Source organism: Brachyhypopomus gauderio, unplaced genomic scaffold (assembly GCF_052324685.1).
Source record: "Brachyhypopomus gauderio isolate BG-103 unplaced genomic scaffold, BGAUD_0.2 sc79, whole genome shotgun sequence".
Taxonomy (NCBI): Eukaryota; Metazoa; Chordata; class Actinopteri; order Gymnotiformes; family Hypopomidae; genus Brachyhypopomus; species Brachyhypopomus gauderio.
This window is the reverse complement of record NW_027506900.1, coordinates 1,103,828-1,175,916: the sequence shown is the minus strand read 5'-3', so window position 1 is coordinate 1,175,916 and position 72,089 is coordinate 1,103,828. Positions and strand designations below refer to the sequence as shown.

Genomic DNA, 72,089 nt, shown 5'->3' with positions numbered 1-72,089 from the left:
ATATATTTATATAATATAATATTATTATATATTATATTATATAAATATATTATATATAATATATTTATATATTAAAAAAATGTATAAATTAAAACTCGTGGCTTTAGTGTCGACAGTGAGAGCAAACGTGGAACAACAAATCAGGATTTAACGAGAGAAGGCAGTCCTGCCTAAAAAGCTAAGTGTACGTGTAAGTACCTTGACGAATGGGACAGGGAATTTATTTTCCTAAAGAGGAGCATGAAGGGGCACAGCTACTCATTCTGTAAGATATGTAGCTGTGATTTTAGTGTCTCTCATGGCGGAAGGAACGATGTCCATCAGCACGAACAATCTGCCAAGCACAAACGCGGGTTAAAGGCACAGAAATATGCCCAGGAGATGTCCCCATTTGTAGCTAGAAATACCACTAGAATTTTTTAATTTTTTTATTCATTTGTAGTTCAAAACATATTTGGGGTGTTTTTTCTTCACTTTTGCCACTCCAAAGATGTTTTCGTTTCTCCTACAGCCTCGATTGCGGCTATATGCAAATAACTGATTATGCAAATTAGGTGATGACGTCATATACGGGAAATGTCCCGTATTTTTAAATACAAAACTTGACAGGTATGCTACAGTCATCTTTCTCTTTATTATAAAACTGACAGACATTATTTGAACTATAATTCCAAAACATATCAAGTCTACCTCCTTTGTACTAATTTTGGATTTTTTTCTCACTGCAAAAGGCGACATGATTATTGGTCAAAATAGCTAAAGTTCAGATTTCTCTGAAAGGGTCTTTTCTTCTCCATCTGAGTCAATGGATCAACATAGCTCACACTATCACCCATCCCCCCGTCTACCTAGAAATGGCTGCATGACAAAGGATGGCCTCATGGCCTCATGATCCAAAATACCTCAGCACTGGCTTTGGCAGGCTCAGGTAGAAATGTAGTAATGTTAGTAATGTTTTTCTTCTAAAAAAGATAAGTGGGTTCAAAATAACAATTTTTGAAAAAAATTACCAAATTAATTGTGTTGATCCACCTCAAACAAGGTCATGCAAAAGTCTGTAAGCTGGTCCTGAGTGTGTCTGTCCATCCCCCAGCTGCATTGTTGTGCAGGGGACATGCATAAGGTGAGAGAGGCAGTCAGAGGGCCTGGCTGAGAGCAGCAGCTACAGAGGACATGATGTAAGTTTAGAAATATATACAATAAAGTTGAAATGTTCTCAACAGAGCACTCACATACAATTATCCACTCAGTCTGCCACTCCCTCATTTGGGGAGAAAGCTACACTATTGTGGCTATTCCCTACTTTAGACAATTTTATTAGACAATTTAGACAATTTTTAATCATGGAGGGGTCTGAAATTTTCATCTTAGGTGCATGTCCTCACTGTATTTGAATATTTTATTGTCTGAGTGAAAGAGAAACAAAATGGGGTCACTAAAGTGGGAATAGCCACAATACTGTAGCTTTCTCCCCAAATGAGGGACTGGCAGACTGGGTAGATAGTTGTATGTGAATGCTCTGTTGAGACCACTCATGAACAATTGTGCAAATGTGAGATGTGTCGACTGCTACAGATACACGTGTGGCAAATGTACCAGGGAGATACACTGGCAGTGCCAGGCATGTTCTGACAAACTGCTTAGTGACTGCTGAAGTGCTAGTCACACAAGAAGGACATGCCACTCACACACACACACACACACACACACACACACACACACACACACACGCACGCACACACACACACACACGCACGCACACACACACACACACACAGCCCTGCACTGCAGCCTATTGTAAATATGTGTGGAATTGTTTTATTCCTTGTATTTTTTGTATAATTTTTATGGCAATAATAAAAAGCATGGAACATAAAAAAGCATGGAAACATAACAGTTGTTCTTTTATATGTTTCTCATGCTGAAATTTCAGTCCTCCTGACTTAGACACAAATGCTTCTGGTCATTACTCACAGTTGTACCTGGCTGTAAAATTTCTAATTCTCTATTTAAAATATAAAAAAATAATTTATTGTTTGTGCTTTGTTGCTCAGATAAAACTAAACTAAATACAATATATATAACCTTTATATTATAAAATACAATACAATGAATAGAACTAACTAGAAACTAAATGGCCAAACTCAATGGAAAACAACAATTTGTTGTGAGCTGAAGCATGCCCCCTCCTGTGGTGCGCCAATAATGGCCTTATTTACAAAACAAAAGTGCCTGCTCGCAGCTGATAATAGGGTGTTAGCTAAAATCCTTCAGCTCTCTCGACCCTTCTCTGGGTTCCGATGGTAGAAGTGTTGAAAGACCCTTCTCTGGGACTTCTAGTGTAAAAAGAAATATTTAAATAGCGAATCTAGCGCTAGGACCATGCAGAAAACGACCGCACCGAGCTCCGCTCCGGTAACACTTTACGTTCCTAAAAATGAATTTTCCATGAAGCAAACCTGGCGACTTCGTGGCTGCATCCATGTAAACACACGTACGATTTGTAAATCACAGGTTTGAAAACTCGTTCTCTCCCCTACTGTGCAATTTGGTTAAGAATACAGCCGAGCTAAACTATCAAGTTGAAAGTCATAGTTTGCTTACACATTTTGACCCAGTTCCCAACCGAACTTTAAGAATAGATTAACGGCGATAATTTTTATATCGCCCGATAAGAATATCAAATTAACGAACGCCGTTAACGGCCCACCACTAGTTCTCTGTTCAGTAACCAGAGATATCTGTAGTGGTGTTAAGCCAGGAATGTAATGGATTCAGAATAACTATGATTTTATCAGAGGTGGGTAGGAACTCGTTACATTTACTCCGTTACATTTACTCAAGTAGATTTTTGGACAAAAATGTACTTGTTGGAGTAGTTTTAATATGAAAGACTTCTACTTTTACTTGAGTAAATATGTAGTGAGAAAAACGTGACTTTTACTCCGTTACAATCGGATTTGCGCCACGCGCTACTGTTACTTTCGTTTTGTAAATAATTCGTCTTTTCAGTGAGAAGACTGACCAACGTCTCATCACCTGAGTATGAGTAACCAATCAAATGAAGCCGGTCAATCACGTGATCACATACGCAAACTTTATCCACTGTAGCAAGAAAGTGACAGAAAAACCTCCCGAGCATCCCTGACCTAATACAGCCAACGTTTATATTACAAATGTGTAAAAAGGACAGTTATATAATGCGCTGTCAGTTGTGTCTGCCAAACGTGTGGACATTTCAGCCTACAAGAACTCGACATCAAATTTGAGGAAACACGAGGCGATAAGTTTGCCGTATGTATAATTATGTGTAATGCTATATCTATGAGGCATAACGTTTGTATGACGTAATTATTAAATGTAACGCAGTGCAATACTAAAAACCAGTTCAAACTCTGAGTGTACACACTAGCAATATATGATGCTACAAATTGATTCAATTGGCGTCAAGTTGTAGCTACACGTATTGGCTGACAGTCTCATCAGTTAGTGCCTTTGTGGAACACATTAAAGTTACACAGGCCTAATAATTAGGAACAAACAAAAATACATATTATTTATAATAAATAATTTTTATATATTATATTTATAATCTATTATTTTTGTTATCATTAAAAGTCATTGTTTTCAGTAATTCAATTTCCCATGATGTAATTTATTGGCACGAGACAGTACTCATGCATTTACTCACTACTTGAGTAGCTTTTAATCAAAGTATTTTTTTACTTTTACTCAAGTAAATTTTTGGATGCATACTTTTTCTTTTACTTGAGTAACATTTGGTTCAAGTAACAGTACTTTTACTTGAGTAAAATTGTTGAATACTCTACCCAACTCTGGATTTTATACATGTAGTCCACTGCCATTTGGAAACAAACAGTGGGACTCAGTGTATATGATCTGCAAATCCTGGCACAGATTTTACATGTTTTTAGCTCTTTGAAGACAATGGAACCAGTTAAATACATAACTGGTGGAATATACTTCACTAAGCATATCCAAAATTGTATATCTACTAATTAGTGATTAGGAGGGAAAGAGCTCTGTCCATTTAAAATAACTGCTTTTGGGTTCGTGGGTCACATGCACTAGGAACCCTATCCTTCGCCTTAGGTAAACCTTACCTCTTTGTTAAAGTAGAATAAGATGAAGAATAGTTTTTACTGCTGAACTGAACAAACAAAGAACTGCAACAGCAGAACAAAAGCATGGGGTGTAGTTTAGTATCATAGTTTAATAAGTGAGATGTAGTCTAGCAAAATACTTCTACTAAAATATACCCCAGAACATTTAGAAACAACTGTAGTCCGCATCCATTTTAATTTCACTTTATTTAGCTTAGTCCCCTACTTCATACGTGTATTTTTCAAAAACACTAGCTACTTTCCATTCATCTACGCGTGTGTCCCTCAAGACTGGCACTAGGAAACATCTGTAACGGTAAGCGGCTGTTAGAAAGGTGTGTGTGGGAGAGGTACAAAAAAACTTAACAGAGCATCAGGTTGTAATAATAACTAGTAAATCTATTTGGGGAAATTAAAATGGGTTAGCGGACTGCAGTGCTGTAACCGTGAGCTTTGACCTCTAGCTTGTGTGGTTCCTCGCTTTTTTTTAAAGACCGGTAGCACCGAGCCCTTACACGGATCTCCTTATCTACATACAACATTGGACACTGAACACACAAAATTATAACACAATAATGCAGGCACTTATAATAGTACAATAAAACAATAGTACAATTTAAATGCTTTATTTAAAAATAAGATAAACAGTTTGATGAAGGTATAAATGATAGAATGTTGAGTGAACATGGAGCTAAGACGCTAGCTAGGCATGCTAGCTAGTTAACTTGGCTAAACTAAACTACAGAACTGGATCCATTTGTATCCTTGTGTCCTTTATCGAGTTTCGCTCGTTTGGTCCTCGATAGCTCCTTGACGGTTTTGGCAACATCGTCCTGCCTAAAGCACGGAAGGTCAGCCAAAGATGGAGAGTAATAAAACGCATCCATTCTCGTAGCGGTGCTGCAAACCAGAAATAGGTTTACACATCACCTCGCCCGGAACTTGACCCCTCCTCCTTGTGTGAAAAAGGCCTATACAAGAACTAAGAGACGCCAAGAGAAAGGAACAACTACACCCTGCCAGACAATACACATAGGGCAAACACTTGAAAAGAACCAATCATGATAGACAAATGACGGGACTGAACACAGTGCATACACGTAACTAGGGAGCTAATCTAAACGCTGGGGAGAGGACAACTAAAACGGGTAAGCTAAACAACCGGGAAACATGAACACATGAAAACACAACAACCAACAAACCGTATACACATGATAAGCAATGTGAACAGGGTAACTAGATACCCAACAGAAAGCATAATCGAAGGACTAACAGACAACGGGGAAAAATGAACCACAATAGGACACTAACGACGGGGAACATACATAACGAAAACACAACCGCTAAACACAGAAATGTAAATACATAGCGAGGACTAAGAGAGAAACCGAACGAGAGCAAATAGAAAAGGACTCGGAGGAACCAGGACAGGGAGGAGACGAAGGACTCACGCACAAGGAATGACCGACACGGGGGTAAAACACTAGGGGGTTTTTATACACTGAAAACAAGACGGTGAAACGAGAGTCAGGTGTGCGAGACTGACGACGAGGGCGTGACAGACAGACGGAGGGACGAATGGGAGCGGGGAGCTAGGCGGGTCCAGGGAGGAGGGAGGGGCCGGACGTGACAAGTATATTGTAAGGCTTTATAGCACTATGTTATTAAGTGCTATAATCCCCTATAATATATGTATGTTCCTGTTCTCTTGAATATTGGTGAAACCAGCATCATAAAGCTTAATAACAAATGCTGTTTATTCTCACAATTCTTTATAAAGATTCACAATGATAATGATTGAACATGGGTTTATTTATTGTCAAATGTACAGTTAATAAAAAACAGCATGTATGTATAAACATGCAACTTTGATGAAGCAACTTAAAAAACATACTACATGCCAATATCAATACATATGAATATACACAGTGAATATACAGTTTCTCTACATTTTATTTTATCAGTAAAAAAAAGCTAAACAGACATCAGGTGTCCAGTACTGCAAAATTCTGAATGCTGAAATCTATTTATCAAAACTATTTCATTAACATTGACTTTTATACCGTTTTCTAATGTCATGGAGCAGTCTTCCGAGTATGCCCCATTTGTGCTTTTTGGCCAACCAGTGTTCCCACTCTATAATTTTTAGGTATTCTTTCAAAAGTTTTGTGTTTCGGTTTGCTCGGTGTCGCCACACATCAACCTTGAATTTTTGCCAAGTCCGCTCCAGGTGCTGAGTGTGGGCCCTGGTAAGTGGATTCACAAAATGTCTCTTGTGGCAAACTGTATGGTGATCATAGCCTAAATCTGACAGACCTCTATAAGCTCGCCACTCATCAGTAATAATACTGGTTCCTCTTCTCACGTAGCGCCTCACAATAGGTAGCAGCTGCTCGCTTGACCTGCTGGAGACGATTTTCAGTATGGGCTTCCTGGTGGTAGCACTCACTTCCAGAATTCCTAGTACCCACTTCTTGCTCCGTCGCCAGGCAGGGCCTACACGTCCACGGTTATACTTTAAAAAGTATGGAAAATAAATGGTAAACATGTTTAATATGCACTGCTATGAGTTGTTATCCTGCATTACACAATACCACACTTTGAACAATATAAATAAATATTAATGGTGTCAACTGAGTAAAAAAGAATCTGATTAACAACATTCATACATTAGTCGCTATTAATCACACCTATCATCATCTCTGATGATCATCTCTCACTCTGACAAGCAAGGTAAAAGTGGTTAGAGTGAACTTTGAGTGTATACAGTTTTTAAATATTCCAGCAGCACTGGTATATCTGATCCATTGGGCCTTGTGGGGGTCCTGAACATTGAACAACAAGGTAATACAGAAAATCAGATGTACAGTCTGTAATTGTACATCTAAAAAGTACACCTATACGATAAGCAGAACTTATAATACTTAATGAATAATGTACTTATCTTTAATGGTAACAAAAATAACGTAGCTATTGTCACCAGCCACTTTCCCTCAAACTGGACATATATAGACTTACCTCCCTCTGTCACGTTGTGGGGGGGCCCCCTGCCAGTCGCCCCCGGTTACAGCGGCAGCGGAACTGTTTTGGTCACATGATGTTCGTCCCTCAGGTGGGTGGGACCCGTGATCCGTCTCACCTGAGGGTCGTTTGTTCGTCTATATATGTCTTGTCTTTGTACCAGTTGACTGCTGGTTATTATTTCCTTCATTCGGAACAATGCACGGGTTTTTGGTTTGCACACTTTCTATTAAACCATCCTATTTCCCTGAGACTTGGCGTGATCACTTCCTTTTAGTTGCTCACCCCTGCCCGTCACAGAATAACCAGCCACCCTTCGGAAGCCGCCAGTCTCCTTTACTTTCTACTTCGTTCGTGGTCATGTCTCGTGGTAAGTGTTTGTCTACGTGCTGTGTGTTTGTCGTGTTTGTCCGAGAGTGTGATGAGTCTGTCCCCACTCGTCCCGCCGTGTTTAAATGTTGTTTGTGTTGAGACCCGTAACATAACACGGCAGTGACTAGAGCTGGGGACCAGTAGACTTCGCTTTCGCCCAGCGAAACTACCGGTACCACACATTACACTCGTCCGTTGTCCGTTATCGTCTGTATATGTATGTGTGTACGTTGTAGTGTTTTGTTTTAATAACGATGCGGACGTGAGCGAGTGTGTGAGTGTGCCGTGGTGTGTGTGTTTCGCTGATGGTGTTCGTGTGTGTATGTAGATGGGTCCACCGGTGCGTGCCGCACGCTAGACCGCGTTGGACGTGAGAGTCTCTCGGCTCTGTTCGCCTCGCTCACCCGATATTCCGTGGTGACGGGGGTGAGTGACTGCGAGCCCGAGAGACGCGTCGCTGTGGGCGTGACGCGTAAGCCGCTCGTGGATAGCTCTCTCTCTCTCCAAAGATCTGCGGATCCCATGGTGAACATGGTGAGAGAGAGAGAGCTGGAGTAGGCGCGTCACGCTTTACAGAGCGCGCGCATCGGTGGGTCCTGTCCGTTTGTTTGTGTTCTCTGTCTTTGCGTGTTCGTTTTGTCCTAGCGTGTAGCGTGCTTTGTTTTATGTAATTCCTCTCTTGCACCCCTCTTCACTGTGTGTGGGGAGGGGCCCATTGGAGGTCCCGTGCCACTGGATGTGGCACGGAGGGCATCTTGGGTGCGTATATGTTATATGTTGTGTCTGTTTTTTGTTTTGTTGTTCCCCGGAGGGGCCCCTCCTAAATATGTTTTTGGGGGGGAGCTATGGGGTTCCTGAGCCACGGCATGTGGCTCAGAAGGCACAACTCCATCAGGAGACCTGACCTTTGGGAGGGACCCCTGAGCAGGGAGGAGCCCCTGTACCCCTTTATGTAGGCAGAGGATGCCTGGGGTGTATGGGCAGGGTGTCTCCTCATGCCAAGAAGAGGTCCCCTCCCCCCTGGGTAAAGGGGGGCCAAAGGGCAGGGCGCGTTATGTGTTGTGTTTCGTCTGTGTGCGTGTGTGTGTGATGTGTTGCAGGTCGCTCCTGGTGGTGGACTGCGGTACTCCCGGACCTAGTGGGGTCTCCAGGTGGAGACCCTCCCCTTCGGGCTCGGGGTGACCAGCGTGTCCCTGATGCGCATTGCCAGGTCTCTGGCGCTCCTGGGTTGGGTGGAGGAGTCCACCTTGAGATGAGGGGCCCCGGGAGGGGTTCACTCCCCTAGCGAAAAGGGCAGGGGTAGGCCTGAGGTAGTTATGCTAGTTATTCACATGCAGTGTAATAGTTAAATCATTGCAAATCCTAGTGTGATTATAGGACACTATGACGGCCTCCTTCATGGAGACAGAGGGTATCCCTGCCTGTCCTATAGGCCTACCTTATGACTCCCTATTCAGATCCTGCACCTGGACCACAGTCCCGCTACAATCAGGCCCACAGCAAAACCAGGGCAAGAATTTAAATGACCCTAGGAATCCTCGAGGCCAGGTTCCAGTGCTTGAAGGGGCTTAGAGTAACCCCTGATAGGGCGTGCCACATAATAATGGCATATGTGGTATTACACAACATTGCAACCATCCAGGAAGAGCGACAGCCTACCATCTCTGACATGCCCACAGATGAGGAACCTTACATGCATGTGGGTGACAACAGAGATGGTTGAGTTGTCAGAGACTCCATCTGCAATCACTGCTTTCCACATTAAATCATGCACACCACCCACCCCACCATCCACCCTGTAACCTTTTAATATACATTACAGTCAAATTCACTGTTATGTTTCATTATTTCATTTTTCCTGTAAATAAATATATTTTAGAATATATTTTAAGAATAAGATATAGTTATGTACAGCCATACCACTTACAATATTCTTATACTTCATTTTTATCTGATGCCATGTGTGTTTCACACCACTCAGATTAGACCTGGAATTAGTAAGTGTTCAATTAAAAAAATATTTAAAAACTCAATACAGTATTATAAAGGTGGAGAAAATAATAATATATACGCACCCTTCTGCTAAATATAAAAATGTCATTTTCACTCACGCATTAACTCTGTTGGCAATTTTTTGACATGCTGACTGCCTTTCTCTAGCAGCTACCGGAGTATTAAATTTACGTTTAATAATATCTAAATATTCTGCATTCGCAGTCATTAATACTTCAAGCTACAGTGGTGTGAAATACGATGCTCGGCTGATTTTCATGTGTAAGTCCATGATAAATCCTATTTATCTGCGTTCCATTAAGAATGCCTTTCATAGTTACGTGTGAACGCGCTTCTGTCTGGGTCAACCTACTCAGAGTTGAGCGACCCTGATTACTTTAACTCCGATCAGCCATTTTGAAACCGAAAACTCTTGAGTTCAGGGTTAAGTTTAGAGATTGTTAAACCCAATTTCTGGAATACCCCCCTGTTGTTATATTATTTTAAATATTATGTATCACCTTATTAGGAGAGTACTGGTACAAAGATACAGTAACTGCAGAAGCTGCAGAGATCATTCGTGCTTTGCCTTCAGAGGTACATGGTAGAGGTCTGCACTCCCGCGGTAATCCCGCAGGTCCCGCAGGACCCGACAGAATATCTTGCGGCACGGGACAGAATTTAATTGTTATTGGCGTGAGCGGGAGTTGAATTAGTCCAGGCGATGCGGGAGCGGGCCCACATATACATGTAGAAAAATCCCGCAAATTAATAGTCTAGAAAATTATAATAATAACAACGCAATGATTTCCATGCAAAAGGAACAGGACGAAAACAACTAATCATTCAGTAAGTAAGCAATAAACTAATTCAAAATATTGGCTAAGCAACTGATCACGTGAACATGAAGTGTGCGTCATTTTGTCTTTTTGATACAGAAATGGCAGAGACTGTAGACCAGGGGTCGACAACCTTTGAGACATGGAGTGCCAACTTTAACATGTCCAGTCAATGAGTGTGCCACTATGGCGGCGAGTTTAAATTGTTGACCGAGGAGGGGGGGAGGTGTAAATGGACACAAATTAAGTATTATATCGCGATCGATCGCCAAGTTTAAACGCCTCCGCCGTTCGCGCGAGGTGTGCGTGCGGAGTCGCGCGCTACGGTCACTTGCGAAAGTATAATCCATTAATATAATAATTTATATTAAAATATATATTTTTGCTGATGCTGGTCCAGCGTGTCGCGTGCCAGTGACTATGCCTCGGTGTGCCAATGGTGGCACGCGTGCCATAGGTTGCCGACCCCTGCTGTAGACGGTCAACCAGTTTCAGCTGTGGAAAATTCTATTAAAACAGGCGAATACACCACAATTAAGCCAACTACAGGAAAGTCTGATGTATGGAAGTCATATTCCATTGTAATTAATGGAGATGGAAATCGGCTTGTTGTGATACATGTCAGAAAGTGTTGGTGTACGTCACCTAACGGGATGTGTTTGGACTGTGATAAGAAATGGGACAGCGCGATCCATCGCTATATTGCTGTTTTAATAAATACATAAGAAAATTTCAAGTACTAAATCTAATTAATTCAATTCATATTAGGATTGCGGGCGGGGGCGACAAAAATGTGTATGTGGTGGGCGGGTGCGGGATTAAAACAAGCTGTCCTGTCTTGTCCCCGCCCTCCCGCCCCTTTGTTGTGTTTTGTGTGCTGCCGCTGTAAGCCGCACATCCGGAGGGGAGTGCGGCTTTGGTGGGGGGGTCTGTCACGTTGTGGGGGGGCCCCCTGCCAGTCGCCCCCGGTTACAGAGGCAGCGGTCCTGTTTTGGTCACGTGATGTTCGTCCCTCAGGTGGGCGGGACCCGTGATCCGTCTCACCTGAGGGTCGTTTGTTCGTCTATATATGTCTTGTCTTTGTACCAGTTGACTGCTGGTTATTATTTCCTTCATTCGGAACAATGCACGGGTTTTTGGTTTGCACACTTTCTATTAAACCATGCTATTTCCCTGAGACTTGGCATGATCGCTTCCTATTAGTTGCTCACCCCTGCACGTCACACCCCTGACTATATCTCAGATTTGCCACCAGTCCAGAGACCAGTCCACCAGCCCTTTGGCATCATGCACCAAGTACTTTATCCCTGTCCCATTTACCTACCTCACACCCACTCACACACACACACTGTACATACTGTACTTATATTTTTATATTTCATACCTTATACTGTTATCTATTTTACTTTTTTTTTTACCTTGCTTTTTTAATGTCTATTGCCTGGCTTGCACCATGACCGTCTTGCACTATGTTGTCCTGCACTATGTTGTATGTAATAGCTGCTGTGATATTTTGTAGTATGTAGTACGACCGCACGAGGGAGATGATGCCTGTTTGAGTGTAGGCCACGCAAGGGTGGCGAACTGGAACAAGGTTGGCCCAAAGGGACAGAAGACTCCAATTATGGTATCAATCCACCCAACACCTGGCCATCTTCCCTTAAGGCTACCGTTGGTGACCCTGTAACATTAGAAATACTGGGGGTAGCCACGGCAGGTGTCACAGTCTCAGAGACAGACTCTGATACCAATAACCACAACTCACCATCATTAAAGGTATCGGCAGATGTTGCTGGGACTAATGGTGAAATAGCCCTAGGACTAGAAACAGGAGCATCTTTCTGGACCTGAACCTTCAACATATCATGATGGACATGTTTTACCTTCTGTAGGTCATTCACTGGAGCAATAGTGTAAACAACTCCCTCCCCCTGGGGGGGCCCTCAACACCTGATAAACTGTAGATCTCCATATATTTTGAATTTTATGACGGCCCCGAATACTGTGGTCTCAAATGTAAACCAACTGACCCTCCTGTAAGGGCACATTTCGAACCCCCTGATCATGCCGCTCCTTCCTACGACCCGCAGCTGCCAGCAAATGCTCCCGAGCTCCCTCAAAGGCCAGCTTCAACCTAGATTGATGCTCTGCCACCCAATCTTGAATTCCCCCAGGTACCGGCTCTGGTATACGACCCAACAGAAAATCTATGGGGAGTCTAGGCTCTTGACCGAACATCAGAAAATAGGGGGATTCACCTGTACTCTGGTGAGTCGTGGTATTATAGCAAAAGACCACTTGGGGCAAATGACATGCCCAATCTTGCTTCTGGGAGAGGGGCAAAGTACGCAAAAGATTGTGAAGGATCCTATTAATCATCGTAGCTTTTGTTTACCATTGGTTTAAATGTCCTGTGGAGTTTTCTATCTCATAGCTAGTTTAACTTCAGTTGGTTTGTTCTTCCTTTGATTCAGTTAATAGCTTGATTAACTCTCTGAACCTAAACAACGTTTTTGACCTTATGCGTCGTATGCATTACGTTAAATTGTTAATATCTATTGATCAATAAAATCTGCATTTATTCATTAAACTACTGTGGCAAATATATTTCAACCAGTGGGGAACCGTCAGGGCCCTCTACACCCTGTCAGAGGGCCTAAAATATTCTTAAAACATAAATATATATAATTTATCCAATTTTTAAAATCTACTTACAGTTTGACAATCGACATCTAAACAATTACAAAAATATAAGCAAATAAATTATTCAACCGTGTCTATTCAATCTGTGTTGGACGGTGAGGGGTTAAGTGGAAGCCTGTGAGCCTGTGTCTCCCCCTATCGGGACTGTGATGCCCGCTGTTCATTTAAAGAGGGCCTGGCAGTTATAATTCAGCGCAATACCAGTTTCAAAGGACATCAAAATTGACCAATCATATCTTTCCTCTTAGTGGGCGGGCTTAACTGTATGATAATTTCTGCCCGCTGTGTTAGCGTACCACCGCTAGCTAGTTTCGATTCAGTCTTTTGATGCCCTCGTGTGCGTTGTTTACATATTCTGTGAAACTTATTTTGTTGAAACCTTATTTTGCTTAAGAAGTTATCTAGTACAGATACTATTGTTTATTGCATTTTGTAAAGCTGTACTGTTGTCTCAGTTTTTTTTTTTTATTGCAGTTAATTAGGAAAGGAAACAATTTGTTTTCGGGGGGGGGAGCGGGCCCAGATTTAATGGTCACAGTTCGCTACTGATTTTGTCACGTAGGGCAACGCCCCCTCTCGTAGCTGTCACTCTGAGTTCCCTCATGTCTGTGTTCCCTGCCTGTTTGTCCCGCCCTGCTCGTTGGTTTTGATGATTCCTCGTTTGTTACCACGCCCCTGTGTCATTGTCATCACCTGTTCCTAGTTTAGTTCTGTGTATAAAAACCCCTGAGTCTCCCTTGTCCCTTGTCGAGTATTTTGATTCATTATATGTTTCATGCTGTTGGTTCGTGTACCTGATTCCCGTGGTTTTGTGTTTCGTCCGTTGGATTTTGGTTCTCTGTGTCTCCCTGCCTGGTTGTGTTTCTTTGTGTCTATTATGCCTGTCTTTGCGTGTTATTCGGACTGCCCTCCCGCTATTGACCCGGACTGGCTTAGTGAGGACGATTATGGAATGCCCTGCAATAAATCTCGCTCCTCTCAGCGTTTGTGTCCGTCTGCTCGCTCCGTGGCACAAGCTACGTTACATAATACTCGACCCTGCAAGGACACAGCGAGAGAGCGAGACTCTGGTAAGTTCAATCGCTGTAATGAGATGTTGGCTGGTTTAATTCGGTTCGACTCTCCGGTATTACAGCGTGAACGAACCAGAGACAGGAATTCCCCTTGCGCTGTGGGTACAGGGGAGTCTCGTCGCTGTAAAAACAAGACGAAATCACTTTCGGTTTCTAGCTTTAGCGACAAACTCCCTGATAAGCGCTACGTGTCTGCCCGACTCGACACACACTACAGGGAGGAGCAACCTGTAGCGCGAGATTCGGGTAGACGGAATGAATGTGCAGACGAGCTTGGCTTGGCTTGGCTCTCGGTTGGCTTTCAAAAGCCATTGTGAGCTCCCGATACCTCCGACGAGGCGGAGTCACAATGAAAGCCACCGAGAAGCAGTTGTGTCTGTATGTTCTTCCAGGCGCAGACCAGACCGGGGAAGGAGGAAGACCACGCCCCCGGTTCAGAGCCCCACTGCAACAACACATGAGGTCGTTGCCTGCCCTGAGGAGCTCCTCCCTCCTTCGATCCTGCCAGCTTCTCCCCTTAAGACGCCAAAGAATTTTTTGGGGGGGTGTAGTGGACACTCACGGCAAGAGTGGCCAACTCCGCCCCCCGGTGACGTCAGTAAGGCGGTCCCACCCCCCCGGTGACGTCAGTAAGGCGGTCCCGCCCCCCCGGTGACGTCAGTAAGGCGGTCCCGCCCCCGTTGACGTCAGCAAGGCGGTCCCGCCCCCGGTGACATCAGCAAGGCGGTCCCGCCCCCCGGTGACGTCAGCAAGGCGGTCCCGCCCCCCGAGGACGTCAGCAAGGCGGTCCCGCCCCCCGAGGACGTCAGCCCGGTGGTTCCGCCCCCTGAGGACGTCAGCCCGGTGGTTCCGCCCCCCGAGGGCGTCTCACCCACGCCGGTTCCTGTCTCCGCGACCCAGGAGGGGTTGTCCACGCCGGCTCCTGTTCCCGCTGCCTGTCTGCTGGCTCCTGTTCCCGCTGCCTGTCTGCCGGCTCCTGTTCCCGCTGCCTGTCTGCCGGCTCCTGTTCCCGCTGCCTGTCTGCCGGCTCCTGTTCCCGCTGCCTGTCTGCCGACTCCAGTTCCCGCTGCCCGTCTGCCGGCTCCTGTTCCCGCTGCCTGTCTGCCGGCTCCTGTTCTCGCTGCCTGTCTGCCGGCTCCTGTTCCCGCTGCCCGCCAACGGGCCCCGCCTGTTCCCGCTGCCCGCCAGCGGGCCCCGCCTGTTCCTGCTGCCTGCCAGCGGACCCCGCCTGTTCCCGCTGCCCGCCAGCGGACCCCGCCTGTTCCCTCTGAGACTGTGCTGCCCTCTGTTGGGCATGGACTTCGTGTGCCCCCTGCTCCACCCTGTGCCTCTTATGTTCTGTTGCCCGTGTTCCCCCTGCTCCCTGGTCCTATCCCTGGTTTTGTTTTGGTCCCTGTCCCCGTGGTTGTGTCTGTCAAGGTCTGTGTTCCTGTTCCCGTGTCTGTTTCCTGTGGTGTCGTCTCTGTCCCCGTCCCCATGTCTGTTCCCCAAGTAATCACCCACTTTGTTCCTGTCCCAGTCTCAGTTGTCCAAGCCGTGTTTGCCTCCGTGTGTGCCTCTGCCCTGTCCCCTGGCCCCACTCCCATGTCTGTCCCCGGTCCTGTCCTGTCTGACCCTGCTCCTGTGCCTCGCCCTGGCCCTGTCCAGCCTCCCTGTGTCCCGTGTCGTACCACTTCCCTGTCCAGCTCTTGGCCAGTCTCCATGTCCCCTGTCTTTGTCCCTGCCATGCCCCAGGTCCCATGTCCTGTTCTGCCCGGTCCTGTCCCTCTGGTCTGTCCTGTGTCTGCTGTTCCTGTCCCTCGCCGTGTGCCATAGTTCCCTGTCCTGTCCTAGTCGGTGTCCCTGTCCTGTCTGCCCTTGCGTGCCCCGGAGTGGCACGCTTTGAGGGGGGGTTCTGTCACGTAGGGCAACGCCCCCTCTTGTAGCTGTCACTCTGGGTTCCCTCATGTCCGTGTTCCCTGCCTGTTTGTCCCGCCCTGCTCGTTGGTTTTGATGATTCCTCGTTTGTTACGCCCCTGTGTCATTGTCATCACCTGTCCCTAGTTTAGTTCTGTGTATAAAAACCCCTGAGTCTCCCTTGTCCCTTGTCGAGTATTTTGATTCATTATATGTTTCATGCTGTTGGTTCGTGTACCTGATTCCCGTGGTTTTGTGTTTCGTCCGTTGGATTTTGGTTCTCTGTGCTTCCCTGCCTGGTTGTGTTTCCTTGTGTCTATTATGCCTGTCTTTGCGTGTTATTCGGACTGCCCTCCCGCTATCGACCCGGACTGGCTTAGTGATGACGATTATGGAATGCCCTGCAATAAATCTCGCTCCTCTCAGCGTTTGTGTCCGTCTCCTCGCTCCGTGGCGCAAGATACGTTACAGATTTCAACCAGTGGTATTGGGTCACTGTGCAGACTCTGAGCTTCCCCTTCGGTAATGAGACTGATACATCATCATTTCATCTATTCCAGTTATTAAATACATGTTTCCCTGAAATTCTAGGGTGGTGCCCCTTAATTATTCATAATCAATCAATATATCGCTACAATGTTATAGAGCTCCGCACTCTGCGAGAGCCAGAGAGTCAAGATCAAAGAAGCTCAAAATAAAAGTTAATTTAAAAACGTAATATATCATATTGTTTAATGCTTAATACACTTTGACATTTTGACATTGATTGACATGATGATGGGTGATTGACAACGTCATGTGATGGGGTGGGGGGGGAGGTCGTAATTCATTTTGACAGAAGAAGACCCCTATATCTCTTTCTCCTGCTTTAATGCTGAAGGCCAATGTGGCATGGATAGGAGGAGATTCCATAATATACTGGTAATATTACATTTTCACATTTTAAAATAGCCAAACCTAAACATTAGGATGGTGTTCCTAATAAATGTGTGCCTGGGAATGTAGGAATGGATGGACATATGCTATTATTCTATGATGTTTACATGTAGTGCTTCATCCTTCCTTTCAATAAGAAAACTGAACACACCATTACTGTTGCTGTTTGATCAATTTATTTACCATTAATCTTTAAAAAAAATACATGTAATCATAATTCATGCAAGAAATTAAAGAGCTTTTATACTCAGCACGTTTGCTCTATGACCCCCGAATCCAAGACCCCCGAAAGATTATGCCTCACATAGTAATCAAAACATTTTACTTTTTTACTATTGCATTATGATGCATTAGTAATTCAGAAATTATCATCTGGAGCTTTGTTCTTTCTAGACATGTCACAATATCTCATGATCAGATGTGTCATTAGCAAGTAAGAGAAATTACTCTGTGTTTTCTTCTTAGCTTTTAGTCATGCCTTCATTGCTTGTATTTGTATCTTTGCACTCGGTAACATTGCAGCCACACTCTTCAATAAAATTATAGGTGTATGTGTATGTCCTATGGGTTTTTCCAGGACAGCGCATCTGAACCTGCTTCTTGCTGGTACGCAGCTCCTGACAGCATGAGCATGTGTGCATAAACCTGTTTGCTGCCATCGAGTATCTGAACAGGCAAAAGAGACATAACCATTAGAGGAACAGTGACAGAGATGGAAATTTAAAAAGGTCTAGCAGATTTGCTGTGTTTGTGTGTGTAATGTACAAACAAAATACAGCATGGCAGTATGGTTAAGTTGGTGACATTTTAAACTTCATCTACTTTTGCTATACCTCCTTAGAGTGTGTGAGTGTGTGTGTGTTTCTAGAAGTGAGGGCACCCACATAGAGCTGGTGTCACAGGCACCAGAGCAGGAGGCTATCTCCACAGGGTTGACAGAGATGCACTTGTCGGCCTCCAAGTAGGTGATGTTCGTCATAGCACGGCACTTTTTCTGCACACCTGAGTGAAGAAACATAGGTGCACTCATACGTATGTGTGTGTGTCCAGTGTGATTAGTTAATCGTTAATTAGTCTAAGTAATCTGCATGTGGTATAGCCTTATAGGGTGATACTGGACAAACAGATAAAATATATTAAATATGTTATTGTTTTTTTTTTTGTTATAATTTCCTGCCTTTATTTTATTGTTTCATTCAAATATAATAACCAAGACAAGGCATTCCTCTCCTTAGTTAAGTAACTGTAGCACTAAATACAGGTTATAGACCAAGTAGAAAATGAAAGATTACAGTTAATAAAACTATTTGTAATGTTTCATTTAAGCAATGATTATTAATAACAGGTGAGAGAGAAACATAGAAAGCGTGTTCATCATCTTACAAGTACTGCAGCATCCGTCTGCTGTGGTTTTTTCAGTACCCTTGACAAAACAATGGTATACTTAAATTATTATTATTACTGTTGTTATATCTGATTACTATGCATTAACATTAAATTTATATAAAATAATAATAAAGTTTACTAAAAAAAAAAAAATTTAATTTAAATTTTAATTAAAATTTAAATTTAATAATAAAATTTTACATTTATATAAATAGTAATAAAAGTACCCAGGGGTACAGTTAATTTAGCATATTAGGTAAACGTGAGCACAGGACATATACTCACAGGAATGCATTGTTCTTTATGAAACTCAGGACAAACAGGGAGGACTTTCACCAACACAAACATGTTATTAACTTTAGTGCAGTTATAGGTCACACACTTTTCATTTGAAGAGTTCCAGCTCTGTCCAACCTGATGGAAAAACAAATAACCAAAAATGACCAAGCTGAAATGGCTTTCAAAATGTATATAGGATAATTCAATTTGAACTGCTCACTGTACCTCTATTGTTTGTACAGTGTTGTTTGTTCCAGTGTAAACACAGTGCTGTGGTACACATTCTCCACAACATTTCCCTGGGACAGTGTTATATGAGTAGCCCTACATAAAAACAAGAGCATCATTATAATGATAATGTATAGCACAGCAGGATATAATATACCAGGGTGTAATAGTGCAAGTGCATTTAACATAGAATGTTTTATTTCACAGTAACAAAATAGGACTGCAGTTAGTCAATGACTGACAAAAACATCTAACATGCATTTAAGTAAATACACAATTAACCAGACACAAGTACAACACATAATGAGATAAGAGACAGGTGAAACGAATAACACATATACACAAAGATCTAATGCCACAGGCATCATGGAGTGATTGGGAATGGCCAAAGCTGCTAAAAGGAGCAAGAGTTAAAGGAGTGTTAAGAGTCATTAACACAGTCCATGGTCATAATGGGTGGGCAATTAGACTAAGAACAGTAACTGTGATGGACAGACATCATCGGTGAAAGAAAAATCAGGAATCATGACAGAATAAGAAACTAAATCAAAATCATAGAAGACTATTTAACAGAACCGGAACAATGAAACAAGAAAGCAATGGAAACTGGTAATACAAGAACCAGGAAACCTGGTTATCCCTGCCAGTCAACAACTTTTTGTGTACTTGGTAAGTCCCAGCAGAGTGCACAAGTTAAAGGGGCTTTGGACAAATGTTTGGATGGAGGGTCCAGGGTTGAAGGGAAGGGGTGGAGTGTAGACATCGCTTACACCTTATGTTAATGTCATTACCTGAGTACAGTTTGTGTTGCAGGTCGCAGGAGAGCATTCTACACTATGTAGATTTGTAGTGGAGTCCACGTTGGAACCACAGTGGCATGTCTCACAGAGGCCTCCTGGAACTGAATCTCCTGGCTGTAAAATGGTTATAAAGAAGGTAGCAAAATGGGTATAAAGAAAAGAGCATTGTGGAAGTCACTGTTACTTTACTGTGACTTTACCCATGGATCTGATCTCTTGCCTATGTGCACCAAATGTGATATTCCCAGTCTGGTTTACATGATTTTAAGTAAAACAATGCATAACACAGAAATGAATAAACACAGAAAGTAAAAAAAAATCTCACCTGGTATTCTGTGCCATTCACCACACAGACAGGCTTGGGTTCTAAACAAACAAACAGGAATGTTATTATTAATTTTGCTCATAGCAAATCACTGATAGTGATACTGAAACAAAAATACAGTCTAAAGATTTTTCTAAAACCATCTGTCATGACAGTGTATCATGAATTAATATGCAATGAATTAAACATATACAACAAACAACACACATTTATTAAACACAAACAGATTAAAACAAAAAATTCAACAAAATACATTTTCTACATGGATATGTAGGTATGACAATGATCACTTAATATCTTTAAGATTATCATGCCTGCATGTCCCAGTGTTTCCCATAAAAGCATCTATGTTCCCATGGTTTTCTGTTTCAAATATTTATTTTGCTTTATTTCCTGGTTTTCCATTCCATGTCTCTTTGTTTCCATGTGTTTCTTCATTTAGTTCTCAGCCTCATTATTCCACATTAAACCTTGTTTATTTCCCTTGTTGATTTCTGCTCATTATTGTTCTAGCCTTTTGTGCAAGCCCAGTTAACATACGTAGCCTCTGCAGTTTTTTCCAAGCCAACAATCTCCTCCTCTCTACTGGTCCTCTACTTTACTTTAAAAGATCACAGTCACTTTAATAGATCTTTTGCAATTTTAGTTTTGTTTTGTGTACTGATGTGTATATAATTGCATATAATATGTCTGTATATATCTTGTACAAACTTGATTCTCTATATTATCTTTCTTCTCTCTTTTCACTATTATATTATTAAGCTTCATTACTGTAGAGTGTATCCCTAACTCTCACCATAAGAATTTCAATGTACACATGTCCCATGGAGTGCAAATGACAAATAAACTTGAAACTCTCCATTATCCATATGTTACTCCTTGGTAACATTATTCATAGATATGATCTTCCCTTCCACTGTCATGCTGATCATACACAGATCTATATTAGCACCCAAGTTACCACAACACTCTACTATGCTCTATTCAAGATCTTTAAAAGGTGGATGACCATCAACATCCTAAAGTTCTACTCACATCTTCTAAATCCACAGTTAAACTTTTTTTATTTTAACCTAATTCTGGTGCCATGATGGTGCCATGGTCAAACACTCATTCAAACTCAAGTCTTGTACATGCGGGCCAGTATCTTCCACTGTTTCTGCATTATACTGAAAATGACAAGGCAGTTTGCACTGTTACAAGTCAAAATGACTGTAGTGATCATCACTCACCACAGGTCTGACAGCAGTTCTTTGTCTGGATCTCATAGCCGGGTTTCTCACAGGACTCTAAGCGTGGGCAGCTAATAGGGGAACAGACTGTACTGAAGGTCTCCATTGAGCATATGCATTCGTCACAGTTTGTGTTCCATTTATCTCCAGGCTGCAGGAGAAATGCATGATAAGAGGGTGTAAAATACTGTATGCATAAAATGCTGATGTATTTACTATACAAAATAGCTGTCACGTAGAACTTGGCTGGAAGGACGAGGCACAAGTACGACCTTGTACGGGCTAACGTCACTTTTACTTTACATAAATTAGCACAGACAGCGCACGTATAACATGTAAACATACAACTGAGACTGACTCAAACAAAGACGAGTATGGGACACTGCACGAACGCACATTAAAGACAAACCACATAAACCCCGAGTGATGACGAGACGAGCCACAGGTGAGACGAATGAACACATTAAGACGCATCCACAACCACAAAGATCCACAGAAGCAGACGTCTAGACGTAGATGACATAAACATACGCCCAAAGGGGAGGGGTCAGGGGCTGTACCGCGACAGAGCCCCCCACCAAGGGCACTACCCGTCTCTGGGTGCCAACAGAACTGAATGCCCCGAACCCACACCGATGGGCGGATCCGGAGCCCTCAGTCCTGCGTCTGGGAGATGACCGCCCTAGGTGTAGAGTCCGCCACAAACCGCCTAGAACACCCTCCCTGGGAAGACAGGGGAAAACACATTAGACACATACAACAGGACATTCATGAACACACAGACAGGAACATGAATAAACAGAGACACAAAAGGTAAAAAGGGATTTGGGAGAAACACAGGGATAGACACAAACACTGGCAAGGACACACACGTGAACGGAGCCAGGCTTCGCGCCTGTAGGAGGGCTGACAGGAGGGGAAACCTCCCCCCCCGGAGTTGCAGGCGCTGCAGTAGGCGGTCCTCCTGCCGCGAACCCTCCTCTGGGTTCATAAACACACGACATAAACACACACCCAAAGGGGAGGGGTCTGGGGCTGTACCGTGACAATAGCCTATTCCCTGTGATTTACTTTATTGTCTATTGTATTTTTTATGTCCTTTAGTGCATATTGTGTTCTCTCCACAATTTGTTTTATTTATTTCTTGTAAAGTGTCCTTGAGTCTTGTGAAAGGTGCTTATAAATAAAATGTATTATTATTATTATTATTATTATTATTATTATTATTATTATTATTATTATACAAACCCAGTGCTGCCTAGCCAGCCCTCATGCACCACATGCACCAATCACAGCACACATTCATGTTCCCTGTCCCAATCATCCATTTATTGAATAATCGCTTACACATGTCCTCATTTACCTCACTCTAATCCCCACATGCTGCTACACTCCGAGGTTTGCACAGATGGTCATTACCCACCAATGACTTTGCCAAGCCTGCTTCTCTGAAAACTTCTTTTTCTTAACTAATAAAATGCTTTTTGAGCTCACTTGTACCTTCCTCCTGTTTCGTGCAGAGGTGGGTAGAGTATTCAACAATTATATTCAAGTAAAAGTACACTTACTTGAACCAAATGTTACTCAAGTAAAAGTAAAAGTATGCATACCAAAAATTTACTAAAAGTAAAAAAGTACTTTGATTAAAAGCTACTCAAGTAGTGAGTAAATGCATGAGTACTGTCTCGTGTCAGTAAATTACATCATGGGAAATTGAATTACGAGAAACAATGACTTTTAATGATAAAAGTAATTTATTATAAATAAATATTATATATATAAATTATTTATTATAAATAATATGTATTTTTGTTTGTTCCTAATTATTAGGCCTGTGTAACTTTAATGTGTTCCACAAAGGCACTAACTGATGAGACTGTCAGCCAATACGTGTAGCTACAACTTGACACCAACTGAATCAATTTGTAGCAGACTTAATGATCCTATATTTCTAGTGTGTGCAATCAGTGTGAGAACTGGTTTTTAGTATTGCACTGCGTTACATTTAATAATTACATCATACAAACGTTATGCCTCAGAGATATAGCATTACACAAAATTATACATACAGCAAACGTATCGCATCGTGTTTCCTCATATTTGATGTTGAGTTCTTGTAGGCTGAAATGTCCACACGTTTGCAGACACAATTGGCAGTGCCAAGGTTGCAAACTCTCACGCATTGAGCGTGAGACACACGCATTTGACTGTCTTCACACGCTTACACGCCACACATCCGATTTCTCACGCCGAAAAAAACCTAGTTTATTTACCTCTGATCCATATCTATGATTCAATGAGTTACTAGTTCGCTCTGGCGCCAACCACTGGCGATTGATCGATCGCGATATAATACTTAATTTGTGTCCATTTTACACCCCCCCCGTCAACAATTTACGTTCAACACCCAAACCCCCACCCCCCACCCCGGTTTAAATCTCACTAAATGTGATCTTGAAAACTTGCCAAACCCTGCAGCTGTCCTTTTTACACGTTTGTAATATAAACATTGGCTGTATGAGGTCAGGGATACTCGGGAGGTTTTTCTGTCACTTTCTTGCTACGGTGGAGAAAGTTTGCATATGTGATCACGTGATTGACCGGCTTCATTTGATTGGTCACTCATACTCGGGTGACGAGACGTTGGTCAGTCTTCTCACTGAAAAGACTAATTATTTACAAAACGAAAGTAACGGTAGCACGCGGCGCAAATACGATTGTAATGGAGTAAAAGTCGTGTTTTTCTCACCACATATTTACTCAAGTAAAAGTAGAAGTCTTTCATATTAAAACTACTCCTACAAGTACATTTTTGTCCAAAAAGCTACTTGAGTAAATGTAACGGAGTAAATGTAACACGTTCCTACCCACCTTTGGTTTCATGATGTGATACTCGCTGTATTTCTAAAAGATGTCTTCTGTCACGTAGGGCTACGCCCCCCTCTCCTAGCTGTCACTCCGGTTTTCCTGTTCCTTGTGTCTGTGTTGTTCCCTGCTCCTTGATCCCGCCCTGCTTGTCTGTCTCCATAGTTTCCTCTCGTCTGCCAAGCCGGTGTCATTATTGTCTTCATCTGTTTCTAGTCTAGTTCAATGTATTTATAGTTCCTGTGTCTCCCATGTCGGTTATCGGTTGTTTTGTTTCAATGCCTCGTTTGTTCCTCGTGCTTTTTTTGCTATCCCCATTGCGTTGTCTAGTTGTGAGTATCATTTCCCTTAGCGTGTATATCTGCCTGTTCTGTGTTTCCCCATCGTGCTTAGTTCCCTGTCCGAGTATGCCTGTTTAAATTTCATGTTCTGATTGCCTACAGATACGACCCATGCCTGCCCTTACGACCACGTCTTTAGGAATTCCATTTAGTAAATCTCGCTCTCCTCAGCGATTGTGTCCGTCTCCTAGCTCTGCAGCGCGATCTGCATTACATTGTCTTAGATTGCTTCAATTTCTAGTATATTTTACACTGTGGAAAATCTGGTAATGTGTCAGAAACACATTCCAAAGGTTTCATGCACTACAAAAACCTTATGGAATTTTTTTTTATATCCTAAAACATTCCATTAATATGCCAGAAACTGTACAGGCCTAACTGAAGATGTCATGTAGTGCCTAGTGTGAGGGAAGTATTGTTTTGACCCTACCAAACAATATAAACCACATAGTGGACTTACCTGTCTGGGCTGTCCATTAGAATCTACACAACCTATGAGTGAGAAACAACTACAGTTCAGTAGGTTGAGGAGACTTGACAAAAGCTCACTAGATCATTGATATTTTCTGTATAATAAATCAATTATGTTTATAGTATGTACTTACCGCAGGCATTTGTGCATTTGTCTGTTTCAGTGTTAAAGAGGACTGTGCCTTCAGAGCAGTAACATCCTTCTCTGAAGTTATCATTACAAAACTCAGATGTGCATGTCACAAACTTTTCATTGTACCTGAATTCATCACAAAGAAACACATGGCACTTATCAACAGTGAAACTAAAGGACAAATGGCCAAAACATACTGTAGTTAAATTATCTGATATTAATGCTCTGAAAATAATCTTATCATTACATTGAATTGCAGGTTTTCTCAACCTTGGGTCCACATGGCCTGTAGACTTTATGATCGGGACAGCTGTGTGCTATAAAAAAATTAGAACTTGATGAAAATGTCCATTCATATATTAATATAATGCAATATTTAATGACAATGTTATTTTCTGTTCCTTACGACATAGTCCATTAGTTGAGTTTCTCCAGTCCACACATACAGAATGTTTAGCGCACATTCTAGCATAGCCCTCTAAGCTGGAGCAGCCTGCTTCCTCCCCCATGTGACACGTGTCAAATTGACATGCCTTGTATACATAGTCTGCTGGAAAGACTTCACGGCACTTATCAAACACCCTTAAAAAGAACAAAATGGAGGAATGGAACATCAGAAAAACCGATCTAACCAAACAGTATTAAAGAATGATAAACATTTTATATGCAGTATATTTCATAGATATTCAAATTATGAATCAAACTGTCAGGATATTAATTTGGACTGAGCAGAATGTGTCTGAATACTTCATATCTTAATTATTGTATGTGCCTTACTGTTGTAGCCAGGAAATGATGTCAGAGGAAAATGTTAAATGAAAACGTTAAAGTTAGAGGAAAGATGTTAAAGAAAAACACTAAATGAAATGATGATTTTAAAAAAGTGCAGAACCAAACTGTGACGATGGGAGCGTAGCGAAGGACGAGACACAGAACCTCCGAATACAGCAAACGTCACTTTTAATGATTAACAAGTATTGCGCAATAGCCCACGAGTAACACTGACTTCCACACAGAGACGTGTACACATTAGACAACGACGAGCACAGGACACTGCGCGAGCGCACATTAAATAGACAAACCACATTAGCCCCACGTGATTACGAGACGAGTCACAGGTGAGACAGATTATCACACGACATAACCATAACCACGGAGATCCACCGACGCAGACGATGCACGTGGACAACGTACACACACGCCCAAAAGGGAGGGGCCGGAGTCCTCAACGTGACACAAACACCAGTGGAGATGCATGATTATCCATGATTAAAGATATCATATACAGTGAATCAATCTCATCACATTAAAGACCACATGACTAATTAGGAAAAGCAATTACTTTATGGCAGTTTAATTGTTTTTTTCACTTCTTTGTTTGAAGTTGCTTAGTGTGCGGAAGAATATAACTTTGGAATATAACTTCGGAAGGGCTTCATTCTGGACCTCAAAATACAACCTCTTCCTACCGGCATGAGTGGAATAGGATTAGACCATAGGATTAGACTGACAGAGATGGATATAACATTCTTTCACATATGCCCGTTATCAAAACATAGGTCCCTGAGATTTCAGGGTGATGCCCCTTATAATTATTCATAATCACCCAATATCTCTACAAATACATCAATCTCATCACATTAAAGACCACATGACTAATTAGTAAAAACAATTACTTTATGGCAGTTTAATTGTTTTTTTTCACTTCTTTGTTTGAAGTTGCTTAGTTTTTCCATTTATGACTGAACTTTCATTGCTAATATAACTTTTCAATAGAAACTACTCGTTTTTATAAAAAATGCATGTTTTTATTATGTATCTCCATTAAATGTGAGTAAACCAATTAGGGGTCTCCTTCATTTGACATCTGAGGCTTGTTAACCTTTTATACACATCACTGGTCTACATTTACTGCATGTTCAGGAGGGGTTCAAAGCCTCCCATCCCTCCACCCCCCCCCACCCACCACATCTCTCTCAGTGCCTTACTTGCTATAGATGATGTTGCAGATCTCTGATTTGCGTGCAGTTTCACAGGGTTCTGGAGGTGGAGGAGGAGGAGGGCAAGGGATATTGTCCATCACTTTCCAAGAAGCTGCAGCGGTCTGACATGATTGGACTTGTCCATTAGGTAGTCTGCAGTCGTTTTTCTTGTTGTTGTCACAAACACCTTTCAGAGTTATTCAAGAAAAATAAATTAATAAATATGTAGTAAATACTATTCACACTCCCTCTTGCAGTTTCACCTTTGACTGACCCTAACTCGACGACCTGGGATCACTTCCAAAACACACACACTAGGCCCATAAGACTGAGAAAACCCGTCTTATCAAACTCACCAGGGCAAGGGTTAAGGGTTAAGTTCGCACAAAAAAGGTGCAAGCAACAAAGAGCAAAAACAGGAGCCACAACTCTTACATGTTTACTTAACGTTAGTTAATTATTGTTAATGTGTTACTTCATATGCTGTTCATGTTAACTAATGCATTACTTCACGTTAGTAAGTAAACACTTGATGTAAAGTGTTACCGAAAACAATAACTTATAAATAAAAAATATAACATCAGATGGTGTGTGGAAGAATATAACTTTGGAATAGAACTTCGGAAGGGCTTTATTCTGGACCTCAAAATACAACCTATTCCTACCGGCATGAGTGGAATATGATTAGACCATAGGATTAGACTGACAGAGATGGATATAACATTCTTTCACGTATGCTTGTTATCAAAACATAGGTCCCTGAGAGTTCAGGGTGATGCCCCTTATAATTATTCATAATCACTCAATATCTCTACAAATACTTTTTTTTTGTCATTTTTGTCTCGTCTGACAAGTCTCTGTTGTCATGTTCCATGTGCTCCTGTTTTCATTCTGGTTTTTCCCACTTGGTATTTTGTAACCCCACCCCTTGTAATTGATTTCATGTGTCTCTTTCCTTGATTTTCTGTGTATTTAAATCCTGTGTTTGGTCTTAAGTGTTTGCTGGTCTTTCTGTTGTATGCAGCCCTGGTGTTCGTGTCTATATTTTGGTAAAAATTTGTTTGATTAATTGTCTGTTTTATGATGTCTAAGAAATGATTACATGGTGGATTTGTTTCAGGGTTTGTGTGCGACCTCTCTTCTCCCAACACAACCACTGGTACATTTTTGTATATACATGGCAAAAATACATTTGTGTATATTAACATGGCAAATTTAAATGTTGTGACTAAAGAAGCATATCATCCAATATAAGTTCATTGCCGGTACCAGCAGCATTTCTAGAGTATTAGAATAGCTTGGCAAAGCTTTTATCATAATTATGCACACACTGTGCTTATCTGTGTGTGCAGATAAGCAGGTACACCTACCACACTGTCCCTCAGTGTTGTTGTAGAATAGGGAAAATGGCAGGTGGACCTCAAAGTTCATTCCTCTGAAATTAATATGTGCTTGTATAGCAGGAATATCCACAGTTATCTCAATTCCAGAAGTGGTGATGATGAAGTCTTTATTCGAGATAGTTGGAATCATCTCAACATCATTGACAAATACCTGTGAAAAAAAAAATCTTTATCTCTCACAGTTTAAAGTCATAACAAATGATTAAGCATCAACCAAATGGCTAACAGAAGACTACAATATCTCTAATTGTAACGGGGTGACAAAAGCAACAGATGCTGAATACAGTGTTATGGAATCTACACTCTCAAGAGTCAAAGGAAATCTAGAGACACACAGCATGATGCAGTCACTTAGTGGCGCTTAGGGTTACTCTACTGAGAAGACGGATTATAGCTCTGTCTAGAAGATGTCGCAGGCAGGCTTACTCATCAGTGCGCAAAGAATGCACAGCGTCAACTTGCAGGAACTGTGGGCTTAAGTAGGGTGTGAGCCTGATTAGTGACAACTGCAGGTGATAATGGAATAAGTGGGTGATTTGGAAAGTGGGAGTGGTTGAGTTGTGGAATGTGAAGTGGGCGGCTCTCCTGTGGGGCTGGCCTAGCCTACTGTGACACTCTCTTCTAATATAAATTATATATATAAATTCATAACTGAGTCTTTTTCTTGTAATTGCTTGTGACTAATTTGTATGATTTCTTCCTCTCAATAATTTCCATATTTAAAGAGATTACTTTGAGTATAGGTTTAATTACACTGTCTTGATGTAAAGGAAATCCTCATGTTATGTGTCAGCTAGCATTCTGAGCCACTGCTTTGGGTTTGTAACAATTTTACTTTGGAAACTCTTTAATCACTCACTTTGTTATTAGTTGGGTTTCTTGTCTGAGTCAGATTTATTTTATTGGATTCATAGTATATAATTATACTCTCAGGACAGGCCAAGCCATGGGGAAGGTCACAATAATAGTTCTTAATGTGGACACTGAAATTGTGTTTCTTCTTGATTTCCTGGACCAAGACAGATGTGCAGGTTCCTTGGTGAGTATAATACTGCCCATCAAACGTCAAATAATGCGGATCCCCCCATCCCATGCATTTACCTGTCATTTTGGAAAAGAACAATTACCATACAATTATACAAAATAAGTATTCGTACTTAAAGAATGTTTAAAGGTTTTGACATTACAAATAAAAAAGTTACTGTACCCACTTAATGCTTAAAAAAGAGAAAGTTAAAAGTTAAAGGCCAAACTCACATTCACATTCGTAGTGGAAGCAACACTCCGAATCATTGACTTTCACTGGAGGAAAGCCATTCTCACAGTTTGGTACAGGGGGATTTGGATGGGCACACACAGGCTGACCCAAAACTGAACCATCTGTGCATGTTTTCACCACACAATTTTCAGTCCATGTTTCTCCATTCTGTTAATGATAAATAAATAATCTTTATATCAATGTGTATCAGTTTTTGTGCCTCAATTTCATGTATACATGAGTTATTCCAGTGCAGGTTTTCTGCAGAAAAATACAGTTAACTTAATACAGAGATTAAAATAAATGGAACAACATTTATTTTTCAATACATTTTTCTTATGACCCATAATTCTGTAAAAGACAATCAATTTTTTTTTTCTATTTTTTGTAAAAACATTATAAAAAGCTTGGAAAACCCTGTGTGCTTTTGCTGTTGTTGTCGCTATCATTGTCTGCATGTTAGTCTGTGGTCAATAAATGTTATATCTGTGCATCATTCTTTAGGCTTCCCATGTCTCACTCACAACATGGATGTACATTGACAGTATACAAACATTTTTGAGTATATTTCCAATACTGCTTTATAATTGTGTATTGTAAAATTCAATTAAACAAGTTTCAAATAAGTTTTTACAGATTGCTTAAAATCTCAATTTATTTTATTCTGCCAGGGCAAGTTCAGCTCCTTTATATAAAATATAAACCATAAATTTGAAAAACTGAAATTATCCAAACATATTCATTACCTTTCTTGGTGGATTAAGGTATGTGCAGCCTTGACTGGGTGTAGTAGTAGGTCTGGAATGTGTTGGAGAAGATGGAGCAGTACTGGAATATGTTGGAGTAGACGGGGTAGTAGAAAGTGTTGGTGTAGGTGGGGTAGTAGCGGAATACGATGTAGTACTAGAATGTGTTGTAGTAGATGGGGTAGTAGTTGCAGCACATAGCTGTGCCTTCTTGTCAACGTGACACACTGAATCGCAATAAGCAGTAAAACACCATCCTGCTCCATCAGATTCATTATACATGAAGGACCCTAGATACAGAAGTGGTCAAAATTATATAATGAAAAACGAATCTCCATTTAAAAAAGAAGGCAAACATTCAAGTTTAAATAAGCTTAATTTTACATTACATGTGCAAACATGCCAAAAGAAACTGATATTTCTTTTACAAGATCAGTACAATTTTCAGGTAAGAACTTATACTGCATAAAAATCCTACAAAGAAATTTTGCTAGAAGATACAATATGTGCATGTTGGTGTTGTAAAGCGACCAGTTAAAAGTTTAAAAGACTGTTACAGGAAAGCAACATTTTCTAACGTAAAATCTGTATGTTGGTATTTTTCTATGCAAAAAGGGAAATGTAAAAAAGAAATATTTATCACATGAGAACTGCTAAAATTCGGCATTTCAAGTAAATCAAACTTGTCTGATAAAAAAAATATTTGTATTTAAAATTGGAAGCATACTTATTCCTAGACAAAAATAATAAAGAAATGTAACTAATGAAAAATAGGTAATAAATGTCAGCATATACAGTGCAGCAAGCATTTTAGTTTATAGGCAGAAATAGTCATTTTTGTATATGTTAATTATTAAATAATTATGTTATTTGAACCATAAACAGTACTTGCCTGCAGGGAAAGCGTTATTCATGTACATGCAGATACATGGTACTGCAGTTGTGTTAAGAAGCTGGGGACCTGTATGCTTTGTTTCTGTGACAATTGAACCTGTGATGACGCTGAATGTTGTTTGTTGACTGGTAGATGGTTTGGAGGTAAACACTGTTGTTTCAATTAAGGTCGTTGAAGGTGTAGTAGGTGTAGGGGGAGGTTTTACAGTTGTGCTCTCTGTGATGCTTGTGCTTGATACAGGAGTTGTTGAAGACACAAACTTGGTTGTAGATGTGGGAATCTCTGTCGATTTGCTAACAGTTGATTCTGAGCTTGGAATTTGTGTTGTAGAACCAGTGGGAGGTTTTACAGTTGTGCTCTCTGTGATGCTTGTGCTTGATACAGGAGTTGTTGAAGACACAATCTTGGTTGTAGATGTGGGAATCTCTGTCAATTTGCTAACAGTTGATTCTGAGCTTGGAATTTGTGTTGTAGAACCAGTGGGAGGTTTTACAGTTGTGCTCTCTGTGATGCTTGTGCTTGATACAGGAGTTGTTGAAGACACAATCTTGGTTGTAGATGTGGGAATCTCTGTCGATTTGCTAACAGTTGATTCTGAGCTTGGAATTTGTGTTGTAGAACCAGTGGGAGGTTTTACAGTTGTGCTCTCTGTGATGCTTGTGCTTGATACAGGAGTTGTTGAAGACACAATCTTGGTTGTAGATGTGGGAATCTCTGTCGATTTGCTAACAGTTGATTCTGAGCTTGGAATTTGTGTTGTAGAACCAGTGGGAGGTTTTACAGTTGTGCTCTCTGTGATGCTTGTGCTTGATACAGGAGTTGTTGAAGACACAATCTTGGTTGTAGATGTGGGAATCTCTGTCGATTTGCTAACAGTTGATTCTGTGCTTGGAATTTGTGTTGTAGAACCAGTGGGAGGTTTTACAGTTGTGCTCTCTGTGATGCTTGTGCTTGATACAGGAGTTGTTGAAGACACAATCTTGGTTGTAGATGTGGGAATCTCTGTTGATTTGCTAACAGTTGATTCTGAGCTTGGAGTTTGTGTTGTAGAACCAGTGGGAGGTTTTACAGTTGTGCTCTCTGTGATGCTTGTGCTTGATACAGGAGTTGTTGAAGACACAATCTTGGTTGTAGATGTGGGAATCTCTGTCGATTTGCTAACAGTTGATTCTGAGCTTGGAGTTTGTGTTGTAGAACCAGTGGGAGGTTTTACAGTTGTGCTCTCTGTGATGCTTGTGCTTGATACAGGAGTTGTTGAAGACACAATCTTGGTTGTAGATGTGGGAATCTCTGTCGATTTGCTAACAGTTGATTCTGAACTTGGAATTTGTGTTGTAGAACCAGTGGGAGGTTTTACAGTTGTGCTCTCTGTTATGCTTGTGCTTGATACAGGAGTTGTTGAAGACACAATCTTGGTTGTAGATGTGGGAATCTCTGTCGATTTGCTAACAGTTGATTCTGAGCTTGGAGTTTGTGTTGTAGAACCAGTGGGAGGTTTTACAGTTGTGCTCTCTGTGATGCTTGTGCTTGATACAGGAGTTGTTGAAGACACAATCTTGGTTGTAGATGTGGGAATCTCTGTCGATTTGCTAACAGTTGATTCTGAGCTTGGAATTTGTGTTGTAGAACCAGTGGGAGGTTTTACAGTTGTGCTCTCTGTGATGCTTGTGCTTGATACAGGAGTTGTTGAAGACACAATCTTGGTTGTAGATGTGGGAATCTCTGTCGATTTGCTAACAGTTGATTCTGAGCTTGGAATTTGTGTTGTAGAACCAGTGGGAGGTTTTACAGTTGTGCTCTCTGTGATGCTTGTGCTTGATACAGGAGTTGTTGAAGACACAATCTTGGTTGTAGATGTGGGAATCTCTGTCGATTTGCTAACAGTTGATTCTGAGCTTGGAATTTGTGTTGTAGAACCAGTGGGAGGTTTTACAGTTGTGCTCTCTGTGATGCTTGTGCTTGATACAGGAGTTGTTGAAGACACAATCTTGGTTGTAGATGTGGGAATCTCTGTCGATTTGCTAACAGTTGATTCTGAGCTTGGAGTTTGTGTTGTAGAACCAGTGGGAGGTTTTACAGTTGTGCTCTCTGTGATGCTTGTGCTTGATACAGGAGTTGTTGAAGACACAATCTTGGTTGTAGATGTGGGAATCTCTGTCGATTTGCTAACAGTTGATTCTGAGCTTGGAATTTGTGTTGTAGAACCAGTGGGAGGTTTTACAGTTGTGCTCTCTGTGATGCTTGTGCTTGATACAGGAGTTGTTGAAGACACAATCTTGGTTGTAGATGTGGGAATCTCTGTCGATTTGCTAACAGTTGATTCTGAGCTTGGAATTTGTGTTGTAGAACCAGTGGGAGGTTTTACAGTTGTGCTCTCTGTGATGCTTGTGCTTGATACAGGAGTTGTTGAAGACACAATCTTGGTTGTAGATGTGGGAATCTCTGTCGATTTGCTAACAGTTGATTCTGAGCTTGGAGTTTGTGTTGTAGAACCAGTGGGAGGTTTTACAGTTGTGCTCTCTGTGATGCTTGTGCTTGATACAGGAGTTGTTGAAGACACAATCTTGGTTGTAGATGTGGGAATCTCTGTCGATTTGCTAACAGTTGATTCTGAGCTTGGAATTTGTGTTGTAGAACCAGTGGGAGGTTTTACAGTTGTGCTCTCTGTGATGCTTGTGCTTGATACAGGAGTTGTTGAAGACACAATCTTGGTTGTAGATGTGGGAATCTCTGTCGATTTGCTAACAGTTGATTCTGAGCTTGGAATTTGTGTTGTAGAACCAGTGGGAGGTTTTACAGTTGTGCTCTCTGTGATGCTTGTGCTTGATACAGGAGTTGTTGAAGACACAATCTTGGTTGTAGATGTGGGAATCTCTGTCGATTTGCTAACAGTTGATTCTGAGCTTGGAATTTGTGTTGTAGAACCAGTGGGAGGTTTTACAGTTGTGCTCTCTGTGATGCTTGTGCTTGATACAGGAGTTGTTGAAGACACAATCTTGGTTGTAGATGTGGGAATCTCTGTCGATTTGCTAACAGTTGATTCTGAGCTTGGAGTTTGTGTTGTAGAACCAGTGGGAGGTTTTACAGTTGTGCTCTCTGTGATGCTTGTGCTTGATACAGGAGTTGTTGAAGACACAATCTTGGTTGTAGATGTGGGAATCTCTGTCGATTTGCTAACAGTTGATTCTGAGCTTGGAATTTGTGTTGTAGAACCAGTGGGAGGTTTTACAGTTGTGCTCTCTGTGATGCTTGTGCTTGATACAGGAGTTGTTGAAGACACAATGTTGGTTGTAGATGTGGGAATCTCTGTCGATTTGCTAACAGTTGATTCTGAGCTTGGAATTTGTGTTGTAGAACCAGTGGGAGGTTTTACAGTTGTGCTCTCTGTGATGCTTGTGCTTGATACAGGAGTTGTTGAAGACACAATCTTGGTTGTAGATGTGGGAATCTCTGTCGATTTGCTAACAGTTGATTCTGAGCTTGGAATTTGTGTTGTAGAACCAGTGGGAGGTTTTACAGTTGTGCTCTCTGTGATGCTTGTGCTTGATACAGGAGTTGTTGAAGACACAATCTTGGTTGTAGATGTGGGAATCTCTGTCGATTTGCTAACAGTTGATTCTGAGCTTGGAATTTGTGTTGTAGAACCAGTGGGAGGTTTTACAGTTGTGCTCTCTGTGATGCTTGTGCTTGATACAGGAGTTGTTGAAGACACAATCTTGGTTGTAGATGTGGGAATCTCTGTCGATTTGCTAACAGTTGATTCTGAGCTTGGAATTTGTGTTGTAGAACCAGTGGGAGGTTTTACAGTTGTGCTCTCTGTGATGCTTGTGCTTGATACAGGAGTTGTTGAAGACACAATCTTGGTTGTAGATGTGGAAATCTCTGTCGATTTGCTAACAGTTGATTCTGAGCTTGGAATTTGTGTTGTAGAACCAGTGGGAGGTTTTACAGTTGTGCTCTCTGTGATGCTTGTGCTTGATACAGGAGTTGTTGAAGACACAATATTGGTTGTAGATGTGGGAATCTCTGTCGATTTGCTAACAGTTGATTCTGAGCTTGGAATTTGTGTTGTAGAACCAGTGGGAGGTTTTACAGTTGTGCTCTCTGTGATGCTTGTGCTTGATACAGGAGTTGTTGAAGACACAATCTTGGTTGTAGATGTGGGAATCTCTGTCGATTTGCTAACAGTTGATTCTGAGCTTGGAATTTGTGTTGTAGAACCAGTGGGAGGTTTTACAGTTGTGCTCTCTGTGATGCTTGTGCTTGATACAGGAGTTGTTGAAGACACAATCTTGGTTGTAGATGTGGGAATCTCTGTCGATTTGCTAACAGTTGATTCTGAGCTTGGAATTTGTGTTGTAGAACCAGTGGGAGGTTTTTCAGTTGTGCTCTCTGTGATGCTTGTGCTTGATACAGGAGTTGTTGAAGACACAATCTTGGTTGTAGATGTGGGAATCTCTGTCGATTTGCTAACAGTTGATTCTGAGCTTGGAATTTGTGTTGTAGAACCAGTGGGAGGTTTTACAGTTGTGCTCTCTGTGATGCTTGTGCTTGATACAGGAGTTGTTGAAGACACAATCTTGGTTGTAGATGTGGGAATCTCTGTCGATTTGCTAACAGTTGATTCTGAGCTTGGAATTTGTGTTGTAGAACCAGTGGGAGGTTTTACAGTTGTGCTCTCTGTGATGCTTGTGCTTGATACAGGAGTTGTTGAAGACACAATCTTGGTTGTAGATGTGGGAATCTCTGTCGATTTGCTAACAGTTGATTCTGAGCTTGGAATTTGTGTTGTAGAACCAGTGGGAGGTTTTACAGTTGTGCTCTCTGTGATGCTTGTGCTTGATACAGGAGTTGTTGAAGACACAATCTTGGTTGTAGATGTGGGAATCTCTGTCGATTTGCTAACAGTTGATTCTGAGCTTGGAATTTGTGTTGTAGAACCAGTGGGAGGTTTTACAGTTGTGCTCTCTGTGATGCTTGTGCTTGATACAGGAGTTGTTGAAGACACAATCTTGGTTGTAGATGTGGGAATCTCTGTCGATTTGCTAACAGTTGATTCTGAGCTTGGAGTTTGTGTTGTAGAACCAGTGGGAGGTTTTACAGTTGTGCTCTCTGTGATGCTTGTGCTTGATACAGGAGTTGTTGAAGACACAATCTTGGTTGTAGCTGTGGGAATCTCTGTCGATTTGCTAACAGTTGATTCTGAGCTTGGAATTTGTGTTGTAGAACCAGTGGGAGGTTTTACAGTTGTGCTCTCTGTGATGCTTGTGCTTGATACAGGAGTTGTTGAAGACACAATCTTGGTTGTAGATGTGGGAATCTCTGTCGATTTGCTAACAGTTGATTCTGAGCTTGGAATTTGTGTTGTAGAACCAGTGGGAGGTTTTACAGTTGTGCTCTCTGTGATGCTTGTGCTTGATACAGGAGTTGTTGAAGACACAATCTTGGTTGTAGATGTGGGAATCTCTGTCGATTTGCTAACAGTTGATTCTGAGCTTGGAATTTGTGTTGTAGAACCAGTGGGAGGTTTTACAGTTGTGCTCTCTGTGATGCTTGTGCTTGATACAGGAGTTGTTGAAGACACAATCTTGGTTGTAGATGTGGGAATCTCTGTCGATTTGCTAACAGTTGATTCTGAGCTTGGAATTTGTGTTGTAGAACCAGTGGGAGGTTTTACAGTTGTGCTCTCTGTGATGCTTGTGCTTGATACAGGAGTTGTTGAAGACACAATCTTGGTTGTAGATGTGGGAATCTCTGTCGATTTGCTAACAGTTGATTCTGAGCTTGGAATTTGTGTTGTAGAACCAGTGGGAGGTTTTACAGTTGTGCTCTCTGTGATGCTTGTGCTTGATACAGGAGTTGTTGAAGACACAATCTTGGTTGTAGATGTGGGAATCTCTGTCGATTTGCTAACAGTTGATTCTGAGCTTGGAATTTGTGTTGTAGAACCAGTGGGAGGTTTTACAGTTGTGCTCTCTGTGATGCTTGTGCTTGATACAGGAGTTGTTGAAGACACAATCTTGGTTGTAGATGTGGGAATCTCTGTCGATTTGCTAACAGTTGATTCTGAGCTTGGAATTTGTGTTGTAGAACCAGTGGGAGGTTTTACAGTTGTGCTCTCTGTGATGCTTGTGCTTGATACAGGAGTTGTTGAAGACACAATCTTGGTTGTAGATGTGGGAATCTCTGTCGATTTGCTAACAGTTGATTCTGAGCTTGGAATTTGTGTTGTAGAACCAGTGGGAGGTTTTACAGTTGTGCTCTCTGTGATGCTTGTGCTTGATACAGGAGTTGTTGAAGACACAATCTTGGTTGTAGATGTGGGAATCTCTGTCGATTTGCTAACAGTTGATTCTGAGCTTGGAATTTGTGTTGTAGAACCAGTGGGAGGTTTTACAGTTGTGCTCTCTGTGATGCTTGTGCTTGATACAGGAGTTGTTGAAGACACAATCTTGGTTGTAGATGTGGGAATCTCTGTCGATTTGCTAACAGTTGATTCTGAGCTTGGAATTTGTGTTGTAGAACCAGTGGGAGGTTTTACAGTTGTGCTCTCTGTGATGCTTGTGCTTGATACAGGAGTTGTTGAAGACACAATCTTGGTTGTAGATGTGGGAATCTCTGTCGATTTGCTAACAGTTGATTCTGAGCTTGGAATTTGTGTTGTAGAACCAGTGGGAGGTTTTACAGTTGTGCTCTCTGTGATGCTTGTGCTTGATACAGGAGTTGTTGAAGACACAATCTTGGTTGTAGATGTGGGAATCTCTGTCGATTTGCTAACAGTTGATTCTGAGCTTGGAATTTGTGTTGTAGAACCAGTGGGAGGTTTTACAGTTGTGCTCTCTGTGATGCTTGTGCTTGATACAGGAGTTGTTGAAGACACAATCTTGGTTGTAGATGTGGGAATCTCTGTCGATTTGCTAACAGTTGATTCTGAGCTTGGAATTTGTGTTGTAGAACCAGTGGGAGGTTTTACAGTTGTGCTCTCTGTGATGCTTGTGCTTGATACAGGAGTTGTTGAAGACACAATCTTGGTTGTAGATGTGGGAATCTCTGTCGATTTGCTAACAGTTGATTCTGAGCTTGGAATTTGTGTTGTAGAACCAGTGGGAGGATTTACAGTTGTGCTCTCTGTGATGCTTGTGCTTGATACAGGAGTTGTTGAAGACACAATCTTGGTTGTAGATGTGGGAATCTCTGTCGATTTGCTAACAGTTGATTCTGAGCTTGGAATTTGTGTTGTAGAACCAGTGGGAGGTTTTACAGTTGTGCTCTCTGTGATGCTTGTGCTTGATACAGGAGTTGTTGAAGACACAATTTTGGTTGTAGATGTGGGAATCTCTGTCGATTTGCTACCAGTTGATTCTGTGCCTGGACTTGGTGTTGTAGAACCAGTGGGAGGTTTTACAGTTGTGCTCTCTGTGGTGCTTGTGGTTGTCATGGGAGATGTTGTAGTTCTAAGAGTTAATCTCGAGGTTATATATGTCAGTGCTGTTGTAGACAGAGGTGTTGTTTTGGTCAACACTTCTGGAGACACTGTAGTTGTGATCACTGTTGAACTTTTGGCAGATATTAGGGATGTCTGTTCCGTAGTTGTTGTGGATGGTTGCGTTTCTGTTATTGTTGATTTTGTTGTTGAGCCACTTGTTTGTACTGTTATTGGTTTTGTTGGTGTTACAGGAGTTGTTGACAAAATCGTGCTTGTAGTTGTGGGAATCTCTGTCGTTTATGAAAATGCATATTAGGTGAGTAACATTTAAATTAGAATTTTCATACAACCTTTGCATGATCACAGTTGACACATGTCAACTTGTTATCAAGATGACACTTGATAATTCAAATCGGGAAATACATTTTCATTTAAATAAAGGAAAAAATAAAGCAGCAAAATGTTTGTGTAAGTGAAATATGAATAGATATCAACCAAATTGCAAATGTAAATGGCATTATTGCATTTGAATTAGAATTTTGAGCTCAAAGTTACTTGTATGAGTGGAACATGTAAATGCAAATTTAGGATTACAATGGCTTTTTGCGTATTTCATTTTCATATTGTCACCACTTAACCTCCATACAACACCCCCTGACTGCTGCTTTCTCTAATATAACGTCTCTGGCATTACAGTTCTGTGTTCATAACACAGATGTAACAAGTAATCAGCACTCTAATGCACTTTGGCTGAGGTGTGTTCAGAGATGTAACAGAATAAAAATGTTAACTACCTCAGGGTCTTTGAGAGCTAAAAAAAGTTTAGTTCTGCAATTTTGTAAATATCCCACCCCAACATTGGTATCACTGGTTTTAATAATGTTAAAACCATTTTTCTAATGAATTGTTAATGCTGAAAGCAATGGTGTACTTACCACGTGTTGTGAATGTGAATGTTGTGGGTGTAACTGTAGTAGTGACACAGTTAAGCATGCTCCTCTCAATAGTTCCATTTTTCCCACATGTAGCATTAATACATGCACCATCTCCATCATGTGTGTAATATATTGTACTTCCCTTCATGTATTCTTTTCCATCATACATACATTTGCAAGCTAAATCAAGAACATGTTGACAGTAATTAAATGAGTGAGTTCATTCTAGATAAATTGCAAGGTAATGAATTTATTGCCTCATGTAATTTGCTGACCTGTTTCGTTGTAGAAACATGAAGGACCATCTGACAAACATTTGCTAAAAAGAATGATCACATTTTGTAACATTTCAAAAATAATACACTATACTGTTTTACACATGAAACTATAAACAGCTACTTTATATAAAGGTGCTGAAATTTGATTCTGTAATATACCATGATTGGCAGTTTTCTTTTGAAGGAATAGTATCTCCCATGTTGTAATGAATGTTTTCTACATAGCAGCCACACTGATCTCTTTGAACACACTTCATTGTTTTCTCCTCCAGGTAAGGCCTGTCTGACGGGCACTGGGGAAAACATCCTACAAAATAAAGTGTCAACAAAGAATAAGATTAGTAGCTCAGTGTTTAGCTACACTACACATCACCACTCTACTAACTCCTGGGAAGGTGAGTGAGGCTTGGATAACAATGACAAAGAAAAAGGCTCTTAAAAAACTTTAAATAAAGTGTCAGCAAATGACCATAATGACAAGTTATTAGCAGTCTAAATAATATTAGTACTGTATTTTCAACACATAGAAATGTATGTCTAATTCCTTTGAAATTTGTTAGATAAAATTTACAGAAAAAAAAATTATAATTGAGATATGCATAGCAACCTGCAAACCTGCAATACAGAATGCACTGAAGGTTTAGCCAAGACCACTTACCCTCTAAAGGATGAATTTTATTGAAGCAGACTCCTGAGGGGTTCTCACAAGTCTTCATGCAGGATTGTCCACAAGGTTTATAGTGCCACTCACAGCCTTCATGTGAATTGTAGTAGTCACAAAACAAAGCTGTAGGAAAAGTCCAAGTCAGTCTATGACTTGTCAAGTGGAATTACAGTATTGTAAAAAAGTTTAAAAATAAACATAAATAAAAAAAAACTACATAAAGTTCATCTTCAATCAGTGTAAGTAAAAAAAAGTATTTCTCACATGTCAATTTCTCACATATACATTTCCTAAGTGAGGTTAAGTAAGATGGTAAACATAAACCCATAAAAAACAGAAGAAATCTGTACTTGCATTTAATGCAAAATAATGTGTGAATGTGAATATGTGGGTTAATTAAACTATTGGTTTCTGTATTTCAACTCACGGCAAATAGTTGGGCTCCTCCACATTATACAGGCTCCTTGTTCACTGCATGCAGCTGCATAGGCTGCCACAGATGCGCAGAAGCACTCACAGTCTCCACCAGTGTCACACGCACACGTGTCTTTCACACACGCATCATAATATTGAGTATGATCCACCTGTAGGCAGAAATTGAAAGCAGAACAACTCGATACAGTGAGTGGTCTAAGCTTGAGTTCCATATGGTGTATGTAATATATTTTATAGTAAAAAGCAAAACAAATGAGAAAGTCTCTCAGAAGAGAGACTATTTAATGCTTGATCTGCACTATAAAACAGTAAAAGGCAAAAAAAGCATTAGCCATTGTAGACAGAGAGCACAGCACTGATAGCTGTAATATGGCACTGAAATAATGCTAGAATATTCTGGCATATTTTGCAGAATAGGTGGCATCTTTTCTAGAATCTTCTCAAGTGTATTAGAAACTTTGTTCTTTCTCAGTCCTAGACCAATGCACTGCATACTGATTCTTGATTCAACTTAATTCACTCAATAAGGAGTGATCTAAAACCTTATAATTAGAGTGTCTCTTAATCACCCTCAACACATTATTGGTTACTCACTAAGGAGTGACAGTCCTTAAAGACATCACTCTTGATAACGCTGCACTGTTTGATGGCCCAGGCCTGACGGTGTGGTCTCATATCACAGGAGCTGCTGACACTTTTGGCTTTGGGGCATGTCGGAAAAACTCTCCAGCTGTTACCAAACTCGAGCTGTTCCACCACCTCCTCACCACTGCGAGTCACAAAGTCATTTTTTGCATTCCCATCATAGTTTCCACACAAGCCGCACACATTGCCCTGTCATTGGGAAAAAGTGGTAGGGAAACAGTGAGTAAATGTGACTGAATGATTGAGTAATTATTCTCAGATTAACAGAATAAGCAACTTTCAAAGAACACTGTTTCACAACACTCCATTCACAAACAATAACAGAAGGAATCAGGTGAAGAGGGAAATACTTTTAACAAGGATGGGTGGAAGGAACATAAACTGAAAGCATATAGAGATACATTGACAAAGGAAACAAGAATGTACGTGGGATGGGGCAGGGGGGCATGACACTATGAGAAAAGGTCTGAATGTGTTATCTTTATGATTACCTTAAAAGAGGGACTTAATTTGATCATTACACTTGTCTTCTTATCCCAGAAAAGAACCAAACCATTTTTTGCCTCAATGACCAAATATATCCCCACATAGTGGGTATGATAAGGGATTTCTGAATCATTTTGATAATTGACCACTTTAATATCCTCATCTGACAGATGCAACTCTTGGTTCTATAAATAAAAAGACAGAAAAGTACAAGAGAAGTTTAAACAGCTGACAAGTTTTGGAAGAACTCACACCGCAACTTTAATGCACTTTAATACTGGAGAACTGCTTTCTAATAACCAAGAAGGCCATTGTATGAGCTTCTTACCCCTAGATAGAGTTTAATAGATTTGGAACAGGTGGTCCCAGTGGTGCCACAGGGGACGTTCTCTGTGATGATGCGGAATGAACCCTTAAGGCTGCTGCCACAGTAGTCCTGCCAAGATAAAACAGGATAGTTTTGATATGGAAGACATGGGAAAATTAATCAGCTGAAGCAAACAGGATCCATTTGACGCCTTATCAAGCAAGCTTTCAGTTTCACTCAGGTGTATAATTGTCACATAAATAATTAATGTCATTAACATATGTGGTGTTCATTGTACCATAACTAGAAAACCAAGGGTTGCACATATAAATCCAGCAATGACATAGCAGACATATGTAGCTAAGTATGAAGATGTTCATGGTAGAAACTCAAGAACTTGAGTGAAATGTCCCAATTAAGCACCAGCGAGGAGGATGGTAGCCAGGAAGATCAGCCAGTCCATGTACTGTATGTCAAAAGCTGCCCGTTTTAGGTTTTTGAATTGGTATTTCTCTTGTCATTTGTGTATTTTCGTTATGTTAATACATGGTTTGTGTTGTGCACCACTCCTTCGCTGCCCCTCCCTCACCACTGTGGCCGTGTTTTTAATTTGAACTAAAATGCATTCCTTTTCAATGGGCATATATGCAGCTTAAACAGGTAGCCTAGTGCTCCCTAATTTTTCAAAATTTATATGTTCAAACAACATTATAGCCATTATGGCCTTTAGAAAAATGTTTTTGGGGAGGTGAGGTAGTGCTCTATAGGCCCTGTGACGCAACCTAAGTTTATGTCCTTAATGGCATTTATTCCCTTACATTACTTTTATTTTAATATTTAAAATAGTTTTGAAACCAGTACTTTTAAACTGTTACTTGAGTAAAAAGCTTGAGTTGAGTTCTACAGTAGTATTTTTAAACCATAGTATCTATACTTCTACCTGAGTAATGAATGTGAATACTTTTGACACATTTGTATTTGACTTAGTGAGAAAGTTATGCTATGAAGTATAACATTTTTTATGATCGTCTAGCTCAGGGGTGCCCAATATGTCGATTGCGATCTACTGGTCGATCGCCATCTACTCGTCGATCGCGAAGGAAGTGTGGGTAGATCGCATGACATTAAAAAGTAGTGGATGAATGACAGGCTATCGTCCATCTGCACTGACGGTTGTATTTTGATTGACATACATGCTAGCCAATCTGACGTCTAGGGTTTGACACACGACACCCCCCCTGGCCAACAACCGACAAACGCCGCCACCCAACCCCCCCTGAAAAGTTTTGGGCACCCCTGGTCTAGCTTGTTGAGGAAAAAAAATTAAGAATGAAATAATAATCAAAAGTTACCTGGACCAACATGTATTCACAGTCTCCATTGAAAGAGAATTTCCTACCATCGAAACTCGTCATGTGACCATCACCATATATAGAGCAAGCGCCAGAACATTCATTTTCTGTGCAGTCCCACTTCCGGTTTTTGCAAGTGCTGGAAAGTTCATACCACAATTTCTAGTTAATCTTATGTTAAATGTCATAACATAAACAGAAATGCTGTTTGAGTTCACATTCACCAAATGCATTAGCAGGTAATGTAGACATGTAGGTTTAATATATTCAATATAACAATCATTTATATACACAAGATCATCATTAACAGCATCCTGTCCGTGTCATTAAATTAGCTCACTAGCTCACCATGTGTTGCAGTCAGATTTAACAGTTTCCTTTGGTTGGTAGAAGCGTCCATTATAAACACAAGGACAGTCCTCTTCTTTCACACACCCACCTTGTCCATCAGCCAGCAGACCATTTGTACACACACACCCTGACATACAGTGTGAGCTCACCTGTGGCCCACATCATAGAGGGAAAGCTTTAGAAGATCTTACAGTCATGTAAAGATATGTCCATAATATTGTCAATGTTGGCTCAATATCGAACTATTATAACACATCTAGCAATGAACTCACAACTGACAAGATATTTGTCAGAACCAAAGCAATTATTCTGGAACCACATTCCTAGCTTTTCTTTCAATGTAGCTCACATTTTATGACATGAAGAAGACTGCTCTGCACACATTACTCAATGTAACGAAATTAACATATTATACCAGAGCTATATCTACATCAAAACACAACAAGATTGAAGACTTGTTAAGACAATTTTAGAAATAGTATAAACAATTATGATATTAAGAACACCGAACAGAGGTTTCAAGCACCAGGTTTGTTTCACACACTGATTATTGGAGTGGGAACATTCAAAAGCTTTGATAGTTAGGTCTTTCTGGTATAAGTACTGTCATATTATGTTCAACTGTTATCCATCTATCAATAAGTTGATCTATTGGTCCGTCCACACCTCCACCTATTCTCCACATCCATTCCTCCACCTTTATCTGGTGACTTACACATTGGTCAGGGCCCTGTGTTTTGCAGCTTCTCTGGCACTCTGCTCCACTCTCTCCAGGTTCAGCATTTGAGCAGTTGAAGTAGAACATAGGATCTGTGCAAGCTAACAGGAAAAACATACACAATGTATTTAGTGTTTGAATGAAATTCACTAATACATTAAAGACAAAATCCATTCATATAAATCCAAATAAGACTTATGCTCACTAGGAACTTGCTGTTGTCCAATGCAGTGAAGCTCGCCATGATTGCAAGTGCTGTAATAAAGCAAAATAACATATGACAAAAAGTCATATATTCTAACAAAGTTGAAAAATCACATTTGAATGAATGTTTATTCACATTGTTGTGATTACATCAACATTAACATTATTTTATTAATAGATAACTTCTTGAAGTGAGTTATTGAGTTAAATATGTTAGAACAAGACAAAGTGATGAAAACTTTGTAAGTCGCTCTGGATAAGAGCATCTGCTAAATGCTCTTAATGTAAATGTAAATGAATACAGATGACCCAATCAGGGAATGGAGATCCACAGGTTAAAATTAATGTTCATACCATGTAGCCCCGTCCTTGACGATGACATTCATGGGAGCCACAACCTCATCATTGAAGTAACAGGGGCAGCTGGAGGAGTCAACACACTTTCCCTCATCTGTAAGGTAGGTGCCTTCAACACAACTGCAACCATCCAGTGGTGTGTAAGTCACCTGACAGCTACGGTCCTGGCCATGGAGAGAGCGGCAGGTCCTACAACTGCTCAGGCTATAGGAGTACTCCATACTGCTTGGACATGCCTTTGAGAATGAACCTTGACAATGGGAAACAAACTTGCTTTAACTGTGAAAATTTCAGGTTTTTGTGAAGATAAATTAAATTGCTACTTTGCTAGAGAATTGACTTATTTCTTTATAGTAAATGAATATATTTAATTACTGCTAGCACTGCTCTATTCTGGAATCTCAGAGGTAGGCAGTAACGAAGTACATTTACTTAAGTACTGTACTTAAGTACAGTTCTTGAGTATTTGTACTTTACTTAAGTTGATTTTTTAAAAAATACTTATGACTTTCACTTCACTACAGTTGAATAACAAATACAGTACTTATCACTCCACTACATTTCTGTCCAGCTCTGTTACTCGTTACTTCCACACACAACTCTCCTCCCCTCCCCCGATAGTATTTTCACAGGTGACAGCCTATCAGCAATCAAGGATGTGTCTGTGAGGTGTAAAATCAAGTTCGGTGTCGCTAGTCGTTCTTTTCCTAAATAACAGCAACATGAACGGAGACGGCGGTGATGGAGCATGCCAGGGTTGCCAACTTTTCAAGATCGCTTGGAGGGAGATTTGAACCTGGACTTGGTGGCGAGTGTAAATTGTTGATCGAGGGGTGGCGAACGTTACCGGGGCGGTGAAAAATGGACACAAATTAAGTATTATATCGCGATCGCCGGTGGTTGATAGATATAGATCAGAGGTAAATAAACTAGATTTTTTATCGGCGTGAGATATCGGAACTGTGGCGTGAGAGCGTGTGAAAACGGTCAAATGCGTGTGTCTCACGCTCAATGCGTGAGAGCTGGCAACCCTGGCATGCTCTTTTGCACCCATGGCCGTATCTCGACAAAATGTTCCAGTTTTCTGAACGGATGAATCATTCCTATCGTTTTAAATGCATGCTTTGTTTGCCAAAAACAAACTATATCACTGCATACCAAAATTCACCGTCCCACCTGAGGAAGTATATTACGGTATGCAGCCTAAATGTTTTGTTAAGTGACTATGTAGTCAGAGGAGCTTTGCAGTAAGGCTAGTGAAATGACTTTGCCAGCTCACTCCACTGCTAGGTCTGCTAGGATCACTATAAATAATGTTAACATTATATTGGCAAGTAATTCAAACTACGGAAACATCAATAAGGGAAACCGTGTGGGTTAATCGAATCTTGTCAAATAATGTTTCCATTCTAATGTCAGTGTAGAATTAATGTCAATAATTCTAATGTGGCTGTGATTTCTAGTTTGAAAAGAGTTTGTTAGCATGTTGGGTGGCATGGAGTTGGTGGGCTTTAGCCATACTGCAAAAGGTTGTAGCAAGGTTAGACTACCAAGATGCCACACTGCTAATTTTACTTTGTCTTTGTTTATATTGACTGTAGCATAATGTTGTATTGGATGACTGAATACCTAACTAGCAAAGAGAGAAAACTGTCATTTTATTATTGACTTTTAATATGGTAACATAATTTGCTTAAACAGGTTAGGCTAGGCTAATCAGTGAATTGTGGTTTTAGAAAATGTTTTTGTTCCTTAAACTAAAGTGTAGGTTAAACTTTTCTGCTACCACTACCTGAATGATGTACATCATTGGAATATGCCTTATGGATTATTATCAAAGACTGTATGAATATTATGCCCAAAGAGGATTTGGTAGGATGTATAATACTTTTAAACTATAACTTTTTTACAAATGTGACGGAAGGTGTACTTTAATACTTAAGTATTTTTAAAAGCAAGTACTTCAGTACTTTCACTTAAGTAAGATTTTGAACATGCAACTTTCACTTGTATCGGAGTAGCATTTGACCAGTGGTATCTGTACTTTGACTCAAGTAATGAAATTGAGTACTTCGTCCGCCTCTGTGGAATCTAACATAAACTACCAGTGAAAAGTTTGGACACAGCTGACTGAATGTGTCACAGTACAGCCCCTGAATCCTCCCCTCGGGCGTGCATAAGTGTCAGGATTTGTTTGTCTTTGTATATGTACTATATGCATTTTTATATATGTATATTGTATATTTTTACTTCCACGTGTGTCTTAAAGGGTATGTGTATGTCAGTGTTATTTGAATCCCTTGTCCCACGTCTTTTGACTATGTGCTGCACGTGTTACTTGTTGTCCACTCTGTATTTGATTGTGAGTCTTGCCCTCTGTTTCTCAGCTGTTGTTTTGAAAATGTGGCGTTGTGTGTCTGTGCTTAGCACTGAATCACTATAGTCTATATATGTAATAAAACTTGTGTTCTTCATCTTGGCATCTGGCTTTAGCTGTCAATTTCCAATGTCATACAAAGTTGCTAAAAGGATTCCTTTTTAAATCAAACCATGATACTCCAACTAAACTATTAGGGCCCTCACTCTCTGATCAAATACTCAAATTAGCACCTCACCACAGGTGGTGTTTCTCCAGCCATAGATCAGTACACCCTTAGCAGCACATGCATGGACATATGATGAAACAGCTGCACACATGCAGTCCTCACTATTGGCGCAGTTGCACGAATCATACACACACCTCTGCAGAAAATAAAGCAACATAATTAAAACAATTCCTGACATGGCACATGAGTATGTGATGTTGTCAAACCCAGACATTAGGGTCCACAAGTTCATATGTTTTTTTCTGTCCCAACTGATGTAAACAATATAGTTGTAAAAACTTGTTATTGTAGAGCCAAGACTGTAAAAACTTCTTATTGTAAAAATATTCTAAGAGCTAAGACTCAGCACAGGTGTCTTTGAGGTTTAGTTTGGACATTGTTTTAAAATAACTCTAGCTTGGGCACCAAAACTTACATCTCTATAATTTTTTGGGTTGACTTCAACATGACATTGGGCAAACACTCCTGCTGGGTCAGTAAGCAGGACACACCATTCCTTGGCATATTTCTCTAAAAGAACATACATTTAAAAAGGATAAAAGAATTACATATATTATGTGAGAAATTATTGTTTAAAAGAACTAGGCTGAATGTACATGAATAATAAGGACTATACCTTTTTCAACACTCATACTGCAGGGGTCTTGATTGTTGTTGCTGACATCAGGACAATTCAACCCAACCTCCCATGTCTTGGCAAAATTCACTCCTGTGCCCTCTTTAAGTCCTGATTCTGTGACAAAGTCATCTGCTTGGACATTGTTAAAGTTCCCACACAGACCTATAGGAAAGAATTGTATTTGACATGAAATGAAACATTTCAATATGAGAATGATTATAGATGCTCAGAGGCCTACAAATGTAGATGGAAACAGACCGCTTAATTCTGTCTTTGTAGAACTGGCTACAATGTACACTTGCAGGACTGGAACTAGTTGGATCTCCAAACGAAGATTTGCTGTGTTGGCAATAATAAAGAATGTAGAAGGCTTGAAGATCGTCAATTGATCTGAGAATAAAATAAGAGAGCCCCATGTAATTAAAAATCATCCATCAATCATTACTCATCCATCAATCTTTATTAAGCTCTCCAGAATTGCTTTTATGTCTGGAAATGTGCATTAGTAGATATTCACAACTTAAAGCAATAGTTAATAAAATAAATAAAATAAAATAGTTCAGTTTAGTTAAAATAAGTCAAGGTTGAAAAATTCACCGGTATAAATTGGAAGCTTGGTAGCGAAGTCATTAACTTGTACGATGCCATTTGGTAAGAAAGTAACCTGTATATAGGACATAAAAATGAAGAAGTAATAATAATGAAACATGGCTAACAAGATTACATTAATTGGGAATTGAGATGCGTTGATACATGAGACACTGTGATTGCATGATGAACTGGTCCTGAGAAGTTAGGTGGGTTTGAGCTTTGTCCTTAATAGGATGCTGAAAGACTGATGAAAATTTAATACCACATGAAATGGTTTTGATATATATATATATATGAGATATATATATATATATATATACCACATGAAATGATAGATAGATTTGTGTCTACCTCCTAGCTCTGTAGCGCGAGCTACGTCACAGATATAGATAGATAGATAGATAGATAGAGTATAGTCAATATATTTTACAAATTTTACAGATGAAATGTTTATTTAGTTCAGAATGCTTACAGTGGTTGCTGAGATGATCAGTTTCAGAGCTGTCAGACATGTTTCAGTATCTGTCTGACCACACTGCACCAAATTCCCCAGTATAGTCAAATCTTTGTCCTGAAGAAAATAAACCAACATTTCAAATATTTAAAAAATTACTTCAATACTTTTTCTGTCACAACTATTAGTTGTATTGCAATTTTTCCATATTTCATAGGATTTTATTTATTTATTTTGCATTGGATTAATAAAATGTGCCGTATTTTGTCAATTGTGATTCAAAATTTTTAACCCATTTTTTAATGGGCTTTTAACTCATCTGTGCAGTTAGAACACACACACACTAGTGATTACTAGGAGGCTGTGGATCACACGTGCCCAGAGCGGTGGGCAGCCCTAGCCCGGCGCCCAGGGAACAGTTGGGGTTAGGTGCCTTGCTCAAGGGCACCTCAGTCATGGCCTCAAGTCTGGGAATCGAACCCACAACCCTCCGGTCACAAGACCAGTTCCCTACCACTAGGCCATGACTGCTCCATTAGAGACATGACACAAAATTTAACAATACAGAGACAATTTTGGCATATTAGTCACTGGCTTTAATAAACAACTAATGTATCTATGGTTTTAAGTGAGTTTAACAATGACCTTGGAAAGGACATGGTAGCAGTTTCCATGGAAGGTGTAAGCTGTGCCATCATATGTAGTGACATGAGACCCCGTCACCATGCATGTACCAGGACAGTCGCGAGCTTCACAATTCCACCGCCCACTAGAACACTCACTGATATACACAGAGAGGGAAGATAGTTAAAGTACACTTTGTTTGTGTGTGTGTGTGTGTGTGTGTGTGTGTTTCTTACCATTTTTGACAAGTCCTTGTGTATGATTCTCCAGATTTATAGTTTTTTCCATTGTGGCTACAAGGACATTGATCAACAGGGATGCAGCCAGTTTTCCCAATATCATCAAGCACAGTGCCTGTATAAACAGATAATAATTCAATAGTTTTGTATGGTATGGACATATTATTTTCATAACTCATATGAAAACATTCCTTTACTGAAACAAATGTATTATTTTGATGTTGGAAATAAGTTTACAAAAGTTGACAAAAGAGGTGAAATATATAAAGTATTTTAGAAATGTGTTAATATAAAAAGACTTTCTACATAAAAAAAATACATTTTGTTACTTATTGCATAAAAGTGTGATCTAAGGCAGTGGTCAATATATATATAAAAAAATATTTTATCGACGATCAGAGTCTGATCGTTTAAAAGACGATCAGATTCTGATCACACTTTAAAAGCCGGTCTGTGAAAATATTGTCTGACATGTAACCGGTCCGTCGCGCAAAAAAGGTTGGGGACTGCTGATCTAAGGGACTGAGATAAAATGTGACTGATAAATGTTTTAAAAACATTACACCTTTTAAAAAAAGATAAAAAGTCTAATCTGCACAGAGCAGTGTTCAGCATGTCCAACGCATATCCATTAATCTGTACTACTGTATATTATTCCATACTATACTATCACACACAGAAACCTACAAAGTAAACTATTACTAATGGACAGTCAGTTTAGGCAAAAGCCAAAACCAAAAGTCAGGACTATTTTGTTATGAATCAATTAAACATAGATTTCACAATAGCAGGTTCTAGTTTTAGCTAACTAATAGCACACAACGTGCCTAAATGTGAACGTGCATAAGTCCACTATTAAGAAATATTGTAAAATAATATTCATTTAGTGATCAATGTATTAATTTTTCATTGTCTCCTTCATCAAAGGAATCAAAATTCTCCCTTATCTTCATCACTATTATCTACATCACTTGTGTTAGCTAGCTAGCCAGTAACAGATAGCACACCTGAAAGTGAATCTAGCTGTGCAAGTCCACCATTATAGTGAGTGATTTTGTAAAATAACATTCATTTAGCCATTAATCTTTGATGTTCGTATTCGTCTTTATCAAACCCCTCATGGTTTCAAATACAATTAAAATATTTTACTTTGTGTGTCTAATCAGACAGGTTTACTACACGTAATTTATTTGACTTTTTTTCTAATAGTATCCTGGTATTATTTACAAATCCATGCACATTTCATTTTATGTTTCTATGAATACCTGGGGATGGATGGATGGATGGATGGATGGATGGATAGATGGATAGATAGATAGATAGTTTTATTCATCATATTGTACTCACATTGTACATCACATTGTACAAGTACAAGATGAAATGTGTTATTTCCCTGGGCCTAGTGTTAAAACACCGAATACCCAGAGCGGCGGCAACGTAAACATAGACGCGCCACCCCCACAGAATGGAGGAGAACCATAGAGAGATAACACCAGGAGGAGACAAAAAAATACGACCACAGATTATTCTCGCAACAGGACAACAGTCTGTGTGCATGCAAAAAATCCCCATAGCACATAGAACCATTGATAACACAGACAGTAAGCAGTGAGAGGCGAGATCCATTCAGGTAGGGAGGCGTGGCCAGAGGCCACCCAATCAAATTGGGCAATTTGCGTGGGAGTTCGATAACCGACCCCACTCTTTTAATTTCCCGATACACCAGGGCAATGCCTAATCCAATCAGCAGAACCCCAGTGATCAAAGTTCCAAATAAGAAGAACACGTCCTCAACATCTTCCAGGGAGAGAGGCGCAAGACACAAACTACGCCACGTCCCCCCTGAGCCAAACACATATCCAGACGGTCCGTCCAGACATGTGGGTTCTCCCACACCATGACTCCACGTGGAAAATATAATGCCAATTGCGTTGAGAGACCACCTGATCAAATCCATTTTCTTTGCTAAAGTTCGAAGAACAACATCAGGAAACTAAGACGAGACAAAGAAGCTAAGCTAGCTGAAACAGAGGGAGTGCAGGAGCAGAGATAAAGTGCGACCGCCTCTCATGAAAGCCGTAAGAGACCTAATTTGTCTCAGAAGAGTATAAAACTTAATAGTGAAATTTGTTTAATAAGAAACTGAATTAGAATTTGATTTTTCATTATATTTGCTAAAATTATTGTATTGAATTATTGAACTAGAAAGTGAACATTATTGGTGAAACAATATACAACATGGTGTATATAATGAAATACTGTGATTTATTTGTTTGTGTCAGAGATGATCCAGTAAATCCTGCCACTGACTACCAGAGGTCCTTGTCTCCTGAGTTCTGAATGTCCATGTGATTCCTAATCATACTCCACTGTTTCCATTCTCCCTTTAATCCACTATACAAGACTCAGTGTTTGTGTGTTTCTACAGTGTTCATAAGTGGTGAGTTACCAGGTGGACAGACGCAGCCATCAACACAGTGGTCTGCACAGAGCTGGCTCCCTTCTTGGTTAGAACAGGTGTCTGGGCAGGGGCTCCCACACTCACTGTGTACCATGTTCAATGGACACTCTTTTCCTGTATAGATCAAACCATATGGATCATATCAGCACTCAATATGTTAACAACAACAAAGGTAAGAACAGCACCACTATTTTATAAAGCAGAAATATTCAAGATGTTCTTTTGTCTGGATACCCCTGCTGCTCCAGAAGACGGTTCCACTAGTCTCTGTATAGTCTATTTTATATTCTGCATTTCACTTATTTTAGTTATAGCTCCTTTAGTTCATCAGTCCTTGTTGGTTTTCATGTAAGTTTAGTGCTTGTGCACTTGTGTGCTACCCAAACTGCATTACCATAGACTTCACTGACTGTGTATTGAACTAAGTATGAAACAAATTTCTTCCAATGGTCTCCTAAACTGCTTTTCAGATGATATCACCATTATTGTAACTTCTGCAGGTACATACCACAAAGTGTCTTGGTCCTCCAGTTTTGCGGCCTGCCCCCTGCATGGGCACACTGTCGTGAGAATTCAGATATTGTGTCACACAAACATGGGGTCTTGCTGCTGTTACAGTGACACTCATCTCTAACACACGCATCCATAAAGCCTTGAATGGATAGTAGGTCCTGGCAGCTACTGAATGCTGGATTGGAAAGCAGCTGTTGACATGTAGATGTCTAAAAAGTATGAAACAAAATGTTAGATAGTAAACCCTTATCACCTTATTATACAATGAAATGAAAATGTCTTATTTAGTATTATGGAGGATGAAAGGTGACAAATCAATAAATAAAAATAATTAATGTGCAGCATAAAAATAGAAACAGTGTTCAGCATATATATATATATATATATATATATATATATATATATATATATATATATATATATATATATATATATATATATATATATATACACATATATAATTTTATTTCTGGAATTACTGATTTATGCATTTATTTATTTCAGGCTTTATTTATGCAGATGCAGGTGTCTCTACATTACAGATGCAGGCTAACTAAGCAATTGTGAATGTGAGTAATACATACCTTGCTCTGGCATTTCTCAGGATTCTCCTGGTCATTCACCTCCTCACACGTCTCAGTTGGTGCATCCATCTTCCATTTGTGGCCATAGTCATCTGCATTTAGTCGTGCCCCTGTAAAAGAAATATGAAATATAATTAAAGTTACAATGTTTTAAGCAGCAATTTGTAGACTACAGCAGTTTTAGAAAAGACATTATAACTGCAGAGAAAGATGTCATAGTCAATAATCATTTTCCTAAGTTCACATTGTGCTGATTTCAAAGAGTACACAGTGTCCTAATGACCTGGTGGCCTGCTTTTAATGTACATTCATAAAACTCATTGTCTTTGCCAACAGAATCCACTCTATAAACAAGGAGCGATTATACGTTAAATTGATAGCAGAACCATCGGTAACAACATTCATTCAAAATCATGACAACCAATTATCTCAGAAGTTATATCTGACAAATTTTTATATCACAATTGCCTGTCCGTAGGTGTCCTATGGGGTTAGCCATGGTTAAACCTATTTCTACTTCCTAGTTTTATTCTCCATGTGTTTCCTTGTTGTCAGGAATGACACCTGATAGCCATCCAGACTCAGCTGTTCCTCATCACCACGCCCACATTCCTGGCATTCTTAAACACTTCCATCTCACTTCCTAGTCGCGAAGTATTGCCAACTATGTTGCGTACCAAGCGTTATACTACTCGGTTGTACCGTGTACCGACCTCTGCCTATTCTCTAGACCTCGTCTCCTGCTTAGCCCTTTGGTGCCTTATGGACTCTGCCATTTTGTTACGACCTCGGACCGGATTGACCGCTCCCAGCCAATTATACTTGCTAAACCCCAGTCATGCATTAACAACTCGCATTCTCTTATTGTGTCTATCTGTCAAATAAAAAGCATTGTGCTTTTGCACAAGGATCCCTCTTTGTCTCCTCCATTCGTTACACTCGTTTTGGTTTCATTAATTTTGCCCCTCATTTTGTTCTCTGTCCATTATTGATTTCACCCATGTCTATTTCCTTTTACTTGGCTTGTTATTGTTATTCCTATATTGTTGTGTTGTGGTTATGGATTTGCCCCAAATAAATCTCACTCTTCTCAGCGAATGTGTCTGCTTTGTGATCACTCCGCATTACATCAAATAGTGAAACGTGTTTGGTTATTTAACTACCAGCATCAAAACGTATGAGGAAATATGAGTTCATTAGCAAACTATCATAATTGGCAGTAGTACTGCTGTATGTTAAAATTCTGGAGGTAAATTTTCCATTCCTCTTACAATATACGGAAATAAATATTTTGTAGCTACCAAAATAAAAATAAGTCTCACCATTTTCTGTGAACTCATCATACGTAATGCCATTGAAGTTCCCACAGAGTCCACAGGTCTGTTCCCTGAACTTTGTTGATAACTCAACCTGACAAGTAGGACAAAATGCAGGTCATTGCTAACACATACATACAGACAGTGAATATAAAGATAGTTCTAGAATGCTGCATGATAGTCTTCATTGATTAAAAAAGAGAAAAGCAAAACAATATGATTTGCATCATCTTAGTATCTCACTCACAGCACATAAAAAATGTGAGTACATATAAAAATAGGAAACACACACAAAAACATTTTAAAAACAATACATTATGAATGGCAGACCATGCCATACTGACTCCAGTAGCTATTCACCAGACAACCCAATTACCAGAGTATTAACTAGCTTCACCATTTCCAATTTCAATTCATTTAAGCATGGTTACTTCCTGTTTGTGAAGTACGGCATTGTTAACAGTGACTACTGAGCATTCTCTTTACACTGCCTTTCTTGTGTATGGACGCTTGCTGTTATCTATTAATCTGCCTTTTAGTTTTATCCCTTTTGAATATCTGCATGTTTTGGATTTTAGCTGCTGAACTCTGTCTGAATATGATGCTATCTTGGACTTCCTGGTGGCTTGTGTTTCATTTATGTTACGTCTGGAATTCCCCTGGATATCAGTAAAGCTGGTCCTACAAAAGTCATCTGCACACATGCATGTCAAGCTGCATTCTCAATTCAGTACAAAGTTTTTAAAAATCACTTTTTAATTTCCCTTTGAGTCAAATGACTATGTATGAGTGCATGTAACAATATTTCGTATAACTATACAAATGAGAAGTATCTTTTTTAAAAAGTGCTGTTTTCAGGAGGCAGTGATTTAATTATACAGCCAGAGGCAGTTAAAACAATGATTTCTTAAAATTATTTAAATTGTTTTTATATTGGCAAGGTTACAGCTATAATTTTTATAGCTATAATTTAATATATATTTAACACTGGCAAGACTGAAATTTCAGGATCTTCAGGACATTCTTGCCAGCAATTAGAGATCCATCTTTTATTCAACTGTATTTATAGAATTTGAATAAAATGTTGAACTATTCTTTAGAGAACTCTTGCATATCAGGTAGAGCCACTATATCATAGTTCTTTGCCAGCCTTTGAACTCTATCCCCAGACAGGGATGAGGTTATGTATAAGGCTCTGTGCTGTAAAACATTTTGTGATATGCCAGTTCATGGAGAAATTGTCAAAGGTAACGTCCTGTTTGGATATCTCCAATTATATCAGTGCAGAGTTGGACTGTTTAAAGACCCATTATGTGAAAAAGTGCTGGTAGCATTTTGTTTTGTAATCTTGGCAAGGCTCTATGTCACATGGTGTTAGAGTTCCAGCACTAACAGTGATCAGACAACTAAGCTTTAACGTTCAACTCCTGCCTTCAGTACATCAGGTACACTTACAAAGAAAATGCTCTCACTGTTCTGAAATGTAAATAGTTGAGTGTAATGCACATTTCATGGCTCATGGTCATAAATATGAGTTTAAGGATAGGTTTAAGAGATAAGATCTATTTAGACACTACTTTGCAAATATACTATATATACTGCAATGGCAATGAAAACAATAGTTGAACTGTACCGAGAGTGAGTTGACTTCATCCCAATTGACTATCACTCCCAACTTGGAAATTATCTTAATGAAACTCGTTGTTTTCTCAATACGCACTCCAAGGTGAGAGCTGGGGAACGTCACTCTGTACAAAACATTTACATAATCATATGACCACATTACATTCACATCACATAATCAAATGACGACAAGCGCAGCTTTAAAGTGTTTTAAACAATTCAACAATGCAGTTTATACAAGCTAATAATGTAATTACGTACCTTTATTTGCTTTAGATGACTAGCCATTCTAGTTTTTATTAATTTATTATTATTATTTAAAAATTTATCTAATATTTGTTTATTTATTAATTCCACACAATACTGATGAATTTGCACAGGCTAGTCATATAAGCATTACTCAAAGGTCATTGGTCTGATTTTAATCCCACCCAAAACACTCACTCCTTGTCATCCATGGTAATGGCTCCATTGAAAAGCTTGATCACAGTTCCCTCCAGCTTTAAGGTAAAGGAACTGATGGTGGGAATGTTGTTGACATGTTGCCTCCTCATCTGGATATTAAAGTCCATCTTGGTGGTGTCACACAGGGTGGCCAGTACATAGTTACATGTATAGGGGAGCTGGAAGAATTCTCCATCAAATGTATTGAAGTGGAAGTTTCCCCAGGTGCTGCAAATCTGTCCGTTGTGACCCACACTCACTCCTGGGTTAAACAAAATGTTTTCTTAAGAGTAGCAGAGTTTTGAAAATTGCTAAAATATATTTACCTGTATCAATTATCACTGTAGTTTCTAATTAATATAAAGAGACAGACAATTCAGATTATTTAAAACATTTTTCACGAACATTATGGCTCATAAACAGCAATTTTCAAGAACATTATAACCTGCGCTGAAATGGCAATGTCAGTGTCAAAAAGCAGTAAACTGTAGTAGTCTGGGTATGTTAATACACTTCATTACTGGGATATAGACTAGAAAGGTCTATCAAAAAAAAAAAAAAAAGTCACTATTATTAAGTATTAAAAATGAAGTAGTCTGGTTATAACTATAGCCTACAGTTAATCATTAGTGTAAAGTCTAGAAAGGTCTACCTGATGTTCCTTCTTCAGTCTGCACTGACTGCCCTTCATGACTTTCAGAAGACCCAGTAGCTGATTAAAAGAGATTATCCATTAAAATGTTTTTTTTTATTATTATTAAATACATCACAAATACTCTATTATGTCACATTAATAATGATTCTCCAGAACACTGTAACATATCATAAAATGGTTGTGTATTAAAATGTAGAAGCCTATGTACAAAAATAAACTTAATTATAGGGACATAGACTAGAAAAGTGTACCTGGTGATCCTTCATTCATCTCTACTGATTCTTCTTCATGGATTTCAGAAGACTCTTCAGCTGATTAAATGAGAGTGCCCGTTCAGAATTTTTATCAAAAACATTACAAAGACTCTATTAAGGCTTCGTAATATCAATACTATACAATACTCAAAACTATAAAGTGGACATGTCAGTAAAATCAATTGAAATGCAGCAGCCTGTGTATAATACTTTTAATTACTGGGATATAGACTAGAAAGGTCTACCTGATACTCCTTCTTTCATCTCTACTGATTGTCCTTCATGGGTCTCAGAAGACTTATTCAGATTATTGATCGTATACATCACAAATACTGAATTACAGCTAATTACTTGCAATTATACAGAAGACTCTAATCTAAATAAATCATAAAATACCGATGTCAATAACACAAATCATGGAAATGCAGTAGGCTGTGTAAATTAACACACAATTGTGAATATTAATATACATAACTATTGGGAAAGCGACTAGATATAGACGGATGCCCATTTTTTCATCTCAGATGATTGCTCCATGTGGGCGTCAGAAGATTCATGAGCTGATTAAATTAGAGTATAGATTCAGACTATTGATCAAAAACTTTATTAATACTGTCTCATTAACACCAACTGACCACATTATTGTAACCTCTCATAAAATGGCCATGTCAATATTATCAAGTTTTAAAATATAGTAGACTGAGTATATTAATACACTTAATTACTGTGATATAGACTAGAAATTTACACCTGATGTTCCTTTTTTCATCTCTACTGATTACACTTTTTGATGAGCTGATCAAATCAGAATACCCATTCAGATTATTAATCAAATGCATCATAAGTCCTCTATTCTGGCTTATTAATATCAATTCTCCAGGATACTGGGTAACACTTTACATTAAGTGTTTACTTACTAACGTTAAGTAATGCATTAGTTAAAATGAACAACACATGAAGTAACACATTAATAATAATTAACTAATGTTAACTAAACATGTAACAGTTGCAGCTCCTGTTTTGGCTCTTTGTTGCTTGCACCTTTTTTGGTGCGACCTGAAAGGAATATATTACATTGTACTGATAAGTAATGGGTAACTTGGAAATATCCAGAATCTATCAGCATATGAACTGAAGTATGTCCATACTGTTTTTAGCTCTTTAGTTCATTTTGCTCCAAACTAAAACTCTAAAAAGGTGTGAGCAACAAAGAGCCAAAACAGGTGCTTTGGCCAAAACTTTTACATGTTTACTTAACAATAGTAAATTATTGTTAATGTGTTACTTAATGTGTTTGTGGCAGAGTGGGATTTTTGGGCAATCCCACTAATTCCCCCGAATTGCAAAAATGCTTTTTTTGGCATCTGACTATTGGTGAGTGTTATGGGCTGAGAACTAACGTGCTCTGTTGTTTCGTCACAGTTTGGTGGGCGCGTCGTTAGAAATACTGTGCCGATATCTACCAATGGTGGGCTGTTGCCATTTGCACTTTGCGATCAGGTAAAGTAGGCCCACTTACTATTGATATTTTTAATGAAGGGATTTATTTTAAATTAATTCTCCTTTTTTTAAAGTCATTACGCTGTATGCTGAGGAATTCGCAGTAGCTGTTGGAGCTATGAGCGGATTCCAATCGCAAGGGGAAAGGAACAGCGTTACAGACTTTCACCCGAAAATAAAGTTCGCAGTTTGGTAGCGGTTTGGAGTATTCTGAATGTGCTGTGGTCACCGTGAGTGTGTAGTATAGGTGTGATCCCCTAGCTCCCCAAGGCTGCAGCCCTGTTCCCTCTTGGATTTACTTGTTAATTGTGAGTCAGTGAAAGTCTTTTTTTATACTATTAATAAAGAGTCTGTGAAATTATATTTTTTATATTATCCATAGAGTTAGTGAAATCACATTTGAAATCATATTTTTATATTAAATAAATAATTGGAACTACATCTCTGGTCCAGTGGTGTTGATCTTGTGTGCCTTTTCCTTCAATTGTTGTCTTGTTTCGTTCTGAGGCTTCCTTTTGCCCCAGTGTAATTCCTTGGGGTGAAATTCCCCTAGTTGGCATAGTCGTGCATTTCATTCTTTTTTCGTTTTTTTTGTTTTTTCGTTTTTTTGTTAGTCCTGCTTGACACATGTTGTTCATGTTAACCTATGCATTACTTCCCGTTAGTAAGTAAACACTTAAGTGTTACTGGATACTGTAAGCCATCATAAAATCTCCATGTCAATATTGTCAAATACTGAAATGTGGTAGCCAGCGTATAATTCATTTAGGGACTAGAAAGGTCTACCTGATGATTCTTCATTCACCTCCGATTGTACTGTTTGGGTTTCAGAAGCCTCAGGAGCTGATTAAATAAGAGTATTCACTCAGATTACTGATAATTCACAAATACTTAATAATTGCTCATTAATTACAATTTTCCAGAATATTGTAACCTTTTCTAAAATGTTGTAGTCTACACTAAGTAATAAATTAAGTAATGTCCTGGTTTTATTAACACACATCATAATTGGAATTACACATTACCTGGTGGTTCTTCATTCATTGTCATTGTTTGGTCCTCTTGGGTGTTAGAAGAACCCTGAGCTGATCAAATGAGAGTATCCATTCAAAGGACTGATCAACTACTTCACAAAAACGTATTCTCTCATTGAACGCAAATGTCCAGACTACTGTAACCTCTCATAAAATGGCCATGTCAATATTATCAAGTTTTAAAATATAGTATCCTGCATATATTAATATACACTTAATAACTGGGATATAGACTAGAAATTTACACCTGATGATCCTTCTTTCATCTCTACTGATTACACTTTTTGGGTCCCAGGAGACTCATGAGTTGATCAAATCAGTACCCATTCAGATTATTGATCAAATGCATCATGTGTCCTCTATTCTGGCTTATAAATATCAATTCTCCAGGATATTGTAACCCATCATAAAATATCCATGTCAATCTTATCAAATACTAAAATATGGTAGGCAGCGTATAATAATTCAGTTAATTACTGGGATATAGACTAGAAATGTCACGTTGAGGTCCTCGGCCCCTCCCTATTGGGCGTGTGTTAACGTTGTCTGCGTCTACTCGTCTGCGTCTGTGTATTTCCATGGGTGCGGTTACGTCTTGTGCTGATCCGTTTCACCTGTGGCTCGTCTCGTCATCACGTGGGGATTATGTGGTTTGTCTATTTAATGTGCGTTCGCGCAGTGTCCTGTGCTCATTGTTGTCTGAGTCACGCAAGTGTTCGTGTATGTTCTATGTTTTCCGTGCGCTGTATGCGCTATTTTTGTGTGAACATTAAATGTAACGTTCATCCTGAAGAGGATTCTGTCTCGTCCTTCCTCGTGCCACCGGACGTTACAAGAAAGGTGCACCCAATGATACTTCATTCATGTTCTCTGATTGTACTGTTTGGGTTTCAGACGACCCATGAGCTGATTAAATAAGAGTATTCACTCAGATTACTGATCAAATATTTAACAAATACTTAATAATTGTTCATTAATAACAATTCTCCAGAACATTGTAACCTTTTCTAAAATGTCAATGTCATTATCAATGTTGTAGTCTATACTAAGTAATAAATTAAGTAGTGTCCTTGTTCTATTAACACACATTATAATTGGAATTACACTAGAACATCATACCTGGTGGTTCTTCGTTCATTGCCATTGTTTGGTCCTCTTGGGTGTTAGAAGAACCCTGAGCTGATAAAATGAGAGTATCCATTCAAAGGACTAATCAACTACTTCACAAAAACAAGTAGACTTTGTATAATCATAGAGTTCATCGCTAGAATACAGAGTAGAAACATATACCTGATTGCGCTTCTTTCATCTTGACTGATTGCACATGTTGGGTTTTAGTAGAACCAGTAGCTGATCAAATTTAAATTGTTAAATTGTTAAATTGTTGATGGGGGGGGGGGGGGGGGGGGGGTGTTGTGTGGCGAGTGTAAATAGTTAATTTAAATTAATTTATATTTTTTTGCTGATGCTGGTCCAGCGTGTTGCGTGCCAGTGATTATGCCTCATTGTGCCATAGGTTGCCGACCCCTGCACTAGAAGATCATATGTTTCTTTCATTGTCATTGTTTGGTCCACTTGGGTTTTAGAAGAATTCTGAGCTGATCAAATGAGAGTTTCTTTACTCTAATACTTTTCAATAGCTCATTAAAATGAGTTCTCCAGAACATTGCATCCAACCCTAAAATGGTGTAATGACTGACTCCATCGCCCCGTCAATCATGTTTGTTTGTGATTGACTTCCTTGTTTTGATGTGCTCCCGTGTTTACTTTCGGTTTCCACACCCTTGTTTAGCACCTCATCTCCTGTTATTCCCCTCACCTGTGTCTCATTAAGTTTCCTCAGTTGTATGTGTATTTAAACCCCATACCTGTGTCCATTTGTTGCTGGTAATTGTTACTGTAGCCTTTGTATTATTTGTCTCTCTATCTTTTGAACTCTGTGTTTGTCTAGGTTCATGCTTTGTAACCTGTACCTAATGCTCTGTGATTCCTGTACTGTAACCCTAGCTATCTTTCCCTAGCTATGTGGTTTGTGTATTTTACAAAGTTGTGTATTCTTTTCTTTCTGGTTAAGTTGGTTGCTCTGTTTTAGTTATATTTACTCATTAGTTTGGTTTACTCTCTGTCTAGTCTTGTTTTCTTACATGTTTTTATTAGTCTGTCTATTCGTTACAGTAGTTACTGTTTGTTGTTGTTTTGCTGTCCCTTGTGTATCATGTTGTGTTGGTCTAGTAAGTCTCATCTCTGTGTTACCAATGGGAAAGTTAACCTTTTGTGTTCTGCCAAGAAATGTCTAGTTAATGTTGAAAATGTACCCATCCTCTCATCGCATTTGTGACCGCCTCCTCTCAGTCTAACGTTACAAATGGCCATCTTAATGTTATCAAAACCAGGCCCGTAGCCAGCATTGTGATGGGGGGGATCTTTTTCCCCCAAAAGTGGACTTAATTTGCCTCTCTACTCCAATGCCGCCTAAATACACGAGCGCACTTCAAACCTTTTAATTTACACATATTTTATTCATTATAAGCATGGTTGCCAACTTTTCAAAATCACTAGGAGTGAGATTTGATGCGGGGGGGTTGTTATGTCTTATATGTTTCCTCTATGTTGCGCCTAAAGCGATCGATCGCCAGAAGTTGGCGCCAGAGCGAACTAGTAACTCATTGAATTATAGATGTAGATCGGAGATAAATAAACTAGATTTTTTCAGCGTGAGAAATCGGATGTATGGCGTGTGAAGACAGTCAAATGCGAGTGTCTAACGCTCATTGCGTGAGAGTTGGCAACACTGTTATAAGTTTGTTGTGAGTCTGTTGTTGCTGTCCTTATTTGTTTGTCTGTATATCCACCGGAGATTAACAATTCATTCGTTGAATAGCCTACATATATTGAGGGGGCATGTGTGTACGGGGGAGGGGGCGGGGGGGGGGGGGGGGGGGGGTCGAACGAACCCTCCGATCCCCCCTGGCTACGGGCCTGAAAACTGTAATTGATCTAATATACTTAATATCCTGTATAGAAAGGCCTACCTGGTGCCCCTGGCATCATTGAACACAATTTCACGGAATAATTCAGAATGTTTCTGATACATCAAGATAAAAAAAAATCACTAAAATATACTTATATACAAATGTTACAAGATAAAGATTATTTGCTTATAATATTTTTAATAGCTAAAAATTAATAATTCACTGGAACACTAGGGTTTTTTCATGAGGAAAAAGAATCACTGAGACCAATCACTGTTTCCTTTACAAGATGTTTGCTGTATAACTTTATATCACTGCCCATTAAATGAATAAACAGAACTTCTTTCATCTGAGTGAAATTATCAGAGCATAAATGGACAGGCAGCAGGCAATACAAGCAGACAAAATAAAACAGCATTTAAATATCTTTAACAGATTACAAGTGTAATCCAGTTTATAATCAAGAACCAACCTGTTTGTTGTGATGACTGCAGTATGATGAGTAATGTAACCCATCTCAGCATCCACACTCGAGACATTATTGGCCTTCCCATCGTTACCAGCTCTGGGATGTATGTGAGAGGCTGCGTCCCCTCTTTCACCTACCTTGTCCTCTAAGGGAGTTTTTATAGGGAATCTTGCTGATGTAAAAGAGTAATTATTATTTCAGGGTGGAGCATGGATTAAGTCTGACATTTTCATTATATTGTCTATGACAATATTAAGACTGCTATTTTCATTGTCTGTGACAATTTTGAATAAAACAAATATTTAAGGCTTTTGTTTAACATCACATATGGTTTAGGTAAACTGCCAAATACTTGAGTGTGTCTAAAATTGTTGACTTCATAGTAGATTTGCCGCTGTGTTTAGCACCCTTGCGTTCACACTGTACCTCAGCCTGAACAAGACACAGCCTGCTCTTTTGACATTTTTTGGTCTGTTTATCCTATGAATGGCTTTCCAGCACTCAGTTATCAGCAGAAGAATATTGTGTTCATGATAGCGACAAGCTATCAAGAGTCATTTGGGTAAGGACAAGAGTTTAAATAAATCATCCATTTCGAGAAAGGCACCAAAGCCCAACTTATCTATACCCAGTGGTGGAGCCAAAGAGGGGCAGGGTTGGCAAAAACCCCCAACAGAGCCCTTGCCACCCCTAGTGCCACCCCACTGGAAAAGGTCATTTTAAGAGAAAATATGTGTTTCCTTTCGTTCATAATTTCCCTCTGATAAAGCCTTGGTCACCTATTGGCCACCCCTTGAAAAAAAGGTTAGCACAAAGTTTTCCAGTGACTCAAGATGCTCTATCAGTGCAGACAGGAAGACCAGGATGAGGGTCTTATTCAACACATTCCACCCCCTAACAAATTGTGAAAGTAGAGTTTTAGCATTAGAAGGCATTTATGTGTTTAGCTACCATAGACATAAATATTTGTAATTCTTCACCAAGCAATGGAAAAAGTCAGAACATAGGAACAATAGGTAATAACAAGTACTTCATTTGGTTAACTAAGCCTTTTGGATTTCAGCAAAGTGCAAAAAGAAAGAATCTACTACTCTGATATTTGCTCATTTGCATTTTTGTGCACAAGCATGATTTTTATTCTACAAAACATTTAGTTGAACAGTTAATGGGAATGTTTGATTTTGGTTTGTTTTCATTATTTTGTCCTTGTCGGTACAAATAAATTATGCCACATAATTTAAGGAAGTCTAGGTAAACTGGTAAAGTAATAGCTCATAGCTCATAGCTCAAGCACTAACTGAATTCATCACAACTATGCATGACCTCCTGAAATGTCCTACAAATTGCAGGAAAACCATGCAGATTATAAGCACATAATTGAAGCACACATTATAAAGGCCTTTTTGTCCTATTGAATGAAGGGCAGATATTGTCTTATATCATGTGTCACGTTGAGGACCCCGGCCCCTCCCTTTTGGGCGTGTGTTAACGTTGTCCACGTCCATTGTCTGCGTCAGTGGATCTCCGTGGTTATGGTTAGGTCACGTGATAATCTGTCTCACCTGTGACTCGTCTTGTACTCACGTGGGGCTAATGTGGTTTGTCTATTTAATGTGTGCTCGCGCAGTGTCATGTGCTCGTCGTTGTCTAAAGTATACACGTCTCCGTTGTATGTTTGAATGTTCTTCGTGCGCTATACGCGCTTCTACGTATATAAATAATAAAAGTGACGTCAGTCAAGAGGGTTTCCATGTCTCATCCTTTGCCGCGACCCCAGCGTCACATCATGCAGACAAAGTGTCCAGTCTTGGTAATGTGCTTTCTGCACAAGCAGACATCCTTGAAATCAAGCAGCTGCTTTGTGTAGCAGACAATTTACATAAAGCCCAAAAATAAGGCTGGTTGTTGTATTTTTTCATGTTCTGCACAATATTTCATATCCCAAAATGCAAAATGTGCTCTCCATCATGTTCTGATGTTGATTTTTAGTTTAGTGCCCACAAAAAAAGCTTGATGGGCGTTTGTGCAATTATGTGTGCAAAACCTGACCAAACCCTTTGTTCAGCACTTGGTAAATGTTACATTTACATGTTAGTAAATGTTTTAACACAGTTATACAAAACAAATACAGGGTTCAAGTAGAATCAAGCAGAATAATAAATAAAAATTAATTAAAAAGAATTCAGGAAGTTAAATTAAAGAATTTTAACCCATTGTATTAATATTGACATATACTGCCAATATAAATATAAAAATCTTGTTGCTTTGGTGTGAAAAATATTTCAAGCATACATTTCAGGATTTCAGTAAAATGGCTGATCAGACCAAGAATACTATAAAGGTATAAATATGGAGTACATTACAATGAGAAGAATCCCATAACATGATTTCAGAGGACCATAAGAAGCAGATGGAGAAGCTTAGAGATTTTCACTCCCTTCCTCACACTTTTTTTTTTCTTTTTTAGTTGGCCCACCTCCACCCCCCCATCTTTGGAGGACAACTTTGTTTTTATATCAAATAATAGATCAAATAATAACAATTCTATATAATATAGTGTGAAGTGATAATTATTGGGATTAGGTGGACCATGAGAGGATAGAGTATAGAAAAGAGGGGAAAAGAAAAGAGGGGGAGAGAGAGAATAAAAAGGGAAAAGACAGAAGGGCGGGGAGAAAAAAAAATCAATTATATATATATATATATATATATACCAGTAGCGAACCGTGACCTTTAAACCTGGGCCCGCTACCCCCCCCCCCCCCCCCCCCCGAAATTTTTTTTTTCCTTTCTTAATAAACTGCAATAAAGAAAAACTGAGACGACAGTACAGCTTTAAAAACACAATAAACTACTAGATATCTGTACTAGATAACGTCTTAAGCAAAATAAGTTTCCAAACAAAATAAGTGTCACGTCCAGCCCCTCCCTCCTCCCTGGTCCCGCCTAGCTCCCCGCTCCCATTCGTTCCTCCCTCTGTCTGTCACGCCCTTGTCGTCAGTCTCGTACACCTGAGTCTTGTTCCACCGTCGTGTTTCCGTGTATAAGAACCCCCTCGTGTTTTACCCCGGTGTCGGTCATTCCTTGTACGCAAGTCCTTCGCTGCTCCTCTTGTTTCCCTTCTAGATCTGTCCCTTTCGTTACCTGCATTCTCTCTTAGTTCTACTCCCTTGTCTTCGTATGTTGGTTACGTTTCCCCTTGTTTTACGCTGGTGTTTCCTTTGTGTATGCTCCCCGTCATTGATAGGTTTTCTGGTTTGTAATCTCATTGTCTGTTTTGTTAGCTTATGCTGTTGTGTCACCTCTTCCTAGTCACCCTGTATAACATTGCTCTTCTTGTAGTATGTTCTCCCCGTATATATATCTGGTGTCTAAGGTTGTTATGGTTTATTACGTTAACGTTTCCCTGTTGTTTAGCTTGCTCGTTTTTGTTGGTATTCTCTCCTTATTGTTTAGTATAGCTCCCTCTGCCTTCTGTGTCGTAGTCGTGTTTTGCTCTCCTTCGTTCACTGTTTGTTACTCTCTTCATTAAAACCCCTGAAATCTGCTTTTGCGTCACACCTGTCCCTCGCAAACGTTACAATAATGTTCACAGCTCCGTGGTTCTTGGAAGCGGAATATGTAAACAACGCGCACGAGGACGTCAAAGGGATGAATCGAAACTAGCTAGCGGTGGTGCTAACGACAGCTAGCGTCGCCACAGCGGGCGGAAATTATCATACAGTTAAGCCCGCCCACTAAGAGAGAAGATATGATTGGTCAATTTTGCTGTAATTTGAAACTGGTATTGCGCTGAATTATAACTGGCAGGCCCTCTGTAAACGAACAGCAGGCATCACAGTCCTGATAGGGGGAGACACAGGCTCACAGGCTTCCACTTAACCCCTCACCTTCCAACACAGATTGAATAGACATGGGTGAATATTTTATTTGCTTATATTTTTGTAATTGTTTAGATGTCGAATGTCAAACTGTAAGTAGATAAAATAAAATTGGATAATAATGCTTTAAGAATATTTTAGGCCCTCTGAGAGGGCGTAGAGGGCCCTGACGGTTCCCCACTGATATATACACACACATACATACATATACATATATTCAAATATATACATATAATAAAAAAAAAAAGTAAAAAAAAAACAAGCAGCTCAAATGACCAGTGCAAAGAAGAGCAGAAAGTGTACCCAAGACATATGGCACAAATGACTGATGTATATGTATGTGTGAATGTGTGATTATGTGCAACACAAAAGTGCAACATAGGGTAAATGTACAGAATGTACTTGCCAGCGAGGGTAGAAAGCTGCGACAACATTCCCCCAGAGGCCAGAGGTAAGCAGAGAAAGACCCGGGAATCCCACCCGCCCTCGGCCCCCCCAGGAGCTGTGGAGCCCCAGGGCAGCACTTCCCAGTGACCCTCGCATGCCCGCCCCTGCAAGCGGTAGAGGGAGACCCCGGACAGCGCCCCCCCAGCCAAGGAGCGCAGGACCAGGGGAACCAGAGGAAACAGAGCCCCCCCTCCCCCCCCTGCCATGGGTCAGTAGCAAAGCCCCAGCGCCACGCGCTCCTGGGAACCTCCCCCCACCCAGCAAGGCCCCCCTCCCGCCGAGGAGTCCCGAGCCGCCCCGGACCACAACCACCCAGGGGAGCGGGCCAACCGCCGCGACGGAGAACCAAGCCGGGCCCCGGAACCCCAAGGCACCCCTCCTCTGGAGTAGAGCATTAATCACAGGGGAGAAGCCGGGAGTGGACCAGGCACGACTAGCCCCCGACCCAGAACCAGCTGTCCTCATACATACACTCAAACTAATATTTACATTCACCCCCATATCTACACCCCTACATACATATACACACCAGTAGCGAACCGTGACCATTAAACCTGGGCCCGCTACTCCCCCCCCCCCCCCCCCCCAAAATTTTTTTTCCTCTCCTAATAAACTGCACTAAAGAATAAAGAAAAAACCGAGACGACAGTATAACTTTAGAAACGCATGTAGTGCGTTCAAATAACATTTGTACTAGATAACTTGTTAAGCAAAATAAGTTTCCAAACAAAATAAGGTTTCACAGCTCCGTGGTTCTCGCAAGCGGAATATGTAAATGAGGACGTCAAAGGGCCGAATCGAAACTAGCTAGCGGCCGTAGGCTAACGACAGCTAGCGTCGCCACAGCGGGCGGAAATTATCATACAGTTAAGCCCGCCCACTAAGAGGGAAGATATGATTGGTCAATTTTACTGTCATTTGAAACTGGTATTGCGCTGAATTATAACTGCCAGGCCCTCTGTAAACGAACAGCGGGCATCACAGTCCTGATAGGGGGAGACACAGGCTCACAGGCTTCCACTTAACCCCTCACCTTCCAACACAGATTGAATAGACACGGTTGAATAATTTATTTGCTTATATTTTTGTAACTGTTTAGATGTCGATTGTAAAACTGTAAGTAGATAAAATAAAATTGGATAATTATATATATATAATGTTTTAAGAATATTTTAGGCCCTCTGAGAGGGCGTAGAGGGCCCTGACGGTTCCCCACTGATACACACCCCCTTATCTACAACCTTACCATGTATACACCTACACCTTTCCTGATACACATACATACACACACACACCTCCAAACTCACACTCTTTTAGATCCTCACATATATACACCTGCATGTACATCCACTCCAACATACATCCCCACACACATTCACCCACACCCATATACACTCTTGCGGACATATATACCTCCATAAATGTACTCACACGTCCCCATACCCCCCCCCAACACGTTCTCTTTCATCTACCTATAGACCTACACCTACAGTGACAAAGACAAAAACACACATTCATCCAAACTAACACACTCTCCGCGGCGGGGGCAAATGGCTGTACCAGCAAGGATCGGCAGCAGCCCCAGGACGCCCCCAGCCCAGCCCCGTGCCAGCGACCCACCCATGCCCGGCAGGGAGCAGGAAACGGGTGAAGGAAGGCCTTCCCACCCCTCCACCCCCAGTGCTGTGTTGTGTGTAGGTATTGGTGTATATGCATGTGTGGTAGTGTGTGATACTATGGTGCAGTTAAAATTGAGGGGACAGGTGCTAGAACAAACGTGGGCAAGGGCCCGGGCCACTGGTCAGTGTCTGTCCACACCGTCCCCTCAAAGGCCCTCAATGTCTAAAGTGCAGTAAAAACTGACAGACAGTGGTGAGGAGACATGTGAGCCATGGTAGCAGGCCCACCTCGTCAACCTCTGGGTACATGCCTGCCCCCCAGGATCCTAAATGTAAAAGGACTGGGGGGGGTGGTGGGTGGGTGGGAATGCTTAGGTCCAGAGGAAAGGGTCCTGGCTCATTGGGCACCGAGCTTCGCAGCCCCCCCCCCCCCCCGCTCAAGGCAGGGAGTGGTCGCCCCGGGGAGACCAGGGGGACACCCCACCCCGCCACCGCATCCAAGCCCAGACCCCCACCACCCCCGCTGCAGAGAGTAGCCGGTCCGGACATCCACATACACCTAAACACACATTCTCTCTCACACACGTACACACCCACACACATTCATCCCATATATACACCCACACACCTTGTGCTATATGTACATCGCACCCATGTAGGCACCCACTACCATACCAATCTCGCAATAATCATACAACAACAGACATCAACACGGTGAAGATATGCTGGTCTGAGTGCGGAACCCAGCGCCCCCCCCGGCCCACCCTTTCTCTGCGTGGTCCACTTTAACTCCTGCTACGTTCAGTGTTGAGCGCGTTGTTAAAGGAGAGACAGCATGGAGCAACAGAAGCGGCAGAAAGGGGGCGCGGAGAAGTTACGTGCCAAGAAGTTGAAGAGTCTCAATTTAGAGGCTACAAAATGTGTGAAAATCACAGACATGTTCACTGCTGTAGCCTCGCATCCTCAGTAGTTGAAGCAGGGCCTGAAATTCATTTTTCAAAATGAGTGGGAATTCCCCCCTTAAATGTGTCACATAAGGGGGATTTCTACATTTTGGGAGGGGATACTTCTGGTGAACCTAAATACAGGTCTTGCTGTGCATCAACAAGATATATACAGTGTATATATATACACATCCATATATATATGTATATAATATATATACATTGTAACTTGTCTCTTGGTTCTTCTCTACCCTGATCTGTCCTCTCCTTGGTCTTTCTTTTCTAAAAAAAAAAAAAAAAAAAACATTCCAACTGCTCTCTTGGAGGGCCAAGCTCTGAAATTAGCATACATTGGTTAGGCTTGTTATAACTTAATTTTACGTCTGTTTTGTGTGCTGAAATGTGTCATCACATCACAATCAGCTGACTGGGCATCAGGCAGAAATTTATACATTGCAGTAATCCAGGGTTGCCAACTCTCACGCAATGAGCGTGAGACACACGCATTTGACCGTCTTCACACGCAAAAACGCCACATCCGATTTCTCACGCTGAAAAAATCTAGTTTATTTACCTCTGATCTACATCTATGATTCAATGAGTTACTAGTTCGCTTATATCGTTCTGATATAATACTTAATGTGTCCATTTTACACCCCCCCCCCCCAAATTTACACACGCACACCCCGCCCCCCGGCCAATATTTTACACACACGCCGCCACCCCCCTCCTAAAATCAAATCTCACTCAAAGTGATAAATTTGGTAACGCTGGTAATCTGT

The 72,089-nt window shown here is 40.2% G+C and overlaps 1 protein-coding gene across 1 annotated transcript; it reads right to left on the bottom strand.

Annotated features, from left to right (window-relative positions):
* Positions 1–17,109: 17,109 nt before the first annotated feature.
* Positions 17,110–64,538, bottom strand: LOC143492557 (uncharacterized). The gene is made up of 51 exons (XM_076990892.1): positions 64,420–64,538; positions 62,095–62,154; positions 60,967–61,026; positions 60,728–60,784; positions 58,439–58,498; positions 58,185–58,244; positions 57,533–57,794; positions 57,099–57,213; positions 55,472–55,559; positions 54,150–54,259; positions 53,561–53,774; positions 53,041–53,166; positions 50,589–50,706; positions 50,374–50,509; positions 49,747–49,845; positions 49,281–49,347; positions 48,942–49,073; positions 48,681–48,845; positions 48,480–48,574; positions 48,074–48,200; positions 45,456–45,708; positions 45,103–45,152; positions 44,895–44,998; positions 44,177–44,328; positions 43,829–43,967; positions 42,498–42,605; positions 42,175–42,354; positions 41,633–41,872; positions 41,031–41,187; positions 40,598–40,726; positions 40,099–40,246; positions 39,937–39,980; positions 39,662–39,841; positions 31,298–39,016; positions 30,406–30,695; positions 29,659–29,827; positions 29,261–29,502; positions 28,369–28,552; positions 27,005–27,185; positions 25,423–25,598; positions 25,264–25,333; positions 25,018–25,142; positions 24,873–24,904; positions 21,207–21,357; positions 19,975–20,015; positions 19,641–19,763; positions 18,847–18,945; positions 18,628–18,756; positions 18,340–18,379; positions 17,841–17,958; positions 17,110–17,622 (listed from the first exon to the last, which is right to left on the bottom strand). The coding sequence occupies exons 1-51, from the start codon at positions 64,499–64,501 to the stop codon at positions 17,418–17,420; spliced, it is 14,211 nt and encodes a 4,736-aa protein (XP_076847007.1). The 5' UTR covers positions 64,502–64,538; the 3' UTR covers positions 17,110–17,417.
* Between the last annotated feature and the right edge of the window lie 7,551 nt (positions 64,539–72,089).

Excerpts from the sequence above, each read along its gene's own strand:
- LOC143492557 (XM_076990892.1), bottom strand. The coding sequence starts at position 64,501 with ATGGGAAGGCCAATAATGTCTCGAGTGTGGATGCTGAGATGGGTTACA. Across the intron at positions 57,214-57,532 it reads ATTACCATGGATGACAAGGA|AGTGACGTTCCCCAGCTCTC; the intron begins GTGAGTGTTTTG and ends TGTTTTGTACAG. Across the intron at positions 48,846-48,941 it reads TACAAAGACAGAATTAAGCG|GTCTGTGTGGGAACTTTAAC; the intron begins GTCTGTTTCCAT and ends TCTTTCCTATAG.